Below are 54,194 nucleotides of genomic sequence, written 5' to 3' on the forward strand. Positions count from 1 at the left end.
TTTCATGCGCCAGTGAATTATCAAAGTTCTTTACTAAGGATTGGATCCTATTGAAAATTAACTCACGTATGACCATGATTTCAACATCAGATGCTGGCTACTATTTTCCTTAAACCTAAACAAAATTTAAGTCCTCCGAAGGCTATTTATCTATAGACATTGACATGATTTAGTTTCGTGTCTTTTACTCACTTATACATGTATACTCTTCCGGAACTCGTATTAAACTCTTCCGGAACTCATATTAAGCTCTTCCGGAACTCATATTAAGCTCTTCCGGAACTCATATTAAGCTCACTAAATAGTGACGTTATGGAAAGTTGCTAGTGAAATAGTGAAAATAAACCAAGATGTCTCATTGGCCGACTTGAGTTTACAACATACACAATGAAATGTCCCAATTAGTCAATCTCAAAAGTTTATTAATATATCGATACAGATTGTAAAAACAGCGAGAAAGACACAAAACAGTTTAGCACGACTTAACAAACCAAGTTATAAAAGGACACATCTGCAAATATATAGTTCTAAAGTCTTCGTAATTGCGATAACTTTAAAATAATATTTACGCGCTTGTTTATTCCAGGGCCCAGAACGCCTATCTGTCTCTGTATCCGGTTGGCTAAAAGGCACGTGTTAGACGATGCTGCACATTTATAAAAAATTGCAACCAATGGATATTTGTCACTCGCAAAATCATACCAACTAATATCTCTTTATTGTTTTGATATCAGCAGCACAGAAAATAAACAAAAATGTTGACGTGACAGGCATAATGTGACTGGAAAGAATAAACTACTACGCATCCATAGGCTTTGGGCACATCATCACAATCCATTATATAAGGCGTCATTGCAAGTTGCGTTCTAACTATGAAACTGTAAAGATGTCATAATCTAGGGGTAGATATACCGCTCCCAATAAATGTCAATATATACCTATACAAGGTTGAAGATCAGATGTCAGTGTGTTAACATTCATTTAATGTAAAAGATCCAAATTTTGTAATAGTAAAGGTTAAATGTATAAGAGAAACCACCTTCTTGAGAAAGTCCAAGATTTTCCCTTAAGGGAGATAATCAATAGCTTTCAGTGGAGTTGACATTAAATAAATAAATTCTATCCCAAATGGCAGAATACGATGCGATTGACAAGGATGTGTTCCAATATCAATGTAATCAAGCATTAAACTAATTCTAGGGCATGATTTTAACCATCTAACAGTAAGCAGAGCTTACTCCAGAAAAGGTTGCGGAAACGTCTGGCCTGAAAATACCGTTGATGAGGTTTAGAGCATGCCCATATACTAGCACGAAACAAAAACAATTTCATTTCAAATTAGTCTATGATAGTTTCTCTTAGTCTACTACAAATATCTGACATATTGACGTGTACAAGGTCTTCTGGAAGTTCTATGTAAGTATTTTTGTGAATCAGGTCCAATAATTCTAGTGGAAGTTTGCTTTTGTCTATCCCTTCCTTGAGAAGTAGAATAAGAATATTTTCTCCTTTTCTTGAGTAAACACTTTCCATTCTAGCCATGTTTAGTTCATACATACACCAGTAACTACTCAGAAAGTCATCATCGAGCAGAACAACCGTCTTTCTGCTGCGATGGATGGCGTTCGCAATGTTAGCAGCAATTTCTTCCCCTGGCAGAAAATCACGGTGATGAATGCATAAATGAAGTCCTTCAGTCTCCACCTTTGGAAGAAGTGTGAATTTTACGAATCTCATATTGTTATCTGCATAGGACAAAAACGCATCAAACTGGTAGTTTTCTCTGTCGCTTTCATATAGCCCATTGTAACCTCTGTACCTCCTCTTGGTCACATAGTACATGTATCGAAGTTTCCAACGGTACCGATATATTATTCCCGCTGTAAGTACAACGACAAATAATACAAAACTAATAGACAAGATCCAAATTGCTACCGTGTAGTTAGCACACTTTTTCTCCAATCCCAGAATTAGATTATCTAAGTTTGTAAAAGACTGTTCGTTGTCATTTACGTTACAAGTATAGCTATCAAAGCCAATGAATGTTACTCGACTTTTTTCATCGTATACCCATTTTATGAATTCCAATGTACTACAGTCGCATTTAAATGGATTATCTGTCAAATCGACAGTGACATTTTTAATATTGGCCTGAGCAGTCAGTTGATTTCGTATATTGGCTGGAAGAGAACTCAAAATATTTCGTCTTACATTAAGATGACTGATATTCATATGATCCATTCGGATGTTGAATGTCAGCAGATAATTCCGACTTATATCTAAATATTCTAGACTATGAAGGCCTGAAAATATTTGGAAAGGAAGTGACGTAATTTGGTTATTTGACAAAACCAATGTTCTAAGATTGGTTAATTTTCCCAATATCTTACCGTCACTATCTTTCGCTAAAGTTAGGCCGAGTAAATTATTTCCAAGAAAGAGAGATTCGAGTTTATTCACATTTTCAAGGAATCTGTCGCTGACATATGAGCATAAATTGTCGGAAATGTCTAAGGTTTTAAGTTTTTCCAGTCCCACCAATGGCCCTACTAATTTATAAAAGGAGTTACCTGAGACATTTATAAATGTGAGTGAACTATTTCTAAAGTTTATTTCGGGTATCTCGTATCTAAGGTCCGCAAATTGAAAATGAAACTCTTCCATGGTGGGTGGGACAATAATAGGAAAAACTTTACCGCTAAAGTCAGTCTTTATATCAGAAGCATTTGTATTATTAATGTTCTCGTCCTTTCCATAAAATTGTGGTAAGCTTGTACTCTGTTTAGCGGGTGGCATACTGTTTAAATAATGATTACTGGATATGTTGCAGTATGACAAGAGGTCCCAAATGTGCTCCATATTGTTATTCGTGCATTTTACTCCATTTGCATCATAATTATAACTTTCAAGATTGGCTATAAATGGACATTCTTCAATGTGCTTTTGTACATACTGTGCCTCGCTTGTGATTGAGAATGGCATACGTGTTGGATGTTGATAGCCTCCATTTAAAATTTTCAAACTTTTGCAATTGTAGCCTTGGAAGATGTATAAACCGAAGGTAAACTTGTTTCCGGCAACGGACAATTTCTCCATTGATTTTGGGCAAACATTTCCCCAGTCGCTCTCTACAAGCTCGATCTGATTTTCATCCAGATACATTTCCTTGATATTTGTTTGATTTAAAAATTCAACATGTTTGCTGTTTAATTGAACACTCAAGTGAAAGGTTGGATAAAGTCTGTTGGCTTTCAAAATGGTTATTGAGCCATTGATGAGTCCGAATGAGGCATTACGCAGTCCATCGAAACCAAGAGCTGCATTGTTTGATATATCTAAATACTGGAGATGTCTTAACGGAATCAATGCACCAGGTTCAATCCGATGGATTGAGCAGGATGATATGTCTAAGTCAGTCAAGAAAGGTAGATATACAAACGTGTTGTTAAATAGTGATTCTATATTACATTTTTCACTCGACAGTTTAAGCATGCGAAGATTGTGGAGTTCTAAAAAGCCTGGACCAAATATGGCGTTAGGCATACCGTCAATTTTTAATGTGGTCAAAGATATTATATCAGCAAATATTTGATGAGGATAGGAAGCGTTGTCTGTCTTTACGTTAACATTTTGGATGCTAAGATAACATAGATTTTTGAGCGATCGGAATACACCTTGCCCAAAGCCTTGGACCGTTAGAGGAACATTATTCCGATTGAAGTCAAGACGTCGTAAGTTCTCCAGTCCGTGAAATGCATCCCGGTCAATCTTTCGCATGGAGTTGGTCGATAGATCTAACGATAACAGATGTGGAAGATTGGAAAACGTTCCGTTTCCTACCACTAATATTTCATTGTTGCTCAACGAAAGGAAAACAGTATCGTTTGGCATCCTTGGAATCTCCGTTAGGTTCATTTTGGAGCAGTCCACAATCAGGCGATTCTCAATGTCCCTTCTACATTTGCACGGAACGTTACTTATACATAATGAGTATGACGATGAAATAAGCGTTGTCTTTCCCGCTGTTGTTGAGATGAGTAGCCACACGATAATTATGATTACCTCCATCTGAAAGATGAAGACATTGATGCCAAATATTAATAATGAGAAAATAGAAAATATGGGTCAAAATTAATTGAAAAAAAGCAAAGTAATTTTATTAGGACTAGTAATATTTTGTGAAGAATCTTAATTAGATGTTCCTTACTTACACCTCCCCGAGTGGCCGAGTAGTCTAAAGCGCTCACCGTTCCGGACTACTGCCATCTCACCTCTGTCTGCGTCGGTTCGAGTCTCAGGCTCGGCTTACGTGGGTGCGTGAGAAAGCCTGCCAGTAGCTTTGCGTGGGTCTGTGGCTTTTCCGGGTTTTCCAGGGTTCTTCCTCAGCCAGTTATACTGTCCGCCACGTATTGTCTACCTTGTGCTGACAAATGACGTTCAACCCTTCAACAAGAATAACAACAACAACAACAACTTACTTACTTACTTACACCTCTTTACAAGCCCAATCCAAAATTAGATATAAGAAACGAAGAATCATGTAGTAGTAGTAGTAGTACTAGTAGTAGTAAATTCTTCCTCTCCAAGACCCAGAAAGTAAAAATTAGCCAAGAAAGAATTTGTTCGGTATCCCCAGTATATTATTTTTACAATCAATCTACCCACGTTTTGACTTCCAGACATTTAGAAGGACTGCATATACATATACGGACAAATTTAAAGAGTCTCAGGTTCTTGCTGGGAAAGCAACTGTCGACATTACGAACTCATTTAAGTCTATGTCAGAGGAGGTGAAGCGACAGTGTCAACTTATATATCGAGATCGTTTGAGGTCTTCGATGGCTGATAACAGTCTGAAATCTTCTGTTTTGAGTTAATTTCGTGCACCTGTGGAATTAACTTTTTCCAAATTGTTGGACAAACTTCAACAATTACAACAATGGATTGAAGAGTTTGTCATGATTTACGGAACAGACACCCTTCATAGAACACGTTTCACCTCAGACAAGCAAATGAGGACTCAAAAATGTATCGGCGGATCAACTTCCTACTAGTAGATGGAGCTTTTGCCTAATTGTGAACGAGCAAAATCGTATGCGTTTGGCCAGAGTCATAGCAGCAGGGAAGTTCTACAGACCAGACGGTTCCGCCAAAATAAAGCCTCCTACGAGAACTTTCTCCGTAGAAGCCTCAGATTTCAAAAATAAGCCTTCCCACGAAAATTAATTTGCGTAAATTCGTTCCCGATTGCAATTTTTGTGTGCAAAATCAATGATTCTGGACAAGTAAAAAACAAAGATTTTAGGGGGGGGGGGAATTTATTCTGGTGTCGACAAAGTTTGCAAAGTTTGGCTGCTGATCCTAATTTTACCTCGCATTAAAACAATATAGTTGAAAATAATATGAGTCCGAAAGCTAGTACAGTTGGAGAGCCTCATTCTGCCAGATTAGCGCGAGAGCAATTAGCGGCATTAAAGAAGCTTATCCCTACAAAACAATTATTTAAGAGAAATGTTCGTGGTTACGAAGATGTACAACATGGAATTGCCGAGGTATCATCGAAATGGTTGAAGCCAGTTACCGGAACAATCGAGCAAGTTGTATTTGGCGACGAAAAAGATCCAGATACCAGGAAAAAGGGAATTTTTCCCATGTTGAAAGGTATTGAGGAGCAATCACGAACATTACCCGATCGATTAGCAATAGCAGCAGCAGCACAAGGGCGACAACCTGCAATTGCTTATAAAACAGGTAGTAAGGGAAAAACCGTAGTAGGAAAACCGGGAGTAAAAAAAGGGAAGTTTAATATCGAGAATTTAAGAGAAAATTTCACCGATGAGGGATGGGAAATAATATCACGACCGCTCTCGACACTGTATACCATAGATCGAATTGGTCAATTTGCGGAAGATATGTTTAGTGTTCGAAATGAATATTTGACTGAAATAGGAAAGGGAAAATATAAAACCCGTAATAGTTGGTATGGTATGTTATATAAAGTTTATGCGGAAAAAACACAGGCGAGTGAAAGGGATCCATTTTTTAGAAGATTTTTAGAAGCAGCAGACGATAGATATAATTATAATAAGCAACTAGCGGAAGATATAAAACAGCAAGCGAAGGAAAGAAAACAACAGGAGAAGGAAGAAAAAGCTAAAACACGGAAAAGAAAAGTAATACCACAGGAAGATATTCAACCACAGGAACCAATAATTCAACCACAGGAATTAGGAGCTAGACCAAAAGAAAAAATTCCACCTCAGAAAAAGGAGAGAAAATCAAAAACGAAAAAAGATCAGAGTGATCAGGAACCAGTAACTCAACCAAGCGAATATAAACCATCTGCGGACAACGGCTCATTAATAATTGATCCTAAAATATCCGCTGATAATTATTTGAAAAAGAACTTGTTGTATTTACTCAGTAACTATGATTCAAAAATTCAGATGGCTGCGGATAATTCTCTGGAAAATAAAAGATTTTTATTGAAAAAAGATATTGCTGATAAAGTCGAAAATGTTGATTGGCTGGCTATAATTTATTTTGGTACTTTAGGAAAACCAATAAAATATTCTGATGAAAATTTTACAAAATTTATATCGGATGTTGGTGAATACAAATTAATGAAGTTAAGGACAATTTCGTCACCTATAGTGGCGAGTGACACGTTAATCCCCCAGTTACCCCCCCCTTCCTTCCACCTCCCTTCAGAACAATCACCTAAGAGTGATAGTCCTATATCTTTCTCCCCCTTTGATCTTCGCCACTCACCCCTTTCTCCTGCAATATATCCAAGGGGGAGTCCTGCAAAGCGCCTCCCCTGGACCCGCTCCCCACCTCCAGAACCAACATCGACAAACTGGAAACCACAGGAACTTTCACCCCCAGGAAAACGGAATATTCCGAAAGATGAGGCTTGGCCACTTGGTAGACGCGATACTCCACCAGAAATATATTCGCCACTAACGTCGTCATCAGGGACATCGTCAGGAGAAGTATTCGAGGAAGCGTTATCGCCATCGCAATTTCCAGAACCAAAAACAGGAAGCGGATATACCATTTGCCCTGACAGTGTTGTCAACGACGTGTCTCGCCTCGAGGTATTAATCGGAGGAAAACGAGCCGGAAATAACTCTCGCGAAGTAATTAACGAAGCCTCAGATATTTGTCAGCGATTATTCCGTGGTGGCATCATTAATTCTCACATTTACAAGGAACTTGTCGATGAGCTCATCGATTAAAACAACATAATTGAAATAACATGATTGTTCACAAACATCAGCGCAGACCCAAACAGGTCCGCATAGTAAACTCTAGATTGCCCGTGTACAAATATATTCACGGCAATGGATTCGGCGATATCATTGGAAGTCTCGTTACGCGAATAATACCTAAAATCGGACCCGTGATCAAACAGTTCGGGTTAAAAGCAATAGGAAAGATCGGCGAGACTGCCATTTCTGGTATCGGTAATTTGGCCAGCAAGGGCTTCAATGTTGTCAAAAGTAAAATATTAAATTTAATGCGCAAAAAACAACCCGTCAAATTACCTACCACCAGAGAAATGCCACCTGAAATCAGCAAAGCCATAAACGACGCGGCAAATAAAAAAATAAACGATCTAGCGCAGGAAGTTGCTAAGACAAATATAGCGCAGGAAGTTGCTAAGACAAATCTAGCGCAGGAAGTTGCTAACACAAATCTAGCAAAGGAAGTTGCTAAAACAAATCTCGTAAATACAAGCTTCATTTCAGGCAGCGGTCTTCGTTTTAGATGATGTTCTTAATAATAAATGTTCGCACAAGTGTCAAATGAAGTGTTTGACATGGACGAGCCTGTAGGCAGAGACACATCCGTGCGAGATTTCCAGTATTTTTCATACGACGCAGTGACACCAGATGCACCTAATCGCATTGAAATTCAAGTTCACGACACAACGAGATATTTTCTTCCATCAGAGGCATATATTGAATTTGGTGGCGAACTAAGGAGAGCTAATAATACCGATTATCCAGCAGATTCCAAAGTTGGATTTGTCAATAACGGAATTATGGCTTTATTCAAGAGCGTCACCTACACGATTGATGGAAGAGAAATTGAATCAATTACAGATAACGCTGATGTCGCAACGACGGTGATAGGTATGGCCAGATACTCGGATGATTTTACCAGGTCAGCTGGTCCTAGTATGATGTTCGCCAAGGATACTAACGACAGCGCAGATCATATCCAGTATAATCTCGCTATACCGAATGATCCAGCTGGTGCTAATCCAGCCACCCAGATGGCGGTAATGATCGACACCAATCCCAATTACAATCTCGGATTTGCCACGCGGAAAACAATGCTGGTTGGTCCTAGTTTAAGATTCTCCTGTGCAATTCCACTATCCCACATTTTTGGATTTTGTAGACACTTCAGAAAAGTTATCTACGGAGCGAAACATACTATTTCGTTTATTCGAGACCCCGCGAGTAATGATAGAGCTATCTGGAGAGACAATGCTACTGTTCCTGATGCAGGCAAGGTAATCCTAAACAAATTTACCTTGTGGATGCCAGCAATAACTCCATCGATACTTGTGGAAGAAAAATTATTGTCATTTATGAACCAAGGTGGTAAATCCGTTATGTCCTGGTTAACAACAACAACCGACTTTACCGACATTAATATCAACGGAATATTTACCTGGCGAATTGCATCACAGCAGGGCTTTTCGGCACCTAGGCATATCTTTATAGTTCTCCAAAACACAAATAGATACGATCAAACTCACAGTCATATGATATTTGACAATTTCGCAGCAACAAACGTATCACTGAGAATAAACGGCCAACAAGAACCATCCGAGGAAATATCAATTAATTTTCCCACCTATTCGACGGCCCGTGCATATCATCGCTTGCTAAGTTTCATGGGACGCGATCAAAATATCGATACAGGATTACAAATATCACAGATAGATTTTAATACTCGCTATCCTATCTATTACTTCTCCTTGGAACATCTCGACCTGGTAAAACAATCCGTCGTTGATATCCATTTCAAAGCCAGAATTGACACAGGTGGACAAGTAGCAAGAGCCATCGCGGTGATTCTCGGTGATAGAACAATGATCTTGGAAGGCATCAGCGGCAGAATGAGAATTATTGACGCTCCTGTCGAGAACATGTGACAAATTCCAAATTTAGATTAAGCGGTTATTAATATGCCATACGAACAAGTCAGTGTAACTCTGACCCCAGGTCAGATGAAAAAACTCCAATCAGCGATATCAAAGCGATGCGGTATGAAATTAACCCTGAAAAATGATCAAATTCATGGTGGGCCTAACAAACTATCGCTAACTAAAGGTCAACGTGAACGTTTTTCCAAGGCCAAATCAGCAAATTCCGGCGTTCATGTGAGCCTTTCCATAGGCGCCATCAGAGACATGGTCAAAACAGGCGGATTTCTTCCTCTATTGGGGCTAGTGAAAATGGCTCTTCCGGCGATTGGAAAGGCATTCGGATTAGGCGCGCTCGGAGGGATAGGTTCCCAATTAGGTTCCGCATTAACAAGTAAAATTACCGGAGGGAGATACGGTAAAAAAAAGGGGAACGGCCTTTATCTAAGACGCCCCCCGTACGGATCCGGCCTAAGTCGAGTCTACCAGCCTCAAATTTAGATTTGATCAGTGAAGTAAAGAAAAAAAAAAAAATTTTTTCAGAAGCGTATTTATGCGAGATCAACTACCAGACAAACCAAACCCTACCGAGACAGGAATAATAAATCTCGATAAAAATACCGGCCCTGGCACGCACTGGGTTGCCTACGCGATTAATCCTCGCGAAGTCGTTTATTTTGACTCATATGGATTAGCACCACCAAATGAATTTATCAACTACGTGTCAAAACTAAAACTTTCGATTTGGTATTCGACTCTTCCAACACAAACATTAGCGGATCCACCAATATGCGGTCCAGAGTCAATTAATGTTCTTGACGCAATTTCAAAAGCATCCGGTCCGTATCACAAAATTGTATTTGAATACGCCGTAGATAAATATCATGGTTGACATTTATGGTAGATCCCTCTACAGGAAGGAAAAAACAGAAACAGGCGACATCGATACATCAAAATTTGCAACCAAGAGTGATATTAACAATCTCCTATCGCTGTCAGAAGTAGATCCTGGCGAAGTTGCTGTTTTTCAAAATACCGAGGGAAGATTACACACCAGCAACGTGAAAATAACTGATATAATCAAGCGAGAAGAATATAATGATCATATCAGTCAATTTACTCGCCAATCTGAGATGGTATTAAAATCTATAGCTGATATTACCGATATTATCGCGGAGTTCCCCCCGAAGACTGATATCGCGGATATAAAACAAAAAAATAGCGAGTTATCAGCGGCGATGCTTCTAAAGTCCGATAAGGCATCACAGGATGATTTCCAGGAAAAAATAACAAAAAGATTTAACAAGCTAAATAATGATCTTAAAAAACTCGAGGAGGTATCAAAAAATCTCAGTAAAAAACTCGACGAGGATATAAAAAAATTCATCGATACCTCCTCAACTACACACAGCGATCTCAGTGAGAAAATAAAAAAAATCAACGAGGAAATTACTAATATTCTTGCCGAAATTAACGAAGTAAATATCTCGTTGGGTCAGAGAACAACAATCGACGATCTCAACAAAAACATCAGCGAGGAAATTAATAAACTCAGCGATGTTGTTGCTCCCGAATTTGCCAAGGGGTTTAACGCGGCGCGTGAATCGACAGATGAGAAAATAAAAAAAATCAACGAGGATATTAACGCGGTACGTGAATTAGCGCGTCAAAAGGTCGATACATCAGTGTATGACGGAGAAATTCGAGATTTAAACGCGAAACTTCTCATCGCAACTACAAAAATTGACAAAAAGGTCGATATAACATCACACGACGATCTCAGAGAAATTGTGAGAGAAATACACGTGGATGTTTCAACGATGCGAAGTTTGAACAATAAACTTCTCGACGCAGCCACAAAAATTGATGATTTAAAAGAAACAATAGTTAGGGAACATATTGGATTATTAAAAAATATTAGTTTTCCACCAGAGGTAAGAACAAGTAATCTTACTTGTTCAATACCGTTTGTGGTGTCCGGTCTGGGGATGAACATATGGAAACCCGAGGAAAATTTATTCGGCTTCTCTGCGCCAATTACTGGGTTATATCGAATATATATTCTCTCAAGGATAAAATTTAAGATAACAATAAAAATACATAAATGGTACCATACCTTCGATGAATCTTCCGGATGTTTAAATATTTTACTAACTAAAAATATCAACGAAACATTTACGTTAGAACCACCAGATAGATCCGTGACAGGGCCGATCAATTATTTTACAATTTTCGAATATGTTTACCAAACACCCGCAATTGATTGGATAAACTAACTAATAAATGACCGCATCTGACTACCGTTACAATCAGGCGCGGTCATGGCAGGATTCGCTAAAAAAACTACTCGACGAGTATCAGATAAAAATAAAGAAATACCAGCGTAGATTAGTTATCATTGACGTCGCCGTGTACGCGGTATCCGCGGTAGTCGCTGGTGCTGGAATAATTTTATCCGCGGTAACAACGATAGCGCCAATCGTTGCAACGATAATAATCTCGTCAACAACGACAATCGCTGGTGTTCTCAATATCGTAGCGAAAAAGATATCCTCTTGCACGAGTGAAAAGTTATCATTGTACAAAAACAAATTATCCCAGGTCAACGACGCGTATTCGAAATTATCATCGTTGCTTTCCGAGAGTCTCAACGATAGCGTTATCTCCGATCCAGAATTTTCGGCAATGATCAGTATTTACTCGGAGATTGAACAAATGAATATTAATAATGTCCGAACTAGCCCAGATCGTGACAAACACGACACCGCCGACAACAACACTAATATCGTTAAGCTCAACCAAGCCAGAATTTAGCATTAATTTTCCAACACCAATCAGCGTCAAAGAAATTGCGTTAACACAATTGCGTGTCTACAATAGCTGGCCCAATGTTAGATCGAAATCATTTGGCAAATTATTATCAAACAATTCACTTGTTTTTGCCAACAAAAACAAACCCGATGGAACACCTGATTGGATCGTCGTTGGCATACCAACAGGCAGTTACGAAATTGAGCAACTAGGTAAGGAATTTACCACCAGAATATCAAATATAACCGGCGATGCTACCCCGGGAATAAAGATATCTGCGCACGATCCAACACTGTCATCGATGATAGAAGTGAAATCACCGTACATGGTAGATATTTACCAATCATCGATTAGGACCATATTAGGTTGGCCTGAAATCGCACCTCTGGCAAAACCAGAAAAATCTGATTTTATTATTCCAGGTTGGTACGAGGAAGCTCCTCCAGAGCAACCGGAACCAAAAAAAGAAGATTTTACCACCGACGAAGGATGGTACGGAGATATCAAACACAAGTCTCTAATCCACACTGCCATCAGCTTCGTGAACATCCACAAATTTAACATGTTAATGTTCGCTTTTACTTTTAGGGACGAAAAAATTCTCTCGTGGTTGGTTCTTCCCAAAATTTCCCCCGGTGTGAAAATCTTCGACGCTACCCACATTAACAGGAAAATATTCCCCATAGAAGGCATCTCGATAAGAAGAACCAACAACGAATTTAATCAAGAACATAAATTACATTTAAATTTATTGCGGGAATCCTTTCATGAATGCATCTTAAATAAATCAGGCTCATGTAGCGAAATTATCAAACGCGTGAAAATTTTAAATCAACTCGCGAATGATGTTGAATATTATCATGGTATGTTTATTCAGGCGATAGTCGACGATATATCAATTGCCGATTATGTTCTTCCTATTAGCAAATTCGAGTTGATCAAAAATTCAGGAGAAAAACAAAAATTCATGAGAGTATTTGGTTTAACCGAGGAAACGCTACCAAATTTCAAATTTCCCGATTATGATGTTGATAAAATGAGAAAATCTGTTACTGATACCATCGATGATTTATTTCCGAAGTTACATGCCGCGTGGACTAAAAAAATACAATCAGAATCGATTCTCAAACACAATAACGATCCCGCCGGGCAGGGGCGGCATATCTCGCCAGGTATCGTTAACATAACGGAAGTTATCGCGATTTATCTTCACGCGGATGTTGTCGAGGGCAGCTACAATGTTGATTCGTCAGAGTCAAATCAGGCGCAGCAGGGATTTATATTGTATTCGTTTTCACCTAGCGCTTCTCCTGGTTATTTGATAATAAAAGAACCAGTGAATCCGTTTTACCTAAGATGTCATAATCGATTGTTGTCAAGGATAAATTTCAAACTAACGGATCAGAAAGGAAATTTGCTTGATATACGCGGGGAAACGATAAGTATCAATCTGCTGGTAAAATCGTGAGAATCGCAGATTTTTTGAATCTGTACACCAGGGAAAAATGGGCCAAAAAAATAAATAAAAACCGGGGAAATTTTCAAAATTGGAAGATTTTTTTAATTTTTGTTTTTTTTTTGTTTGCGGAAATCTTCAGGAAAATTCAAGGATCAGAAATTTCCTTGGCCTTGCTCTCATCGACAAGTTTTTTCAGTTGTCTGACACGCGAGCTTGTAATTTTTTTTGATTCATATGCATCCGATAAAATCAACCTAGCTTTTTCCACTAGCGTAGATAATTTAACAAAATCCTCGATTTGATCATCGCTGACAGTCGCAAGTGATTGATACATGGCAATTTGGATCTTTTTTATTAATTTGTACTCTGACGGCAGCGTGTATTTGTATTCGAGTTTTCCCTGAACAATCGTCTCGAATTCGGATCGAATTTTATTCGTGTCTAGATCCGATGGAAGATTTATTTTTTTCTTTCTCAGATCATCGATGGCTTCGATGATGTTATTTATATTTTCTTCGTCCATATATAATTTTTGTAATATTCAATTAATTTTCTTCGGATATTATCGGAATATAGTAAAACTCGATCCATTCGCCAAATTCATAGGAAAATGCTGCGTTGATTATTTTTTCTGCCGCGCGTTGCACCGATGCTTGATTAATACCAAAATACCTTGCGGCGGCGTTCATCGACGTGAATACAATTTCTTCATTTGTTTCTCGATTTAATGATTTTACCGCCTTAGCTGATCGATATCCGCCATTAAATTTACAATTTACACTTTGAGTTACAGCCCGGAGATTGGATAGTTTGTTGTTAAGTTTATTTCCGTCAATGTGGTCGATAACAAGACCGATTTTTATTGGTCCGTGATAACACTCGTATACGAACCTGTGACAGAAATAAGTCGTACATCTTCGTTTTTTATCATTACCGACGGTAATTTTGAGATATCCAAATCTATTAACACTACCGACTTGATTTTTCGTTTTGATATTTCTGACAACACCATCCGAAGATGCTTCATATCCATCAATGGTTGGATGAGATTTATACTCGTGCGTGATTGTCATTGCAGGAATCGTTGATTTCAGATTCATATACAATATTCTGTTTGTTTAAATCGTAATTTGCCTTGAATCGATTAATATAATCTTCTTCGCATGTTATTATCGAGGAAGATTTCTTTTTGTAATATCTGAGCAATTCCCGATAATTCTTTCCTCCGCAGGATAAACACAATCGAGTCTTTCCTCGAGTGCCAACTTGGCAAACTAAACAACGCAGTGGTCCTTTACTGCCTCGTCGAATCGCATATATGTGAGCGCCACAATAATCGCCTCTGCAGGATTTGTCGCATGATTTTGTTGATCCGATTGGTATCCATTTGCATTGCATTATATAATTTAAACATTTGTCTAAAATATAATAATGGATGCATTTGATCTTGATGAGGCAGAATATATCATTCCTGAGGTTGATCGTGCCAAAAAAGAATTTTTCGATGATGGAGCGGTTCACACTTGGTCGACGTGGAAAACGAACTCTGTTGATACTACGATGAACCTGGAACGGGCCAAGAAGATAATCGAGCATATAAAATCCGAACATAAAGAAGAACGATTTATCTTTGGAATAAAATTTATTGCACAAATGCCTGACGACACTTGGATTATTCGCGATAAACGAGATCCAATACGTGGCGGTAAGAAAAACGTCATCCTTGATAAAAATTCGAAGCCAGGATTATTATTGGGAATTGACGGTCCTTATTATGCTAGGGCGTATCCATCTAGCGCTGTTGTTTATGGAATTTATCGGCTAAATAATAATCCCGTCATGAAAAATCTACCTGCGATGAAAGAATCGCCGATGATAAATTGCGTTGCCGAGCGTGTTATCGAGCACATGAAAAACGCTCGTCGTGGATCTGGTCTGACTCAGTTGAGGTTAGATAAAATTAACGCGTGGGCGAAGACTGTTGTTGATGGCGCATCGATTGACGATGTTGCTGCGTTGAGCAAGAAACTTAAATTTCCTATTACCGTGAAAACGCTATCGGGAGAAATATTATATTCGTCGCCGTATAGATCTCGAGGAGTTCCAATCGAAATTATTGATCATAATTCACATGCGTGGTCGCAGTCGGTAATGATATTTCCGCGAGATCGGGTTGTTAAATTTTATCCCGTTGATGGTGCAAAGGACAATTCCGATGCAATGTTCCGATATATCAAAATATTAGCCGCGTCTGATCCGATATCGGTTTGGTTATTCTCGAGCGAAGAAAAATATGATCAGTTTATCTTGCCGCGAGGAGATATTTACCGTGATGAAAAATTACATGAATCTATGAAAAATATCGCGGTGAAATATTCGTCAAATCCTGATCAGTTATTAACGAATTGTTTTACTGTTCCGTCTGTTGCTGCTCATGCTGCCAGAGAGAGAAATTCGTGGAAACCTACAAGGAACGAATTTCTCACTGATATTCAACTTAGCTGTATCGAATACGGCCATGGCGGATTGTGGAATACCAAATATTATTTCGAAGAAATGATATCCGTTGATATGAGCGCGTGCTATCCTGGAAGTTTCCTCGGATATGGCGATTGTGCGGATTATTTTGCTAAATTTGGCCATCCCACCAACGAAATGACAAGAGTGGCAATTAACGGGCCGTTGCCTGATTTTGTCATGACCGGATTCGCTTGTGTCACTTCATTCGAGTTTGCTGAAAATTTACATAAAATTTGTTATATTTGGTTTGGTCGGCATTTATCTCAACGCAGATGGGTTCCCACGGTGTTGTTGAGATATATGCTGGATTCGTCAATGTTAATATCGTTGACAGTGAGCGAGGCGATTATATCATACAGGAAACAAACCGAAGTGTGGTTGCCGACGGATTGTGAAAACGCGAAAGATATTGGAAGAAAAATAATTGGCAAATTTACTCAAGGAGGATCCGTTGATCATAAACACCGACACGCTAGGTTATTTATCAACGATGCCGAGATGGACTTTATTATTGCCGATACGGTATCGCGAGGAATATTCTGCAACAGAGAGAATATTATCATTGACGGAGAAAAATTAGGTACCGTAATTAGCTATCTCGATGGAGAATCAGCGCAGTATACGCATTTGAGGTCTTCGATGCTCGCTTATGTGAGTATAAATTTGCTATCGATGATAAATAAATTTTCTGATATCGCGGTAAGGGTCGCAACGGACTCGTTTTATATCGATAAGAAATACCAGTATAGGCTGGATAATTTAATCGCCGATGGTTCTTGGGGAACTTGGAGGATAAAAAACGAGGATATCCTAGATTACTGTGAGGACGCCGATGTCGAAGATTGCGATAAATTTCATCGAGATAAATTTGAGGAAATATCGATGGCTGCATCTGCATTTGACCCGATTTCACGTAGTAAATTCGTTTACATGAATGGACCTGGAAGTAGCGGTAAAACAACGCGAGCGATAAATTTATTTGCGAAATCTGATATGATAGTGTTGACTCCAACTCACAGATTAGCGCGAGAAATAAGGCAACGCGGCGTTGGTTCTTGCACGTATCACAGTTATTTCAAATACAGCGGTGGATTATGGGATTCGGCTCGTATGGGAAATAAATATATCAACAGAATTATAATATTTGATGAAATTTGCACAGTAAATTTAGTTGTATTAAAATCGTTCCTGATCTGGCTGGAGGAGAAAAATACCGCCGTGGTAATGTGCGGAGATCATGGCCAGCCTGATCCTATTGATGGAGAATCTCCTCACGAATGGCTCAGGAACTTCGTTGATTATTATGAGGAAATCGACGCCGATTATAGATCCGATGATATTTTACTGACTGAATTTAAGAAAATAATTCGATTACAACCGAATAAGTTTCAATGCGATGTGATGAGAAGAATAATCGACGAGACTCCGATGGATATTTTTCTAAATTTGTGGCGTCCCCATTATCTGATCGTTGCTAGCAGAAAAATTGTTCGCGATGTTATCCAGGATATGTTATTCAAGCTTCATTGCGAGAAATTTCCAACATTACAGGTGCCGTTGTGTTACAGGCCCGCTGATACCAGGAAACAAAATATCAGTGTTACTTTACCCTGCGGAGAGGAAAAGATCTTGGTACTGAATGATATTATTCTTGTTGATATTAATCTTGTTAATGACGCGATAAACGCAGAAAGATCGCCATGGAAACTAGGATATGCAACAACGATACATTCATCGCAGGGATTAACCGTGGATGGCCAAGTTTGGATTGTCGATGATAGAATTTCCTGGTCAAATTTAGTGTATTTAGCCGTGTCAAGAGTAAGAAAATTATCTCAGTTAGGTAGAATTCGAGTAAATCACATTAATGACGCTGGCGGTAGTTGAGTATCTTTCGGTATTATTTGTAATTCTTCCTTGGTAAATCCGCGTTGTGGCGCTAGCGAATCTAGAAAATAAATTGCTGGTCTTCCCGATGATCTTGTTACGGCTGATATTTTGTGTGTTGTAACGCTCCAGTTTGGATCGGTTGCTCTTTTTCTTCCTCCTTCGGCCTCGCCTTCTTTATATAAATACCTGACCGTGACGCTACCTAGCACAGGCGGAATTGTGGAATCTCGCTTTAGTGGTATATTCGATTTTGTAATTGCAATTGCGGGTTTCATTGCTATTGTTCGAGTTACTTCGTTATTTAGCGCGTTAATCACGTGAGGTAATCTTGTTACCCAATCATGAGATCGATTATCTTGAATAAATTCGCGCGCGTACTGATATCCGAATAATCGTTCTGCAAGAGTTTTATTGAATCTTTCGACGATAGCCTGATTGTGATGAACACCTACAATACCGCGACGGATTTTAACATTATTCTTTTTCATCAGTGAAGTAACCGCGCCAAGAAATTCTCGACCTGGATCAACCTGGAGAAGCTTCGGCCATGTTAATGGAGATCGCGAGTAAATTTTCTCAAATGCCTTTGAAATTTCCGTTGCTGTTTTATTCGATAACGGCTCGGCTTCTTTATACCTGCTGGCGATATCAACGACTGTCAAGACATATTTATATGTGACTCCGTCGACGGTATCGTAAGGAAGAAACATTAAATCAGCCTGATGGACTTCATTAGGGACACTGACGGTGAAACTTGCATATGGTATTTTCTTAGGCGGAGGAAGATATATTTGCCAGACTGCCTGTTTCGATAACCACGATTCAGCGGTGGATTGTTTTACTTTAGCGGCTTTAGCGAGTTTGGCAATTGCTGATTTTCCTCGCCAGAATCCTCGCGGAGAATAATATATCTGCTCCATTATTATTTACCAGCACCGAATACTAATTTACCTTTCATTGCGCCTTTTATCAACCAAGTTGCCAATTTTTCTTTGAAACTTTTGTCAGGAATCGCGTCTATCGCATGAATTAGCCTAATATCAGCGAGATGTCTTTGTTGTAAATCCCCGCTACGATACGCAAGATCGTGATAGTAACACGCGTTATCGATGGCGTTTACTGGATCTTCGCCGGGATTTGGTTGATTATTATCGTTGAGTCTTATATCAAGCCTCGTGCCGGGTCCGCAGTAATTGTATCCTGGCAGATGCTTCTCTCCGGGATATTTCGCCCAGGGCAACCCGGGTAGATTTTTCATGGAGGCGGTAATGTCTCCTCCGGTTCTATTTTTTTTTTTACAAATCTGAACTTGCGTGTCTTACAAACTTCGCATTCTCCTGCAATTGCGTTCCTGTTATTGCGTGTGACGATTTCGGTTGGATTTATCGTAGCTGTGCGCGTGCGACATTTAACACAATATAGATCCATATATTCTAGTAACATGAATGTAATTGATTTTTCAGCCACGAAGCGACGCGAGCAGGTGAAACACAACGCGGTATTACCGAATTCGATAAGGATGATAATTATTGGCCCGTCTGGTTCTGGAAAGACGCAGTTGTTGCTAAATTTGATAATGCGATGGCTAAAATGGGACAAATTGTATTTGGTTGCACCGTCCGTTGATGATCAGCGTTGTTATCAAGTGCTAAAGGAATTTAGCGACAATACCGACGAAGGCACAATCGAATTCATCACAGACATCAATGAAGCTCCATCAGTGGAAAATTTAGATGGCGGTGTTAATAATCTTGTTGTATTCGATGATGTTATGCTGGATAAGCAAACTAATCCGGCTAGGATATTCTCGCGTGGCCGACACAAGAACACCGATGTGATTTACGTGACGCAGCGATATACGCAAATTCCTAAAGTCATTAGGGACAATTGCAATATCTTATCAGTTTTCAATGGCGTTGATACTCACACGCTAAGAAATATTCATCAGACTTGGTGCAACGGCGATATGGACATAAACAAATTCAAAAATTTCTTCAGCCGCGCCCAGGCAACACCGCATGGTTTCATCACGATTAATCTTCACGATCCGCGCAGTAGATATCGAATCGGTCTTGATCAAATTTATTCATGAGACTCGCAGCCAAACTTTGCAAACTTTGTCGACACCAGAATAAATTCCCCCCCCCCCTAAAATCTTTGTTTTTTACTTGTCCAGAATCATTGATTTTGCACACAAAAATTGCAATCGGGAACGAATTTACGCAAATTAATTTTCGTGGGAAGGCTTATTTTTGAAATCTGAGGCTTCTACGGAGAAAGTTCTCGTAGGAGGCTTTATTTTGGCGGAACCGTCTGGTCTGTAGAACTTCCCTGCTGCTGAGTCATTGTTGTGGCCTAAATTTCAACATACGAAGAAAACAGTAAAATGCAAACTATTATGAACAAGCGAGAAAGAAAAGTTTCACCTCAATTGTATCAATATGACAGCCACCGAGATTCAGCCAAAGGTTTGCGTTGGTTACATTGCTTAATGCAAAACTCAAGACAAGTGGCTACAACATGCTTGAAGCGGTAGCGAAAAGAAGATTGGATCTTTACATGTGGATTATTGGGATTTAAGGACCGTAGATCGTATACGAATTTCAGAGATGTTTTCTTCATGGATAACCCACCTGCGAACCTCATAAATAAATTTTATAAAACCCAACCTATTCACTATGAAAAAAGTTGCACGAGAAAATGTACTAGTAACGTCAAAGTTAAGAAATGATTAGGATACCAAGTAGTAGCAATGTGGGCATACGACTGAGATCGATGCCTCAAAACAGATCCAGACTTTTAGGGCATAATCAACGGCGGAAAATGGTGCAGATTTTGATTTTAATCCAAGGGAGAGCTTGTTTGGATGACCGGCCAATGTTATACCACCTTTATAGGTAGGAGCCGAATCTCGAAAGGAAAAAGTCAGGTATATGGATGTGTGTTCGTTGAATCCATTGGTGTGTAAATATGTTCGATGTCCTATCGGTCACCATGAAAGTTTGACAGAACACGTTGACATTGAACATATCTGACAGTACAGAAGTTTGATCAACTATTTTTCCACCACCTTAAAATTTGGTGGACCTAAGTCAGTACACTCAGTTTATGAAAAATGATGGAAAACCCATTAAACACGTGGTAAACGTACGTGAAAATTTGATCTTGATTAATTACGAGTAAGTCATGGTGTTTATCCCAGACGACGAGTTTGGCACTGTCAATGTTACTGATTACGTGACAGATAATTGCATTTAAAAATTGTATTCATTGCTGGAAACTTTAGGAGGTCGTGACCTTTCTTTCCCACTGATAAATGCTCGTATATTGATCGCCCTGGAGTCTATCTCCCATGCCTCGAAGAGTAACGTTTAGGAGAGTGGACCGACAAGCATATCTCCTTTAGATATATGATAGAAAATATAGATTCTGATGGTAATTGTTAGGATTAACTTTCAATCAAGGATCATCTTCGTAGGTAAATTAAAAAAAACTTATACAGCAACAAGGGAAAATACCATGTTAATATTAATGTCACTCTTTACCTTTTTGTTTTTGTGCCACGCGAATGTCAAATTACGCTTGTCGCCATGGGGTCATTTTGTCACCATAGCGTCACATGTCCAGATCGTGGGCGTAATGTTAGTTCTCATTGTCGCCAGAGTGTCATACTATACTACTCATATTCATGAAAGAAACTATTGAACAAGATTGAGTCATTATTTACAAAAAAGAGTTAGACGTAGGTATGTAGATCAGTAAAGATAATTTGTAGCTGTAATAATAAGTCAGAAAATTCACATTCTACAAGTACATTTCATGGATAAATTTGTATATTACATACATTAACAATACCATGGCATTAAAAGTGTTGGTATAAAGCAATTGTATATACCAATTCCACTGGTCTATCAACTTGTGATCTGCCGATGGCGCAATAATACGCATGTATAACATTATGCGTGCTGTCGATTCTAGGTTTGTAGTTCAATGATGAATTTCTACTCATTAATCGTAAGTGACGTATGAAAATGACGATAAAATATATTAATAATCCCTGTTTACTAAATCAATTTAACATGGTACTTAATTTCATCGCAATCCTTTCTGCTTTCCGTCCCCACCCCCCAGCCCCCATCATGCATAGGAGACAAAATACGCAGAAATCTGGAGTGAGAGAGAGAAAAAGAATTTGGCCTAGATGGAAACTTTGAATCTGAGCTTACACCAATTTACCTACAAAAATGTGGTCCATCGTAACGTTATGTATACAATTTCCTTGGGATTTATCTACAGTGTTTATGTAATCAATGATATAAAGTTGCTATCACCTGTCAACACCATACGGAAAATGTGTTTGCTACAAGGAACGTATACCGTAATGTACTTAATTATTTGTTGTTGCTGTTGTTGTTTAAAAAAAACTATTATAATGGTTATCGTTAATTAAATATGAAAATATACAAAGGCTGGCACCCTTTCACTCTATCTCTGTCTCTCTCTGTTTCTCTGTCTGTCTCTGTCTGTCTGTCTGTCTCTCTCTCTGTACTATCGTAGCCAAATACGGGAGAACGTCCATGCAAAGACAAGCGTATAGTATGTTCCCGTGTGTAATATGAAGATGTTTCTAGTCTCTGGACCTAAGAGTGATAGTAGAAGTGAAGTCAAACAGACTAAAGGAAATGAGAGAGAGAGAGAGAGAGAGAGAGCTATGGAGAGGGAGAGTGGAGAGGGAAAAACAATTTTATGATCTGTAATAATGCAATGCAAAAAAACGAATTATATCAACTGTTAAAACATTAAAATAGTTCAATTACCTCTTGCTGGTTCTTCATTAGTATATATTCGTAAGGGAATTGCTGAGCGCAAACTGTGTCCAAGAAGATAAAATGCTTTGTAGAGCTCTACCATCACTCATGTTTGTATCATGAGTGTCTTATATTGATTAAATCAAAATGAATGAAAATATTAACTCAAAAGAGAAAATAATCAACTGATCAATTTGCAAAGATGATTGTGAATAGCCCGATAGGCACAAAATTACATTTTGTAGCGGACACACTCGTCAGGGATGTAAGGAGTTCATTCAAGTGGTTAATACACAATTACCTGTAATCAAACTCAACTACGTTCAAAGGGTAAATATGTGTATTTGTATGTGACATAAATATAATGTATGCATAGTATGTACGCTGTGTCAATGATATAGCACTCGCTGTATAAACTTTATATTTAAAGGAAACTCGGCAATCCTCGTTTGCTTTCAATAACAATGGATGCATCTCGAGCAGCAGAGAGGGTGAACAGACCACTTAGGGGAATGGTCACCCTTGTGTTTTACCAAAAAAAATAGTGACCCTTCATAGAGGTCAATACCACGTCTACGATTATTGTTTGTCCCAAACAGAATTGTAGACGCCCCCTCTCTGCTGCTATCCATGTTGTAAAAGAAATTTTAAGTTTGATGAATATTTGTCTTTTCATCTGAATCATGGGAATCTTCATCTGTTTCATCTTCATCTGTTTCATCTTTATTTGTTCTATGTTTCAAGTAATATTCAAGTTCTGATGGTGGTTTTTCTATTTTTGGATTTATGTTCTTTCTGTGTTTATAATATATCATCAAACTTCTGTATCGATCTCCACCGCAATTTTTACAAATCTGATATAATCCTCTAACGCCGTTGTTACATCCAACACATCTTCGTGGACCAGCATGAGGGTTTTTCTTTATAAGATAATTATGTTTCTTGCAATATTCTCCACGGCACCTTTTGTTGCATTTATCTGTTGTTCCTTGACGTAACCACGCACAGTTGTTCATTATATTAATGATATCTGTTTAATTCAATTTAATTTTATCATCACCCCTGTTACCCAAATATTTTATCAATACCCACACGATATCTTGTTCTTGCATCATGTAAATTTATTGTTATAAATCCATGCGGGGTAGCTTGCGCTCGTGAGAAGAAATTTTTGAATTTAATTATATCCATGTCACCACCACACCAGGTTTGATGAATATTTCGCAACGTGTGTGTGTCTACGCCATTAAACACAAATAAAATGTTGCAGTTGTCTCTAATCACCTTCGGAATTTGTGTATATCGTTGAGTAACATAGATCACGTCTGTATTTTTATGTCTACCTCGGGAAAATATTCTGGCTGGATTTGATTGTTTATCTAGCATCACATCGTCGTATACAACTAAATTATTAATAAATCCGTCTATGGAATCTACGGATGGTGCTTCATCAATATCGGTTATAAACTCTATAACATCATTATCTTCATCCAGTAATCGCGCGTTTTCATTGAAATCTTTAAGTACATCATAACATCGTTGATCATCAACGGATGGTGCTACTAAATACAACTTATCCCATTTCAACCATCTCATTATCAGATTAAGTAATAATTGCGTCTTACCCGATCCAGATGGTCCTATGATAATCATTCTGATGGAGTTCGGTAGCGCAGGATGATGCTTAACTGGCTCTCGCTGCCGAGTTGCTGAGAAATCAATTATATCCATATATATTATAACATGAATTTATATTGTTTACGCTGTAAAGTTAAAACTCCAACTATTGATTTAGCTACGGTTACAACAAAAAATAAAAAAATAGCGTACGGTGGAAAATGTTCTGTATGCTGTAGAAAGAAATTTTCGTTTTTACCTAATAAGCGGGGTGGTGATATTGCTAATTTGATGTCAAAGTTTCCAGGTGCTCCATGGGCTAAATACAGCGGAGAAAAACATCTACCAGGATATAATTATTGCGGTCCTGGTACCAGACTTGATATCAGGCTCGATAATCAAGATCAACCAAAACCAGGCGAGGAACCAATAAATGCTATTGATCGAGCTTGTCATTCTCATGATGTAGCTTATAAAAGTCAAAATCTACAAGATAGGCATATTGCAGATGTAAAATTAATTCATTCATTAAATTCTATAAAAAATAAAAATATTAGAGAATCATTAGCTAATTGGTTAGTAAGATCCTCGATGAAAGGTAAATTAGCGATTGGGGCTGGTAATTAATAATGGAATCAATTTATTATTCGCCGAGAGGATACTGGAGAGGCAAAGCAGCAATTGGTAAACTCGCTGATGCAGCATCGGTTAAACATTCTACTGCTAAAACGTGGTTATCCAAACAAGCAATATGGCAAATTTATCTACCACGTCCTAAACAAATTCAGTACTCGTATTTCGATGTCAGTGTTCCTAATGAAGTTCATCAAGCTGATATTCTGTTTTTACCGCATGATACTGTACGTGGAAAAACGTACAAGTACGCGCTAACCGTAGTTGATGTTGCAAGTAGATATAAAGAAGCAGAGCCGCTATCGGCGAAAACATCATCTGAAGTAGCCGATGCGTTTGAACGAATTTATCAACGAGGTGGTCTACGATGGCCACAGCTACTACAGGTTGATCCTGGTAAGGAATTTCTTGGTCCAGTATCATCGTTGATGAAACGACATAATACCAAAATACGACGAGGTCATACTGCAATTCACCGTGATCAAGCAATTGTTGAGCGATTTAATCGAACACTTGCTGAACGGTTATTTGGATATCAATACGCGAGGGAATTTATTCAGGATAAGAGATCTCGTGAATGGGTTGCAAGATTACCAATCGTGATAGCTGCATTAAATAATGAAATCACACGAACAACCAACATGAAACCCATTAGCGCGGTCACAAAAAAAAATATACCAACACAACGGAAAGATGCTGGAAAACAAAAAATATTAGGTGATGTCACAGTCAGATATTTATATGAGCCTGGTGAACTTGAAGGTGGTAGCGCGAGAGCAACTGATCCTATTTGGAGTGTTACCACACACAAAATATCTACCGTGACAAGATCCACTGGAAGAAATGTAGGCGTTTCCAGACCTGCAATCTACAGATTAGATTCTGCTGCTCCTCAACGTGGATTTACACGTGAACAACTACAAATAATTCCCGCGGATACACAACTACCGCCGCGATCACTCCGGTGATTTCGATCACTTAACTAGCGCCTCTACGTCGATTACACTCAAGACAGGTTAACATGGTATTTTCTCGTGTATGACCGCGACTATTATCTTTTCTATCTACGGTGAATTGTCTTGAATCATTACTCGAATACCGCCATAACATTATACAATTACAACTGGTGCAATGATTGTTCTGCTGCTGTTTTAACTCAATAATAAATTCAACATCAAGATCAAAGTCGCGTTTATTTTTTTTGTCAGATTGTTTGTATCCGATTAATTTTTTTCTTATTATATCATCATCGATGATGTTAAATTTATCAACGATTTCAGGAATTATGATTCTACGTAATTGAGATATATTTCTGACCCTCGATACCGCTAAATAAACTAAATTTGACCACTCGATGCGATCGTCTACAATCCAGACTCGTGTATCAGAAATAGTTAATCCCTGAGACGAGTGGATCGTCATAGCGTATCCTAACACCCATGGAGATTTGTCAGCGCGTAATGCATCTTCGACTACACTGATATCAACGGCGAAAATATCATTTAATACGAGAATCTGTTTCCTTGACTCTGTCTGTCCTGGAATATCAACATTAATATTCTGTTTTCGTGTATCTGATGGTCTATAACACAACGGTACGGGTAGTTCTGAATATTGTTCTTTATGTAGCTGAAATAACTGTTGTTGTAAAGCGTCTCTGATTATTTTTCTACTTGCTACGATCAAATCGGTGGGTCTCCATGAGTTCAAAAAATCACTCATTGATGTCTCTGAGATCACTCCACGTATTATTTCACACTGAATTTTGTTTGATTGTAATCTGATTAATTTTTTAAACTCCTTCAAATTTGCATCAAGAGCTCTATGATCATCATCTATTTCTTCATAATAATCAACGAAATTTTTTAACCAATCATGTGGAGATGGTCCAACAAAGGGCGGAGGTTGACCATGATCGCCACACATTATTATGGCGGTATTTTTCGTCGACAACCAATCAAGAAACATTTTTAATGTATCCAATGAGACCGTGCATATCTCATCCCAAATAATTATTTTAGGTATATATTTTTCCCCCATCCGTTGAGGAGTCCATGTATCCCCGCGCCATCGGAAGAAACTATGATACGTACACGATTGTACTTGCCGCTGTTTCATCTCACGTGCGAGTCTATGTGTGGGTGTCAGCACGATTATATCTGAATTTCTAAAAACATTAATCGTTCGAGTTGTTTTGCCGCATCCACCAGGTCCATTGAGATATACTGTCTTATATCTAGTTATTGGATCACTCAACGATGGTGCCTTCGACATTTCTGATATTTTATTACCCTCACGATAAACATCTCTCACTGGAACATCTGCTGATTCTGTGTAATTGTGTAATAGTTCCTTTTTTATTCTCCACGAACCCCATCGTTCATCATTACTTGTAAATTTCATAACAGGTTCTAAATATTTACTTGAAATATAAAACGAATCTGTTGCGACTCTGACTGCGGTCTCAGGAAATCTATTAATCATCGATAATAAATTTATAGAAACATAAGCCAACATGGAAGATCTTAGATGAGTATATTGCGGGGATACGTCATTTATGTAACTAACGATCGTACCTAATTTTGTTCCGTCGGATAAATAAACACTCTCTCGATTTACAAATGTATTTTTCGCCGTTGTATCAGCGATTATAAAATCGTACTCGGCATCATCTAAAATTAATCGTGCGTGATGTCTTTTATAATCATATGCACCACCTTGAGTAAATTTACCTATAATTTTTCTACCGAGATCTTTTGCGGTTTTGAGTTTAATCTCGAGAATTTTAGGAATATCATCTTAGGAAACATCAGGATATTTTTCCTTAAACTCGCTGATAACTTCAGAATCTGACATGGGCAACCAAACTTTGGTCTGTGCATGATATGATATAATTGCCTCACTGACCACCAACGATGTCAGTATCATACAATCTAGCATATATCGCAACAGAACTATAGGTGCCCAACGTTTTTCACAAAAATGTCTGCCAAACCAAACATAACAAATCTTGTGAAGATTTTCGTTAAACTCGAACGACTCAATACAGGCGAATCCAGTCAGATCAAAATCAGGTAATGGTCCATTAATTGCCACTCGCGTCATCTCGTTTGTAGGGTGACCAAATCTTTCAAAGTACGTAGAACAATCTCCGTATCCCAGAAAACTTCCTGGATAACATGCAACCATATCAACCGAAATAACATCATTGTAATTGTATTTGGCATTCCATAATCCGCCATGTCCATATTCGACGCAACTTGCACGTACGTCCTCGAGTAAATCAAATCGTGTTGGTTTCCATGAATTTCGTTCTCTGGCGAAATGAGCCGCAACAGATGGAACGGTAAAACAATTAGTTAGTAATTTGTCAGTATTTTCCGCGTGCTTGCACTGTAAAAACGTCGCAAGATTTTTCATCTCGTCATGGAGGGATTCTGTGCGATATATTTCACCGTTCGGTTTGACAAACTGATCAAATTCACCCTCCTCATTACTTTTGAATAACCATACCGATACAGGATCGGTTTTACTTATTTCGTTAATAAAATCAAACATACTCATATCTGCCACAGAATTATCTGCCCCAGAATTATCTGTGGGGTAAAATCTAACAGTTCGATCACGTGGAAATATTGTTACTGCTTTAGTCCATGCGTGCGCGTTATGATCGATAATATTTATTGGAGCTCCCTTCGATTTATATTTCGACTGGTACAGTACTTCTCCCGTTATTGTTGCTACGGTTATTGGAAATTTTAATATATTTCCTAACTCAGCAACATCTTTTATTGTAGCACCAGTATCCCTAACTGAATCAGCCCACGAGTTTATTTTTTCACGCCTTAAATCGGTTAATCCATTTCCACGCATCGCGTTTGTAAAGTGTTCTATTACTCGTTCAGCCACACAATTTAGCCTTGACAAGGTCAAGGATGATAATTTCATCGGCGCTAGTTTATCAACGTTAGGTTTTTTATTTATCTCATAAATTCCATAAATAACCGCCGTTACAGGATACGCTCTCTCATAATACGGTTTATCAATACCAGTCAATAGACCCGGTCTGGAATTTTTACTTAATATGATAGTTTTATTATTATTAAGGACAGGATCATATTTGTCACGGATAATCCAACTATCTGTTTCTGTTAATACAATAAATTTTACTCTGAAGAAATATTTTTGATTGCCCTCGTATTCAGCGATGTAGTTAATGATAGTTGCCGCTCGCTTGTCATTCATTGTGGCGTCCTTGACAGAGTCAAGGCGTATAATCTTGAACGTTGACCATGTATGAGATGCACCATCCGTGTAAAATTCTTTCTTAGCGTCATGAATTTTCGAGATCAAACTTTTATTTTTCGGATCAACCAGATCTCGTACTGGCAAGTCAGAAGATAATCTGTCAAGGTTGAATTTATACTTAACAGGCCTAGTTTGGGATAATCTCTCAAACTCGTTCATATAATTAAAACAAATATTTAAATAAAGAAAATTATATATATATATACAATGTCTCAATGTAGATGGTTGATGATCGGCTCAGTAAATCGATGCAACAAATCCTGTAGAAAGGAATTTTGTTGGATGCACTCACAAAACATACGACGAGGAAGTCTAGGACCAATACCATGTCTGCGGTGTGGTATTGGAGTGCGAGGAAAAACAGAATTATGTGGAAAGTGCGGCGGAAAACGGTTCAGAGAACTTTAAAGATATTATGACAAAAAAAATAATAGCGGTGAAAACGCTATAAAATCCGTGAAGGATTATATATCAAGATTTCAGACAAACAATGATTTAAACATATAATATTATTATAATGGAGCAAAATATATTTGTCCCACATCCTGTCATAACAAACTATGAATCAAATATTAATGGTATCATCAGACACTGCAAGTTGAAGAAACAAGTTGGTTGTATTAATAATGTTGGTTATCTTAGATTTACAGTTGGAAAGAAACATTATTTCTGTCATAGATTTACGTATGAATGTTTCTTCGGAGTGATCAATGACGGTCTTGTTATTGATCATATTGATGGAAATCCTCAAAACAATAATTTATCCAACCTTCGTGTTGTCACATACAGCGAGAATAATACACGTGGAAATACAGGAAGATGTAAGACAGTTTCTAGAAGGGTAGTAATTTCCACAAACATGGAAACTGGTGAAGAAATTATGTTTCGTTCGATGCGTTCAGCGGCGAAATATTTTGATATTCACCCGCAATCAGTACAAAGAGTGGCAGAAAATATATATAAAACAGCTTTATCGAAAAAATATAAACAGAAAATTACATTTCAGTATCAATAACTATCATCACCACATTATTAACTATCATCACCACATTGAATTAATTTTTTTAATTTATGTCACAGTAGGTCCTCCATACACTACTGAATTTTTGATTTAAGGGGAGATTACTTTGTAATATATAGTTTTCTTCGTAGATGGTTGGTTTTTTATGATCGTAATTAGTCAGTTTAACTAATTACATCGTAACTAATTACATCGTAACTAATTACTCGTAGAAGTATTATTTATGTTTTTTAAATATTTTCCCATCATACAACACATGATCCGTAGGAAGCTGTGTGTGAAACAGAAACCGTTACTCATTGTAATCAACCTGCAGTTGTGTGTTCACTGAACTTACATTCTGGAAAGTTCTTTGACTGGTGCATTAATGCCACTATTATTATTGATTTTCGGTCTGCTTAGGAAACCAGCTACAAATACAGAAACTATTATTCAGAAACTGTTATAAATACAGAAACTGTTATTCAGAAACTGTTATAAATACAGAAACCGCTACAAATACAGAAACTGTTATAAATACAGAAACTGTTATTATTCAGAAACCGCTACAAATACAGAAACTGTTATTATTCAGAAACCGCTGTTTAGTGTAAATATTGGTTCCTTAGCTATATAGCTAGCTATATATTAACTTCCGAAACATATGTTCGTAACAATGTTTGATAGCTCGATCAGTATGGTATTGGACTGTGGCGCTCGCGGTCCAGGATCGAATCCCCATGGCTGACAATTTGTCGGTGGTGCGCATAATTGCGATTTTTATAATAGTGGGGGGAACCGCAAGAACCCCTCCGCTCAGCAGAATTCACCCACAATATTGACTTGTGGTTGATACCTATTTTTCGTATCACCCACTGGATTAATTATTATGGGTGGGTTTTTGCTGAGCGTACCTGTCCCAGAAACATCCCGACGAACTCGAAGGGGTTCTGGGATATTTTTTTTTTATTTTAAAGATTTATATATTATATAATGAACCATGAAAATATCAATGATGTAATTGTCGCTATTAAAAAATTAAAAAAAGATGGAATTAATATATCTGATGAACTTAATCCTGAAAAAATAGTTTCTGATTTTGAGATTTTACAAGAACGTAAAACCATGGGGACACACACACTATCATCTGAATACAGTCTCATGAAACGGATTCAATCGGCAATGTTTCAGTCGCTAGCTACCGTAGAAGATGATCATGTGAAGGAGTTCGTTCCTCTTTCTACCGCCGTAGAAAGAATTAAGTCGTTATTATCCCACGAGTATGAGGCAAAGAAAACGATTAGTACTCGCATAAGACTATTAAGAAAAATAATGTCAGCGAGTAACTTCGTTACTGGTGAAACGATCCAGAGTAACTTCGTTACTGGTGAAACGATCCAGAGTAGTAATTTTGAAGATGACTGAGATCTTTGATCAGAAATATTATTTCTGAATTTGATGGGTTAGTAATTTGTTTTTTTTTTTACTGAAATTTAACAAATTTGTACAATTTCTTAATTTTACAAATTATTTATTTCTGAATTAATTTATTTATTTACTGAATTAATTTATTTTTTTTTACTAAAATCAAGAAAAATGCACAAATTACTTGATTCTGACGGGGTAGTTGGTAGTCAAAATCAAAGAAAAATGCACGAATTACTTGATTTCTGACGGGGTAGTTGGTAGTCAAAATCAGGAAAATTGAGCAATTTCGTTGTATTTTAGTAAAAAAAAATAAAAATCTCAGTAAAAATAATATTATTAATAAATAAAATTTGTTAGGAACAATTTGACAAGGTTAGAACTTTCTTGATTTTGACGGGGTAGTTGGTAGTCAAAATCAAGTAGTTCGTGCATTTTTATGTTTCTGACGGGGTAGTTGGTAGTCAAAATCAAGTAATTCGTGCATTTTTATGTTTCTGAGGGGGTAAGTTGGTAGTCAAAATCAAGTAATTTGTACAATTTCAGTAAAATTAATAAATATTATTTTTTTTATTTTTTTAAGTTGATCGAATTTGATTCTGATCTCTGTTACAAATGTTCTTCTAACTGTTAAGAAATCCTCGCGTGTAAAACCCTCCTCCACATGAAGATCTACGATAAAGTCTTACGACAGAAATCCTTAAGACAGAAATCCTTAAGACAAAAGTCCTAGGACTTTACATACAGATTTATTACAAGCTCTTCTCCACGTATGTCAATCAAGCGATTAAGGTGGTATTGTGACACCGCAAATACACGGGATTAGTTGGTTCTTGCACGATTAAACTTCCAGGGGGAACTTGTGGTGTGAACGTGTATAGGATGTATCCTTGTTGAGCTTGATTTGATCTTCCGAGATCTATTTGATAGCTGCCATCGATTACGTCACAAACCAGATTGACCGCGACAGTCGGTGTTATATTAACGATCCGCGGGGATACGTGTCTTCCGCCGCCATGTGGATCATTATCATATCTGAGAACAACTGCTAATGGTGCTAGTTTTTTCCACACATCGAGTATTTTAGGAAAAAACTCATCAATGACATCACTGACAGATTTTCTTAATTTATCCGGATTATAATCAGGAAACTTAAACGTTACAATGTCAGCTTCGGGTATTTTGTACTTGGCTGCGAAGGATTTTTTATAATCGCTTGATGACTTAAGAACCATATCTCTAATTCTGTTATAGATAACTTCAGAAGAATTAACTATATAATTTAAAACTTCTATGTACCTAATAATATTATCGCGCGCGGATGTTGAATCAAATAAATATTCTTGAAAACTATCACGTAAATTATTTACCTGTATTTCATGGTCTAAGTTTATTGAAGCAAATATAGAATCAATATTCAAAGCAATAACACGTTCATTAAGATTATACAAAAGAGCTCTAGGATCATATACAGGTGTTCCCCCCCCCCCCTCCTTCCTGGTTTTACTTCTATGTAATCTAGCCATTCTGCATTCATTTTAATATCATGACGAAGACTGGTCTTTGACGTAAAATCATCCCGAGTTGGTTCTGGTGGTCCTTCATGCACCGGGGGAATTTCAGGCCATCCTAGCACGGATCTGATTGAAGATTGATAAATATCAACGGCATAATCAGGCGAGTTTATTTCAACCGTCGAGGACAACGTCGGCTCATGAACGTTTATTGATATTTTTGATTCCTTTCCCGTTATTGATTTTATTCTACGCGCAAATTCCTCACTGATTTGTTCGATCTCATAACTGCCAGTTGGTATTCCAACAACAACCCAGTCAGGTGTTCCATCGGATTTGTTCTTGTTAGTAAATACAAGCGAATTATTTGCTGGTGTACCATGAAACGATTTTGATCTGATATTGGGCCAGCTGTAATGTACCCGTAATTGTGCTAGTGCTATTTCTTTTACTGGAATTGCAGTAGGAAAATTAACACTAAATTCAGGATTAATTGAACTTACCGAGATCATTGTTATCTTTGGCGGAGTTGTGTTGATCACGATCTGCTGGAGTAATTCTGTCATTATTGATACTTGTATCTTTAATACCTTCGTCGTATATTTTGGTCATCATTGAAAATTCGAAATCAGATATAATTCCATCACTGAGACTCGCTGATAACAACGAGGATAATTTCGAGTATGCTACCGTCGCTGTATGTAATTTTATTTTGTAATCGGATAATTTTTCGTTCGTACAAGTACATATTTTTTTGTGATGATACCAAGCACACCTGCAATAGTTGTTGCTGCTGAAATACAAACAGTTACAGCTACTGGTGCCATCGTTGTCAACGCTGATAATATTACACCGGTTCCAGCAACAACAGCGGATACTGAATAAACAATCACATCAACGATAACCAATCGTCGTCGATATTTTTTTACTTTTACTGTATATTGATCGACTTGATCTTTTAGCGCAGCCTGCCATTCACGCGCTTGATTGTATCTGTATTGTGCACCGTCCATATATATTTATGCAGTAAACAATTGAGGTGTTTCAGCTACAAATTCCAAACACCACCAGTAAGATATTGCGGTTAATTCCTTATCAGCTGCTTCCAGCATAAATACTTCTTCGGTTCCGCTATTTAATACAACAGATACAACCCCGGGAGACCTGTCGGTGGAATGACGCCATGGAAACGTTGTAAATATGTAAAATTTTGCAGCACTAAACACAGACAGCCTGTACATGCCAGTGACTGTTGCGGTATATTTGATGGTATTATTTTGTTTTGACCATGTTGCAAATCCCGATGATACCGTGCATACGATGTTTGTGATATGCCCGGGAGTTATTTCAGCTGGAATTTTAATCAGATTGGTTTTATTGATAATCTCAGGAATTCCCGCTACGATGTCTAGCTGTGTTCGTTTGATCGTGTCTAGGTTACTTTTGATATCAACGAGTTTTATATCGATGACGGAAGGAGTTCCAAAGAACTTATTTATGGAATCATCGGTTTTCTGAAAATTTCTTCGAAGCCTTGTAAACGTGCCCGTGTGAACGTCATACTCGGCCCGTAGCGTGGATAGTTTTCCATCCACGTCGTCGACGTATTGTTTGTTTGCGACGTCGTTGTCAGATTTTGGAGCTGTTACAGCTACTATTTTGTTCCCGTTCATGTTAAGTTCACCTGTCATCGTGTCACCGGTGTTTCTCACGCGATTAGCAACACTTTTTGCAATTTCATCTCTGATGGTTTTAAGTGACATACTTGAATCTCTGATTCTACCACCGTCAGTAAACACGGGAATATTATCCGTAACTGCACCGAGTACTCGCCGGACTATATCATTCCATCTGATATTGCTGGTTTTTAGTTTACCATATCGATCTTGAAAAATAACAACTTCATCTGGGTCAACTCCAGCAAGGTTCATAATATCAGCGAGGTCATCCTTGGTCGCATACTTTGACAGATCAATGTCGGATTTTATTTTCTTACCAGTAGAAGATCTTCCGTAAATGTCAACCATTATAATAAGATCCGTTGTTTAAAATGCTTTACGCGCAACATATCGGTTGCTTGTATAATCGTGCACGACTTTATGTGGCGGCCTGGATGATTTTGATATTGCGTCGAGTACATTAATTACTTCACGGCCGCATATTGGCGGATCTGTCATTGTTTGTGTGGGTAGCGTTGAATACCAAACTCTGGTTGTTGCGTGGAGTGGTGCGACATACTTGATAAATTCAACAGGTGGAGCTAACCCGTACGAGTCAAAATAAACAATTCCACGCGGGTCAACCGCGTATGATACCCAATGAGTACCGGGTCCGGAACGTTTGTCAAGATTAATAATACCTGTTTCTAGTTTGTTTGGTTGTTTCGGTAATTGATCTCGCATAAAAACACCTCTAAAGGCAGATATTTTTAATTTTTTAGCAGCATCAAGTAAATCAAAATTTGATGATGGAACATTTAACGAAATGACCCTGGAAGCCTTAGGCCTCTCCCCCAACGAGATCCCGGTAATCTTAGACCGCGTCCCTTTTTTTTGTATCCTCGCCCTGTTGCTTTCTTTAGTGCCATTCCAGCGGCTGTTCCAACAGCACCTAACGCGGCCGCTTTTGCTACGGCTGGAGCAGCTGCAGCTATTAATGCCGGAATGGCCGCAAGAAGTGGAAATATACCACCCGTTTTAACCATGTCTTTGATGGCGCTCGGGGAGAGATGAAATTGAACTCCAGTTTTTGATTCTAGGGCTTTATTGAAATGTTTAATCTGATTATTTGTCAACGATAATTTGTTTGGACCACCACCAATCTGATCTCGTTTTAGTGATATTTTAGTTCCGCATTTGTTGGCGGTTTTTGATTGAAGCTTTTTTACCTGACCCGGGGTCAGAGTAACATTAACATGACTATACGACATTTTTATATAAAATATATTTTTCTAAATAACACGATTAAAGATTTTCCACCGGTGCATCAACGACCCTCATTCGACCACTGCCACCTTCAAGTAACATGGCCTTGTCGCTAAGTATGACCGCGATCGCTCTGTAAAAGGCACCACCAGCTGGTGGGTTAGTAACATGAGCTCGAAAGTGTATATCAACAACAGATTGTTTGGATAAATCAAGATGTTCTAGTGAAAAATAATAAATCGGATATAGACCTGTAAAATCTAATTGTGATATTTGCAAACCGGTATCTATATTTTGATCACGTCCCATGAATGACATTAAACGATGATATGCGCGCGCTACATGATTTTGTGCATAATTTAGTTGTATATCCTCGGATGGTTCTTGATGTCCATTTATCCGTAAAGAAACTTCACTAACTCCAAGGTTATCAAATATCATATGTGAACGTTCTTGATCATTTATCCGAGCATTATCTTGTAGTGCAATAAAAATATGTCGTGGTGCAGAAACACCCTGTTGTGATGCTATATGCCATGTAAATAAACCATTAATATTGCTTTGAGCAGCATCTGTGGTTACTGTTAACCATGATAGCAATGATTTACCGCCTTGATCCATAAAAGATAGTAATTTTTGTTCCTCAGTAATAGATGGAGTCATTACTGGCATCCACAATGAAAGTTTTGATATATTTACTTTACCCTCGGCAACACCAGCACCTCGCCAAATTGCATCATTATCATTACCTTTTCTTACGAGCACAATTGTGTGTTTAGCTCCAAAGATGACTTTTCTAACATTTCTGCAAAATCCAAAGATGTGAGATAATGGAATTGCACACGAAAAATTTCTATCATCTCCCGACAGTGCTGATCGGCGTGTTGCAAATCCTATGTTGAAAGTCGCACTAACACTTTTTATAATATCAAAAGCAGCAGCTGGTCTGGCTGCGTGTTCAAAGTCAACTGGCTGTGGATCATCTGCAGTAGCTTGAGGTGTCCGTACTTTGGTATACTGAACATGATCAGCGTTGTCAGTAATATCCTTAGCAAACATCATTGTTGGACCAGCTGATCTTGTAAAGTCGTCAGAATATCTCGCCAGACCAATTATTGTTGTAGCAACGTCGACATCATTCTGAACTGATTCAATATTTTTTCCATCAATCATATATGTGGCGCCACTAAATAATGCCATGATCCCGTTGTTGACAAAACCAACACGCAAATTAGCAGCATATGGCGTATTAGCTACAACATTCGTTACAAGTCTACCTTCTACTTCAATAAACGCCTCAGCGGGCAAGAAATATCTACTTGTATCATGAACCTGTAATTCGATTCTCCCCTGATGATTTGGTTGTCTTGCGTCATAAGAATAAAACTGATAATCACGTACAGATTCGTACTTAAGGACAGGTGCCTCCATATCAAATGCTGGGTCTGATTCGCGCCTGAACATTTTTATTATAGTTACCATTTTTCCAAATGATAATCATCGTCGACGAAGACCGCTTCCTGCTATTAAATTTGCTGTTATATTTTTTTCTGCTTCTTCAGATATCGCCGCTAGTTTTTGATTTGCAGCTTGATTTATTATTTTACTAACATCTGCGGGCATCACCTCAGTACTTGCCAGTTTCACCGGTGGTTGTTGTTTTCGTCGCAATAATCGTGCTAGTCTTTCCTTAATCGCCGAGAACGCCTTACCAGCAACATTGACAATTGCACCAGGAGCTTTATCACGAACAATATCAATAGCCTTCATCGATAATTGTTTTGCAACAGGTGCTACTTTTGGAGCTATCCTCGTGAATAATCCCCGAATGACATCACCAAGTCCATTTCCGTAAATTGCTTCATAGATTGGTAATCGTGAGTTTACCGCTCTAACCTGTGTGGGTTTACGATGATTATCATGCACAATCATCTTATTTTATTTACCATTTATCTAACAACTAGTCATCAACGAGCTCATCAATAAGTTCTCGGTAAACGCCAATATCCATGATACCACCTTGAAATAGTCGCCGACAAATATCAGCTGCTTCATTGGTTATTTCTGGTGAATTATTTCCGGCACGTTTTCCTCCTATGAGAACTTCTAACCGTGACACGTCATTGATGATATTATCAGGACATAAACCAGATCCTGTTTTAGGTTCATCTTGGGGTGGTGGTTGCATTACCGGAGTAGGTACTTCAGTGGTGTCCGGGGGTGAACCTTCTCGAAATCCATGTGGTGAACCTGTCGGTGTAAATGTCATTTTCGGTGCAGGAATTTTCTTCGAGAAGGGTGATTTAAGTGACTCTTTAGCCTTTTTAATTTCCGACATCAACCTTTGTTGTGGCGAAGAAGATTGTTGTTGTTCTATTTGTTGCAGAGGTAGAGGAAGCTGATACTGGGAGGACTCTCCTTGTTCTAGTTGTTCCCGTCTCCCTCTAAGTCTTTTTACTTCTTCTTTAAGTCTTTCAAATTCTTGACCTCTAGCTTGTTTTTATTGTAATATACGCGATATATCCATTTAATGAAATTATCATCATTTGTTTTTTCATGACCGGGTTTTAAAATACTAGATTTATTAGATATATTTTTTGATATCATCTCAGGTAATCTCTCTCTTTCAGTGTTTCTAATTTCCTCAACAACTCCTTCGTTAAATCTTGCAATTAATCTTAAGCTCCCTTCTGCTGTTTTGGGTTCAGATGCAAGTTTTTTTCTCACATCGGCGACTTCAGCACGAAGTTCTTCAATACCTTCAAGTATTTCCTCATCAACAGGTGGAGGCTGAGCTGCGGCTATGTCAGTTGGAAGGTCTCGTAAAATCTTTTTTGTTTGTTTGGTTCTTCTTGCTGTTTTTTCAGCCTGCACTGCAGTTTGTTCTAATACCGGAAAAATACCCTTTTTCCTCTTCTCATCTTCCTCTTTAATATCTCCCCATATAGTTTTTTCAACAGCCGATGCAGCTTTCTTAGTAGCTACAGTGACGGGTTTAAATAGTTTTTTAGTGTCTTCTTCGTACTCAACTTTTGATTCTTGCTGCGCTTGCAGATTTTTTCTAAATGAGTCTCTGACAGGAAGAAATTTTTTAATTGTTTCTAATCGTTCTCGTGCTGTTCTTGCAGTATGAGATTCTGGATGTACCATTTTTATTATAACATAATAATTTAATTAATATCAGCAAAAGAGGAATACAGAAGTTTGATGATATATTATAAACACAGAAAGAACATAAATCCAAAAATAGAAAAACCACCATCAGAACTTGAATATTACTTGAAACATAGAACAAATTCCGAAGATTCAGATGAAGATGAAACAGATGAAGATTCCCATGATTCAGATGATGATTCCCAATATTGATAGCAGCAGAGAGGGGCGTCTACGGTTCTGTTTGGGACAAACAATAATCGTAGACGTGGTAATTGACCTCTATGAGTGGTCACTATTTTTTTTGGTAAAACACAAGGGTGACCATTCCCCTAAGTGGTCTGTTCACCCTCTCTGCTGCTTCTCGTGGTATATCATTCACACACACACACACACACACACACACACACACACACACACACACACATATATATATATATATATATATGATTTTAGGGTTCGAATATCTATGGATGCCAATGTATGATCCAGGATTTATATCATGGAGTAGGGATTAATTTCCGTGTTAGTCTCTGAAATATAACTGGGATATCAGTGGTTACTACATTTTACTCAGTGACTAACGTCTTAGGTGTAGGGAAAGACATCTAGACAACACTCAATGGTCCAGTCTGATATGTGCTGACGCTGGTGCATGTAGCAAATATATTAATTCACAGACTTGCGATTCAGACAAATAAGGAATTATATTAAATGTATGTGAAAATCACTCTCGCAACGTAGTCCCCTTCATATCCTGTGGTGCAATCACAATTCCGAAAGTGTTGACAGAAGTCACCAACCATTGTGAGATTTTTTGCTCAAGTTTGGTATGTCGCAATATTATGATGCACTCGAGAAGATTACACAAATAGTCGCATACATCCGATGGACTGTATCAACATACATCTTTAAAGTTACACAACGAGGGGCAAATATTTGACGATCAATAATCTATTTCACCCTGTTTTAAAATATTAAATTATCAAATGTCACATGCGATCTTGATACAGGAATTATTTGCAGATGTTCATTTCAATATACCAGTTACAATGAGAAATTGACAAATCCTCTCGTGAAAAAAGTTTATAGCAATTTATTTGAAATTTCTTTCTCTTTGACTAAGAATAGAGTTTTGGTCGACATTTACAAGCGTGTAATGAAAAATTTGTGAATTTATAATAATGTTTGTAAATAATAAATAGTATATAATTACGGGTGCTAAACAAGGTTGTCCTAAAGTTAGAAATAAGTACCCTATAGGTGCGTTGAAGTCATAAATCACAAGTATGCTAATTGACAAAACTATCAGCCTACAAGTTTTCCTCAAACTCGGTTTCACTTTTTCACATAATAACATATTACGGGCTGGTTATACGATAGGAATACTTTTGATTCGAGTCATATTCTAAATGGTGTTCCTCGAGGCTATATGTTATGGTCACTTCATTTTCAATTGTTTACACACAAAAAAAAAATATAAAAAACCCACTTAGATTTGTGTACAGCACAGTCTATAACGGATCTCTTGAACGATGTTTCTACATTGAATACATCCGTTAAAGGAGTTCCACTGAAAACAAACAGCAAATCGATTTCAACAGTTTATCAGTTTGTTGTAAACAGGGCACTCAGAACGATGTAATCTTATCTTGAGCTGATAACAACCATTGATCAACACTTCCGCCTGAATTCCCATGTCGTGAAAACAATTACTATCCTAACATTCCTACTTCGCCAGTAGCTTGAACGTTATTATATATATATATATATATATATATATATATATATATATATATATATATATATATATATATATATATATATATGCTTGACTGAGGTTTTGGCAGTTGCAGAAACACGTCAAACATTTATTATATATCAATAAATAATAAACTCAGAAATAATTGCGAAACTATTATTTCGACTCCCTTTAATATTTTGTTTTCACGTCTACAGTTACTAGAAAACACAAAATGTCATCTATATTTTAAATGAAGTACGCCACATAGGTGCCATAACAACCTTTCTCCAGATTATATATATATATATATATATATATATATATATATATATATATATATATATATATATATATATATATATAACATTATTGAAAGAGATCATGATACACATAAATTTTATCACTGTATCCAGAGTGAATCTGTATGTATTTTATTGTGCGTAAGGCTGTATAACTTCTGACATGCGCAGATGTATATACCAGTGTATGACGTGTTCATATATGAACCTGTTGACTAATGTAGGCATATAGATTAATTTATTTTAAATATGTAAGTGCATGTGCGAGTACACCAGAGCGCATGTAAGTGACTTTTGTATAAAATAACTTATTATATTGTTAAGGACCAGATGGCAGATGGGTCTCTCATGACCAGACAAAATGTGTTATCCTTTTAAAATAATAATAATAATAATAATAATAATAATAATAATATAATATTAGTAATTGTTATTATTATTAGTATTAGTAGTGACATAGTATTAGTGTTTATATAAGATACAATCATAGTAGATAACATTTTATTTTAGTATTTTGTCCAAATACACACCACTAATCTGATATAAAGTCAAGGAGTCTTTCTAACTCAAGGTCAGGGGATTGTTAATAGTGTTTGAAGTGCTTCGAACAATAAATGTCATGAAGTTTTATGCCTTACTAAATCAAATGAAACTGAAGATTGCTTATGTGATACATCGCCAGTAACATAGCTTAAACTAGGAGTGTCCATTTCACCATGGAATCAGAGACCTATTTGAGTTTAGGCCGAAGTTATATGTGCCTTTATTCTCAGGAGTTCTTGTCCGCAAAGTGCACAGTCAGTTACCAAGTAGTCAAAATATCGGCCGGCTCAGTTAAGTAACAATAATAAATTGAAAAGGCCTGTGAAATATCATGCCCATCCATCCGCAAACTGATCAAATAAGTTTGCATATTTTAGGACAGAAATGTCTTTAAAGTAACAGATCTTTTGTGATAACTTACACACATTCTTTAAAGGAACTGCATATTCACTACTTTTTATTTTTAAAATTTGAAAGTAAAAGGAAATATTTTTGAACAACGAATTGTACATGATATATAAGAATAGATGTCCGGTGTCAGACTTCAGTCGGTAAGTTATCCGACAAATCAGCAGTCCGCAGTTACTTGCATCACAACTATCCATTTTCTCATAGTCGAATTGGACACGGGTCCATTGGGACGAAAAATAAACAGTATTTGATTACTAGTTGTCGATATGTACGTTAGTGTTCCTACTTGCAGAATGGACCAACTCAAGAGAAAATCATTAGTACATCACCGAAGAAGGATGCATGATTTTTCGTATCATAGAAACAAGCGTACTACAAAAAATCAACGCAAGCTGTGAAAAACAGAAAGATATCTTTCTCTAGCATGATATAGGCGTTATATTGATTTGCACAAGCGAACAAATACAATTTTTATATACAGCCCCCCCCCCCTTTGCGGCAAAGGATAAAAAAAGCGGATCACACGGGAATGAATTCAGAAATGGCCACATTTGACCAAAGAGATACATATAGTAGTCTGCCATTGGAATCTCGAGACTAAAATGCTGCCGTAAAAGATGGCGATGAATAATAAGTTACTACTTACCAGTTCGTGTAAAAATAGTCTTGTTCTCGCACGCTGTAAAGAAGGGAAAGTATCAAATAAAGGCATGACAAATTAATGCTTGTATACCAGAACGGAAGTCGGTCTTAATGGATGAAACAGACTGTACCAACTTATATAAGGTTCAGGACAAGGAAGTAAGATAACCCGTCCATGTATCTGTACCTTTTCCTGTTCGGTGACAAGCAGTTAATAAACGAATCTGTAAGGACCGAATCATACAAAAGGTAGTCACCGTATCTCCCCACCCGCGTGTTCCTTAGTTACCGGAGATGTGAAGAATTTCGTTGGAGTGTATTGACATTTCTCCATGCTATGCTTTAATAAGCATGCAGTGTCAAATAACATGACAAAATAGTTGCAAATAATACTCGTACTATGGTTTAACACTAGTAAAAATAGAAAGCAATGGCTCATCAATCAATAAACAAGCAAGATGAATACTATGGGACTTCTGGTAGTTGCTTTAGCGTCTGTGACAATGGTGACACATGTTAGAAGAATTCGATGATTTTTTTTTTTTTTTCTAATTCAGCTCTAACACCTGTTTGGTTAAAATGTACTGCACACAAAAGACGCAAACTAGCAGTTGTTTGCATAAGATAAAGTTCTTGTCTGATCGGTTCTAATTTTTTGCAATCACTTCAACCAGATGCTTCAGTTAGCTGAATATGAAAGCTAATACCGAAAAGGCCGAATCAATCCTAATGTCAGTGACGTTGAATGTCCATTAGCCACAAAACTACAGTACATAGCAACGTCCTCCTATTTTGTAAACATTGGATCATCCCGTTATCTGTACATTTTGAATTAAGTACACGACTTATGTTTATTATTAGAATGAAAATATGATAGTGTCGATTCACCTGCTGAAAGTCACTAACAACTATTTATATTTTATGGTAGAAAAGTATTGATACTTTTTTATTTTTTCAAAAGATAACCAAATAAAGGCAAATATAATTTTAAGGAACGTGATAATTTTGACTGTCCTAAATGTCGTCACATATTTGTAGCTGCTTGAATAGCAGACTGACCAAGATCTTCTATGTTCATTATACAGATACTTTCAAGCTAATAGCATATACCACGATCTACGGCCCCACTATGCGGGTCAGATCTAGGTCCATGCTGTACATCCTTATGATCATTTCAAGCTAATAGTGTATACCCTGTTGTACAGGACCACGTGTTGGAAGGCCGTTGTCAGCGATTGGTGAGTGGGATATGGCTGTTGCGGAGGGGACCATTGATGGAAATGCTTGATATACAGTGGAAGATATTAAGAACACTAAATCGTATGCTGTTTTTAAAACAATGAAGAGTCAGAGAGGTTTGTGTACGATGGGTCCCTAATATGTTGACTCCTTGTCAAAAATGGGATTGTATAATCAACAAACGCGCTAATTGCTTTCGATTGTTTTACTCAGTGAAACCTAATAATTTAATGCTTCCTGTACATTAAAATAAATGTACGGCAGACAGATAGATTGATAGATAGATAGATCGATATATATGTATGCACTAGGCTTGCCGAGTTTCCTTTTAATGAAAAATTTATACAGCGAGTGGTAGGTCATTGATACAGCGTACATGCTATACATATATTTTATTTTTATCACATACAAATACACATACTTGCACCTTGAATGGAGTTACGATATGCTTCTGGCAATTGTATTGACCTAGTGAATGAACTCCTCACATCCCTGCGAGTGTACCCGCTACAGAATATAGTTCTACGATGTTTCTACAAATACGGTTAGCCTCTTGTAGGCTGAACCTAAACTGTCAGGCATTCACGTACTGACGTATGGAAATTAGCGTGGAATGTAAACTAAGCGAAATGACGAACCAACAAGAGGTAATTAAATATTTTAATATATTGACAGTTCATTTAAGTCATTATTTTGCGAAACTCCCCCACGCTCGTATGTCATGAATTTTCGACCGTATCTAGCTACGATAATTCAGAGAGAGAGAGAGAGAGAGAGAGAGAGAGAGAGAGAGGTGGGGAGGGAGGGACGGAGGAGACAATTTGGACATTTTACTATTTAATAATTAGTAATCAAGTTTTAGAACATTATAATAGGTTTAAGAATCAACAACAACAAAGCATTAAATACCCTACATTACGTGTGCCTCGTAACCGACAAATTTATCAGGCCTAGTGTCGACCGGCAATTGCAGCTATGTATCATTGTCATTATGAATACAGTAGATAGATTGCAAGGAAAGCGTAAACATACCCTTACAACGAACCAGATTACTGTAGGGTACTTGGTACAAGTTCAGTTTTATTGTTTTCGTCCAGCGCCATGTTTTTCTTTCTCACTCCAGATTTTTGCTTTTTGTATGTCCCTTACGCACGAGAGGGTAGAGGGGAAAAAGGATTCCAATGAAATTGTGTACCATTTTAATTTCATTTAGACAACAGGGACTATTGATCCTATTATCGTTATTTTCATGTCATTTATAATTAAATGAATGAGTAGAAATTCACCATTGATCTATAGGCCTGCAGTTGAAAGAATGTTTATATATTTGTATTATTGCGCTATGCGCGGATCACAATTTGATATACCAGTAGTATTGGTAGATCAATTTGCCTTATACAAACACTTTAAATACCTTGCCACTTTTAATATATATATTTTTGCTGCATAAAACGTGGTACGTTCCTTAACTGGTGACACTGTCGAAAACGTGCAATTTGAACGACTTTAACAATTCTTGTGTGATATATTTTAAACGTGCTAATGGTGGTGTGTCTTTTATGTGATTTAATTGACTGCTGGAAAATATTGTTTGTCATATCAGATTGATATGTTTGCATTACTGTTCATTGCCATCAATTAGAAAGTGCTATGGTTTTATCAAATAGAATATGCACTGACTGCACTTGGCAACTAGAGTAATAATTCGATCCTTAACGACGTACACAAGTGTTATCTCTGTACCATATATCTCATTCCTGTGTTGGTGATTTATCACCCCTATCTGACTATGCACTATTATGCAAATATCCTGTCTGCTCACTTGATTGACACATCTTTATTTTATAGGATTACTGGTTAGAACAGAGAACTACATGTGGAAATAGACAGAATGATATTAATCGAATGATTCCAATATGAGCATAAATTAGTGCTTTGAAATGACCTTACTGTACATCGTTGTGGTTAGATTATTGTTGTTGCCTTTCTCGTTTTCATCGTAACATTTATATCCTTCAGAGTTCTTTATCTGAAGGAAGCTTGTATTTAGACAAATTTAAACACATAAAATATTATTTATACTGTAAAATGTAACATTGTCATAACTTTTCTCTAAATTGCACCATTCCATTTACATCTGTTACATTGTAATAGAGCAAATTATAAGTCATCAAATACTTGAAATGCAATTTTTGGAGACCTTTTTGATTTATCTGGCTCTACAGAAATAGAAACAATTAATTTTCCCGATATGGCCACTAGCAGACGATATTCTGCCCATTTTACCTGGACGATAGGCAACCTGACAGTCTCTTATATGTGCCCACTAAAATTGATCATTTTGAACAAGACACACTCAGGGAACATCAACTTACAAAATTACACATATATGTAATAAAAGAAAGCCTGATTTGCGTTATATTTATGTATTTATATTTTGTAATACTATCTTGGGATTTAATGAAACTACATCAACTTTCAAAATCCATATCAATGGTAAATCTGCCAGCATACCACAAATATGGCTTCTGATGACGTCATTCGGGAATCCCTAGTGCGTCTACCTTGTCTGTATCATTTCGTTGCGGGTTAAACGTATGCTTTAAATTGCATTGAATAACGTCTCGATAATGTTTTGAAATAATTGTAAAGAGATGGATTATTAATTATAACTGTAAATGTTGCTACAGCTCACGACTTCTAATAAATTTATTTTTAAAAAAAGGAATTGTGACTCCCAGTTACCAGAGGTTATTCAAAAAAGACAATATTGACTATTCAAAGTATACAAAATAGCATTATATGTAATAAACAGTTCCAAAATGGGGAAGGCATTGCTGCACTGAACGCACCAGCTACATGACGTGTGCGTCGCTGTATCAATTTTTACTTGCAAACACTTAAAAATACAATCATTTTTCTGGTTACCAGAGATTTTTTGTATGGCTCTTTACAATAAGTTATCCTTGACTGGGGGATATGAAACACTACAAATTTATTTCTAGCATTGTTCAAATTGAAATCCACGTGAACAAAAAATCATACCTTTGTTTCATTTCTTTACATTTTATGTTAAAAATAATGATTGTTTGCCAAAAAATTGCTTTTGAAATTGCGGATAAAGGGTCTGTAAAATTCATTTTTACCTGATATATTAAGGGACGCAAAGAAAATAAGTATCGCATGTTTCACTTTATTCAGTGAAGACTAGTAGTCAGTTATCTGCCCTTGAAAAAATATAGGAGGCACCAGCGCTACCCGTCCAGCAAAATAATAAGAGTCCGCATTGTCTATGATGTCAAAATATATATCAGTTCCATGTTTTGGTCAATAGTTATGTTTCCTTAATTGTAAGTGATAATATCCATACTATTGTGTATACGTGTTCGTCTTGGTGTGCATTGCGAAATTTAATATTTCGTATCATAGATTATGGAGTACCCTCATCAGCAGATTACCGTTTGCTATGAATTAACTGCCAAACCAGGATAGTTATAATATATCTCCTTTGTATGATTCTGCATACCCGAGCCATCGATATGCACCAAATACAAGAACAAGAATGTGAGTATATATATATATATATATATATATATATATATATATATATATATATATATATATATATATATATATACACACTGTTCCATACTTCCGAGGAGTTCAGAAAAAACAGATCGTGTTCAACTGTACATTAAAATATACACAGTGTTTGCCGCATAGGAAAGATGTATAGGGTACTTCTTTTTCTCCAAAACAGTATTTTTTAAAAAGAAAATATACAGAATATTACAATAATGATTTAACAGAAAGGATTCTCGAACGTCATCACAGTCAACTTCAAGCTGGACGGTGTAAGCCAATATATCAAATTTGCCTAAAATTTGTTAGTGTCTGACGCCCAGGTGGTTCAACCAGGTTTAAATTTGGACGGGTATGAATCCTTTATTAATTTTTATTTAAATGTGAAAAACACGAGATGATAGTAATAAAGAAGAAATATTAATATTTCCAAAATCATTCATTGAACGGCACCTTTGGCACAATATTAAATATATCAAACCAGTGATACCAGCTACGGTCATATCGGTTCGGCTTCCTCCTTTTGTCATTGGGAAAGGCATTTAACTTCAGTTTCCGCGGCATGATATAACCGACAATGTGTTAAAAGTACTGTCGAGACACAGGCCCGTCAAAACAAACCCCACCGGCTTTATTACAATGTTAATCTGTTACATGGCATTACGCATCACTAACTCACAGGGCTTTGATGAGCACTAATTTGAACCCGCAAAATCTGCCAATATTATATGCTCATTTGGTTTCTCTCTCAACTCTGAATTGTGAGAATAGCGCAATATTTTACGATACGGAACACCTTTATACTGCACGACACGTTCTTTTAAATTATTATAGTGTATTGAGAACAACTTGTTACACAAATCATGAACACTCATGTAGTAGACATTTAGGGTTAAGTTTATTACATTTGTTTGTTGATGGACCAAGGAAGCTGTTTCATCTATTTGAAGAGATGATAAAATATGTGTGTGTGTGTGTGTGTGTGTGTGTGTGTGTGTGTGTGTGCATGATTTGGATGTTTAACGGAGCTTTTAAAAAAATCGGTCATTTCGCTACGATGTCTGTAGTGTGGCAGTTTATACTGATGTCTAGCACAGGGGCATCATGCCACGTACATGTAGGATGATATCCCATCCAGTCACATTATCCTGACCTCAGTCCGACCCGTCCTTACACTAACCTCTTAATGCTGAGCGTCTAGCGAGGCAGCTGTTAGTACCATTTAGTAGTATTTAGTTAGTACCGCGAGGGACGCTCTAACCAAATGGCTACCGAAGCGGTCGATGATAAAATCAACGATGTGGACGAGTGTACTGAGTCACAAATTGAATTTTCAAACAAGCATGAACAAGATATTCGCAGTGTCCCCAACAAACGTATTGAAAATACCATTCTGATCATTTAAACAGTTATTTAGGAGAAATGCTCATAACTCCTAGTAAATGGAATGGTTCAGACCATGACCAATACTCTCTGAGGTATATAAACCTATCATAGAAAGTCATAACGAGGCAAAGGGCTATTGTATATCTGTCAGAGACGTACCATTTTAACTAGATGGTCAAAACACTAAATTCGAGTAGAAAATTTACATGAAGGTTTTGGTACGAAACTAATAGCCACAGAGCCAATAAGCCAAGACGCCGAAAAAGTATTATTTCCACTAGGTAAGTGGATTGTCAACCAACATCTGCTTTGCAATTTTCCCCGTTAAATTATTTTAATTTTTCAATGTTGGGCTAACGATAGAAGACATATACCGTAAGATATAGGCCATAGCTGGGGTCCCTCCAAGAGCGAGGATCCAAGTGACAGGGCATATGCATGTCTTTTTAGATGGTAATAAGAATGGTAATAAATATATTCACATTAATGGATCTTGAAATTTCGACTACATTTCCTACAGAAATCACATTCTCCATACTAAACTGAAACCACCCAATAAATCGAGTCTATCATTTGCAAAAAAGACCGAATTGAGATGGATGAACAGAATATCAAAATCCACCAATTCCCGACCAACTGCAAATGTTTTTCGATGCACATTCATTCCAAACATGACAACAAATTTCAAGTTTAAGCAGACCGAAACGAAACTTTTTAAAATTAAAGTCGAGCGTGCGACGAAGTTCAAAAGAAGCTGATCAATGCAATTTGCGCATTAATATTGTTACACTTTTGATAAATCGATGGTTGTGTATTTATTTTGAAAAATACAGCATAATTTCAATTACTTTGTTTCTTGTGATGTATTCCTTTATTATTAAGCCTTGGGTAGGAAAACGAAATGAGTATATGATAAAGAAAACGAAATGAGTATATAATAAAAAGGTTATTGCATTTGCGTTGGAAAATATGAACTCGTATTTTCGGACTAATAATGCAGCCCAAAAGGTCATGTAGTGTTACTTAGAAAAAAAAAAAACTCTTTCATATTTTCCCCATAAAAATGCAGTAACCTATAATTATTTTGAAATGTTGGTGGATGTACAAAATCCATGTCAATTGTTTTTGGATAATATACGTTTGTTTAATCAATATGGGTATTTCAGTTTTCCACCAGTTCTGAGGCAACCTATCAATTGTGTTGCAGTACATCACCATAAGTGCATTTCATGTCCTTCTAAAAATGAATACTAAGAATTATTACTGGACAAATTCTAAAGCGTCATCCACACAATTAAGATTTGTAGTAGTGTGGACACCATGAAATTGGCATGGGTTGAATATCGGTGATGATATGGCACTCTGCGCGTTATAATGGACATTTTGACCTGGTTGGTTATTGTTAACTCTGAAATGGGCCTTAGTAAAACAACACAGTTGTGAGAAAGATCACAACGGGACCCGTAATATGTGGCAATTATCTCTCAAGTGATATAAATTATGTATTTCCGTTTTCAACCATCTCGCATTCCGTTGTCACATGACAAGTATGTAAACATGGACTAGATAAAGGTACTTGAACTGGGTAACTAGTAATCGTTTCATTTTATTTTATTAATCGAATACGTCGTTGCATTCAGCGTAACTCTCGCTCTCTCTCATGCTTAAAGGAGATAATAAGGAGAAGTACGTGGAGTAATATTAAAAGCTGAACCTGCACCAAGTTACCTTAAATAACCTGGGACTTCGTAACTATTAGGTTTAACCATTCCATGAGCTTTTAATACAGCGTTCACAATACCAATGAAACAAAGTTGTAATAGCCTACCAGGAAATGTACGGTACATTTATTGTAAGGAGAAATACGCATAGAGTAATATTGCTATTTTCCTCTGATATCTTTCCTTTCGTGTTATAAAATCTATTAATATGGATCTAAATACATATTATTTAATATTAAAATGTCCGTTGGCCGATCTACCCTCCCTCAACCTTGCTTTATCACCCTTTGGGTTGGTGAGCCAGCAGACTAATCGACCAATAAAGAAATATAAAGATAAGCAATGAATAAATGCCTTTATGGTAAATTGTCCCAACCCCACCACCACATCTCTCTCTCTCTCTCTCTCTCTCTCTCTCTCTCTCTCTCTCTCTCTCTCTCTCTCTCTCTCTGAACCTTCGTAGAAAGATTCCAGCGAAAATCCGTTAAAAACGAGCGTGGCGGATTTTCGCCTGTGCCATGCGACAGTGTCTCTGGACCGATGAATGATGGAAAAATGTAATCACAAGAAGCAGCATAAAGGGAGGGAAAGTTAGAAACGGTGGATAGAAATAAAGGTATGGCTGGTATCAATGTTTATTAAATTCTAATAATGACTCAAATGAATGTAAATATATTTACCTTTTCCTCAGTTTGCTTAGTTTATATTTCTAACTCGTTTAAATATTCTGGTCGGTAGGTGGAAGCCAGCGCGTTCAATGTTCAAGTAGTTGACTATGTTGTGTTTGCAGTGCTCTACTTTCTCATTGTAAGCCTACTTTCTTGCTTAAATGATAAGTGTCTTTTCGGGTAAATGACGAAAATGGTATGCTTTGCGCCTTGTTTTTGACTCAAAGTCCTTCGACAGTACCCGCTATAAAGCTCCAGCCAGGTGAAATCTCAACATCCAGTGGTTTCTGTACAGCTAAAGCAATATAATAAAAATGGTTTGCAAGTCAAACCAACTAATGAGTATTTAAGAATAAAATTACGTTATTTTTGGGGGGTAATTATTTTCAGCTAATTAGCATCTTACTTTATTTTAAAAACGGTATTTAATATATCACCACATACAGGCAAGTTCCGTAGCTAATGAAATAATTAGGTGTCTTTAGGGCACTAAGAAATTATAAATAAGACTTTTTGGAACATTTCTGAAAGTTTTATTTAAAAAAATGTCATCTAGATTATGCCTATCCCCGTTTTTTCTTAGCATCGAATGAAATATGCATGTATTCAGTATGGCTATCCTACGTTGCCAAATTACCTTATCCAACATTACGTTACCAAATTACGTGGGAACAATTTAGTGCGTTCATTCATTACATTCTTATTGTTTCTATATTCTTGAGGTTGGAAACTTCAACATATTTCATATTTATAGAGATCAAACTTGATTTAGCGTTTCTGTCTATAATATTTATTACTATTTTTGTAAACTCTGTCACGTAGAATTTTAAAACATATGAGGTAAGGGAACAACTAGCTCATGTATTCCAGGCATGTGCAACTTCCTCCAAAGTGCGGGCCGGACAAATTTGTTTTTGCAAAGCCACGCCCTATGATGCAAATACGCGAATCAAACCAGGTCGAGAGCTCTACGTTGCTCATTCCTGATGTATAAGCTGCCAAGCGGCCTGTAACCTCAATACGGGTGCGCAAAATGACAATAAGAACTCGCCCGATTTGTCCATGGGCATTATCAGTGAAATTGTGACCGAGGCTGAGTAAAGATTTAAAAGAGGATACTTATTTGAACAAATATAAGTTTTTCTTTAAAGTAATTTTAAAAACTATGATAATCAGTGCGAGTTATAATTAAAATTATTAATCAACTGTGAATAATATAGAGCTAACACAAGAATTTCAGTCTACATTATACCGATAGAAAACAAGGTCAGTACAAATAAACTAAGACAATACTATTTGGGCCAATGCAAATGAATCGGATCCTGTCACTTATGCAGTTTTCAAGGTGACGAAGTATCCAACTATTCACAAAACGCTTTAGATAAATTATAGCATTAGATAAATTATAGCAAAGGCCAGAGATCGGTTAGTAAAAGTGAGCAGAGATCCATGGTTTACAAAAGGAAAACGCAGACATTAGTTACATGGTCAACGGATGCTCCCATCGTAAAGATGAAAATACGAAAACACGTAACGAACGGTACGTCACTTGCAGAAAATGTAGACATGAAAGGAAGACAACAAGTAAGTGATATTGGTTCACGGCATCCGTCGCAATGAAATCTATCAGAAATGGAAGAAGAAGAAGGGAAAAACAAAATTATGGAATTTATCTATGGAACCATTATTTTATTAAGTGTACAAAGTTAAATGAGAGAAATTGTAAATGAAAATGTAAAATGTAAAGGAAAAGAAGAGAATGCGCATGCACTTGTTTACAATGTCTTTGAGTGTATCAGTTAGAGAGCAGAAGGAAATAATGACTATACATGTTAAATATTGTTGTAAGGCAGAAACCATGACGCAGAAGAATTCTTGAGAGAAACCATAAACAAATATATTTTATATAAGGCAAAGTGACACCTAAAGAATTTTACAGTTGAGCATAAATGTAAATCGGCAACATTGAGACCATTTGGAAATCAAAGCGGCTTATATATATATATATATATATATATATATATATATATATATATATATATATATATATATATATATATATATATATATATATATATATATATATATATATATATATATATATATATATATATATATATATATATATATATATATATATATATATATATATATATATATATATATATATATATATATATATATATATACTGTCTCTATCAGATCTTACCTTCTAAGTCCAGAATGTCATTGCTTGTTTTACTTCTCGAAACCTAAACTTCAAGCACAAACGAAATGTGTTATTGGGGGAACACTTGCGTAATTCATGCTGATTTTTCAAATCAAGATTGATTGAACTTTGATACTTTTTCTTAATTCAAAAACATCATTAGTCTTTGAAAACAAACCTTTCTTTCGTATAGTTAGGTCTAGCTAGTATTCAGCTGAAGATGACTTTATCGGGAAGCAAATGCATGGAATTTATCGGTAAGGCGATTGCAACTTCTCGATGTAACAAGTACCATTCAGTAAATTTAGTAAATTTACCATTTGTATTTAACAGTGATGGCAACTGACTTATAATAAGGGTCATGTTTACATTTATATAGTATATACCCGATAATTCTCTAATATAATATATTCTCACGTAAATGGAAACAATCGATATTGTATAGAAATATAGCCACAATCAATGAAAGAATATTCTCACACAAATTAAATATCAGCAGAATATAGTCACGATCAATAATCA

At 37.0% G+C, this 54,194-nt stretch overlaps 1 protein-coding gene across 1 annotated transcript; it reads right to left on the reverse strand.

The window, feature by feature from the left end:
* Positions 1–401: 401 nt before the first annotated feature.
* On the reverse strand, positions 402–43,106 carry LOC149799491 (toll-like receptor 4). The gene is made up of 2 exons (XM_089958866.1): positions 42,872–43,106; positions 402–4,068 (listed from the first exon to the last, which is right to left on the reverse strand). The coding sequence occupies exons 1-2, from the start codon at positions 42,935–42,937 to the stop codon at positions 1,339–1,341; spliced, it is 2,796 nt and encodes a 931-aa protein (XP_089814992.1). The 5' UTR covers positions 42,938–43,106; the 3' UTR covers positions 402–1,338.
* Between the last annotated feature and the right edge of the window lie 11,088 nt (positions 43,107–54,194).

Source organism: Sinohyriopsis cumingii, chromosome 5 (assembly GCF_028554795.1).
Source record: "Sinohyriopsis cumingii isolate HCF-2022 chromosome 5, ASM2855479v2, whole genome shotgun sequence".
Taxonomy (NCBI): domain Eukaryota; kingdom Metazoa; phylum Mollusca; class Bivalvia; order Unionida; family Unionidae; genus Sinohyriopsis; species Sinohyriopsis cumingii.

Coding starts and splice junctions, on each gene's coding strand:
- LOC149799491 (XM_089958866.1), bottom strand. CDS start 42,937: ATGCCTTTATTTGATACTTTCCCTTCTTTACAGCGTGCGAGAACAAGA. Junction 4,069..42,871: donor GACTATTTTTACACGAACTG/GTAAGTAGTAAC, acceptor TTCATCTTTCAG/ATGGAGGTAATCATAATTAT.